We start from the raw sequence: 72089 nt of genomic DNA on the forward strand, positions 1-72089 counted from the left end.
CTATATCCATTCACACATTTAGAGTGCCAGTCCGTATTTCCAATATATTATAGAAAGAACTCTATTGGGAGTGCATAGACATGCTCTATTGTGGCTACGGGAAGCCCCGCTCTCTCTCTGCCCTAAGATGTGCATCCTAACTAAAAGTATGCTCAATAACTATCACAACTCCCCAGCCTCTCCTCAAAAGGGAAGTAAAGTGTCAAAAATGGCCCCACTTAGTGTGCTGCCTTACCTCTTTAATAAGATGGGAGGGGGAGATAAAAGTTGGTGGCACTCTTTGGGAGGAACAAAGATAGGCGAGATGACAGAAACCAATCACATACAACCCTTGGAAAACATTTACAATAAACTGGGAAAAGATCCACCTACCCCTATACAAGTGTGGGATTTTAATAACATATGTAAGAAATACGAAAAAAGCTTCTGACTCTACATTCCTAGATCCCACATGGTTGGAAAACCTCACAATCCTTCCTTCGCCACAGAAAAAAATCACTATCAGTTACTTATAACAATTTACTGAATATAACTAGTGTCTCTAAACCATACTATCTATGTCACTGGGAAAGAGAATTAGGGAGATGTTTCTCTGACATTGAATCTTCCTATATTATCTCCCGTGCAAAAGGTTTTTCTACCTGCATTCGATATCAGGAAAACTCCTATTAAATTATTACTAGATGGTACAAGACACCAGTTTACCTAGCTTCTATAGGGGTCTCTCCCACTGATCAATGCTGGAGATGTCATTCAGATGTGGGCTCCATGCTCCACATATGGTGGTCTTGCCCTCTATTAGCACAATATTGGAAAGATGTAGAGGACTCCATCAACTCAATATGCTCCACTTCTATCAAGCTTACTCCCGAGCTGATATTGCTTTGGATCCCAACTCCCAATTTCCAGCCTTCTAAAGAAAGCCTTCCCACACATATGATAGCAACTGCAAAATTACTCATTCCCACTAAGTGGAAAGATACCACTCCTCCAAATATAAAAATGTGGTTCAATAAAATGCATCAGTTTCATAGAATGGAGCAATTGGTGGGTTGGATCCATGGCAATAGACCAAAATATCTTGAGGTGTGGCAACCCTGGAAAGGGGCCCAAGCAGTCAGATGTTCTGGATCAGGTTGTAGTATAAGACCTTTAAAAGTGCATGAGTTCACAACAAGAAACAGAACCCACTTCTCATCCTCGGAATATTGAGGTTGACCCTGTTCATTACCAACGTTTATGGGAAAGACATACTCATATTTATACTTGCATAATAACATATGCCTTCTAATCTTATATTTAGCAAATCACCCCATATGGGGTATATGATTCTCCTGCCGCTCATGAGCCTAGTTTTTTTTTCTTTCTTTACACCCTTGTTGTTTATTTGGTAGTTTTTTGTACTCATTGTGCATTCTAATTGCAATGTGCTTATGTACATATACAGCTTTGTCTTATGTCATGCAATGATGTTCTATAATTTCACATACTGTATATCTCAATTGTCATAAGCCATTGTTTTATTTCTATCTAAAACAATTTAAACAATAAAAAGAGATTATACAAAAAAATATATATAAAAAATGTAGAAGAAAACTTTCCCATTTCTCATATGTAGTATTTATATAAAAATAATAAAACTGCTAAAAATTATCATGTGATTTATCTTGTGTGGTGACAATGTAGAGTCTCCATGCCAAAAATGTAATTTGTCACCTCTCCAAAAAATTGAATAAAAAAGAAATGAGCCATCAGACAACTCAGTTGGGAAAATAAATAAAAAGTTATGGTTATCAGAATACGGGGACACAAAGTTTTCTTTTGTTTTAGAAAATTACCTTTTTTAATTAAAAATTTTTAAAACTGTCCCGACCGACAAAATAAAGTTAAGATGTTACCGTGAAAACGAAACCCTAAAGACAAGGTTGCACCAAAAATGTTTGTCAAAGTTATACATTAGACATACCTCTACTGGTGGCATTAAAAATAAAACTTATACTGCAGGGGGACTCCTATGGTAATGCAAATGGAAAAGTAAAAAGTTTAGACTAACTAAAAACTAAACCCAAAAAATTTGTTGTGCCATAAAGTCTAAAATACGCAGCATCTTTAAGAGGTTCACAAATCCTTCAATTCTCCTTGTATGTTTTTATGATCTGAAATATTGTCACACAAGGCGGAGATCAGCAGGAGGTGATGAAATATCAGGAGGTGACTCACGTCTCCTGGAGGAACAATAACAGCATTATATACGTCAGGAGACGAACTGACAGGGATCTGGTCCAGAGGCATGGAAAAAGACTTCCTCATCGTGATCAAATGAGGAGTCCTGCAGCTTTATAATATGGGAAGAAAAGGGAAAAAAAAGGAAGTTTATTCAACCACTCAAGGATCTGGAAAAAATACCCAGAGTGTCTGAAAGTAGGCGCCGACGGTGGTGGTAAAGTGAGTCTGAGTAACGCAAGGGAGGCAGCCCAAGAAGTGTCCAATGAAGGCACTCAATGTAGAATTGAAATACACAAGGGGGGGTGGGGAAACGTACAAAGGGCGCCAAACCGAGCTAAAAGTGGGTCAAGAATGTGGTATCCTGGTGGTATAGTACCAGCATATTATACAGACAAATAAAATACAAGTACAGGGTATATTAAAAAGGAATATTAAAAAGGTACAAAGGCAATTTTGAGACCGATAGGCAGGTAAAGTCCAATTCCTGCTAGCGGTATCCGCAGAAGATTAAAAACAAAAGGTAAAAACAAGGAATAAAATGGATGAGAAACATCCAGTGAGGCACTTACTTCACTGGGGGGTCGTCAGCAGGATAAGCATAAAACACCTGTGACGGTTCTCCCCTGGCCAGGATCGTGTGTAGAGTCTCAGTGAATGATGGCAGCGAGGCTGTGTGCTTCTGATAAAATCACCTTTATTGCAAGATATGTGGCTTAACGCGTTTTGGGGATCAAGGTTTCCCCTTCATCAGGAGCAAGTATGCCTCGCTGCCATCATTCACTGAGACTCTACACACGATCCTGGCCAGGGGAGAACCGTCACAGGTGTTTTATGCTTATCCTGCTGACGACCCCCCAGTGAAGTAAGTGCCTCACTGGATGTTTCTCATCCATTTTATTCCTTGTTTTTACCCTTTGTTTTTAATCTTGTGCGGATACCGCTAGCAGGAATTGGACTTTACCTGCCTATCGGGCTCAAAATTGCCTTTGTACCTTTTTAATATTCCTTTTTAATATACCCTGTACTTGTATTTTATTTGTCTGTATAATATGCTGGTACTATACCACCAGGATACCACATTCTTGACCCACTTTTAGCTCGGTTTGGCGCCCTTTGTACGTTTCCCCACCCCCCTTGGTCATTTTGGACCCCCCCCTTGTGTATTTCAGCTTTATAATATGCAGTGTGTATCAGCTCCTCGTCTGTGACATTGCATGAGGTGAAGCAACTTTCTAACATACAGTATTTTGTGTTTCAAGCCCTCAAAGATCTCTGCTTGTCTGTAAAATGGACTTATCAGTTAAACTTCAGAAAAGTGAAAACTGGAGCAGACTTGAAGGGAATCTATCAGCAGTTTTGAACATGAAAATCTACTGACAGCGCAGTACTTGACTTATTTTTGGCATTTAAAAAATGCCATGGATTTATGACTTTTAAGTGTTTTTAGCGTGGCATTATTAGTCACAAAAATAATTTTGCTGACTTTATAGAAGAATCTGTCTGAAAAAAAAAGTTGTAGAAATAATCAGTTGGCACTCTGAAAGAAGGTGGTGGTGCTCGTCTCCTGGATTGCAGGCCAATACATCTAAGTGGAAGAAGTGGATCCGCACTCACTTTTTGATGCTTTATTGGCCACAATGTACCATCAATTAAAGGTGCAGTGGTCTCATGACAGCTGTCGTGGCCATTATCTCATCAGAGTATCCAACTCTGCTGGATTTTTTGCAATTCAGGGATCTCAGTCATGGCACACATGCTACTTCTGCTGTGGTCCCATTCATTTCTATGAGATCACCGCTATACTGCAATGCCCCTACGATCCTTACCCAGTATGCCCAGCATCATCTTTCCACCCAGTATCACCACCCCTAGTATCATCTCCTCCCCTCAGTATAACCCTCATTATCAACTCCCCAGCTCCACTCAAAGGGGTTTTCCACATGTCAGTATTGATGGGCTTTCCTTAAGATAGGTCATCATATTCAGATCTGCGGAGGTCTGTAGGGGTTGTGGTTCTTGGTCCAAGCCATATTGCCTCTTCATTTATTGTATCTTCCACACCCAGAACTGTTGTACTCTTAGTAGCTGCCATTCAGGTGATTGCATCTTTTCCTTATTAAGTAAATGAGGTAAAGCTACATTACCCAGAACTGCCACGACTAAGGCTATTTTCACATCTGCGGCAGCAATTCCGGCAGAGAACAACCTGTTGGAATTCTTTGGATCTGGCACTGCCGGATGCAAATGGAATGCTCGCTGACCCCGTTATGTATAATGGGGTCCGGTGGAGATCAAGCCACCTGATCCGGCAAAAATGCTGAGAATTGGCCGGACACAAACCACTACATGCATGAGGTGGCCGGAACTCCGTGCCACAGAAGTGAAAGTGTGCCAATGTTGTGTAAGAGGACTCTGAACTGCCCGGTCTAGAGAAAAAAAAGAGAAAAGCTAACACAACAGATGGAGTGAGTATAAAGTTATTCAGTAGTGATGGCGAAGTTAGGAAAAATTTGATTCCCTGCTTTGCTGAATTTCACTAAGAAATTAGATTCATGACGAATTACTTCATCGAGAAGCGTATTTCTTTGTATGTAGCGGGTACAATGACGGGGAACGGCAATCACGCTGCCCCCCATCAGATGCCACATTCATTGCTGATTGCGGCATCTGCAGCTACAATTTAGGTCTTTCAACGGTTAATCAGGGTAAAAAAAAACTCATGAGAGATTTTGCGTGGTTTCTGCAATCAAGATGGTTGCAATGGCTCTTCGCGCACAAATGGATGAGGTGAGTATGTTTTTTTTCACTGCCAGTTTAGGAAAAGTCGATTTCAGCTTTAAGGCGAATTACATTTTTCCTGAAATTTGGATCAAAGTCAAAACCAACTGCATGCAGGAACATGACCGTGTGGCCATACCCTAAGTGTGTACCATTCCTGTGTACAGAGGGGTATCAAATATGAAAAGATCACAGTGCGTGCCTCAAATTATTCAAATGCTGAGAGTCAGACGTTTGAGTGACCTAATAGCCAGAGAACAGGTATTATAAAATTGATCAGGTTCATGACGCATGAACTTCTAATGAAATTCTACATTATATCTAAACTCATTCTGCAAGGTTCCTCCCTTCCTTCTTCCTTGAGTGAACAGTATAAATAGACAACATCTTATAAACATCTCAGCAAGGTCTCCAGCAGTCAGACATGTCTCCAGTGACCAGCCTCGTCCTACTGTTTGCCTTCAGCTATGTGAGCACCTCGGCATTACCCAATACAGAAAAGATTATACCTGGTGAGTAACCAAAATATAGAGCCTCTAGGCTACCTATTGAAAGGTTGATAAATAATCTATAGACATATGAATTACCTATTGAGATAACTTCTGACACTGTTGGTCTGCTTGTCTTGATGTACTACTTTGACTTTAAAAGGGTTCTCCTTCTTGGATAATCCATTCATGTTAGAAGGATCCTGGGACATTGAGAAGCTTACAAAATGTACCCCTGCTGGAAATAGAATTGATCATATATAATTTATGGTGAAACCTGCAGTACATGTTCAATACAGCACCTCCACAGGTGAAGAAAGCATTATACACAATGGTGGATAAATGTGAATTGCCTGGGTAATCCAGGACAAGTCCCCCAGAAACAGAGAGGGACACTTTGCAACCCACTTTGGAGAGAAGATGAGAATCCTAAACAGGATAAAATCGATTACTAATGCACAGTATACGGCAATGGGTTTTCTATATCGAACAACCCCTTTAACTCGACAGATAACAACTGAGGTTTTATCCCATGACAATGAACATGAACACAACTAATGTACAGATTTGAAGGTTGTGCATCAATCTTGTTATAATAGATTATGTTGAAGAATGTGGCACTCATAAGATAACCAATAGTTACGAATTTAAGGACTATGCGGGTCATTTATTAAGACCGGCGCTTTAGACGCAAGTCTTAATAGGCCGCATAACTTCGGCATATCCACTGCCGGTCTAAATGCAGTGTACTATTGTGTCACAGCAGCAAGGTGGTTAACATGAAGCCACATCATAGTACTGTCATCACTGTATTATATGGGCAACAGCTGCTCAAACAGCCAGGATGGAATTCTGATAACTCCAACCAATGGTACGGCATCAAAGTGCCTGGACTCCCTCTGTCAACCCATCAGCACCCTTGCTACATGACGGCACAGTGCCTAAGGGTTGGTATGACAGTTGGAGCCTAACAAAGACATTCAGGTATGCCATGGACACAAGTGTATTAGGCAGGGCCTAAGTGAATGCAGTGAAGCAGAGAAAACAATGGCAAGTTAAGTCTCATCCTCAAGGAGTTAATAACCTTTTTGTTTCTAATTATTATAATTACAGTAAAACCACTATACCTATAACAGCCCTGGTTAACCTGTGGCCTCCATTGTGTCCTGTGTCTTCACCTTGTTGTTATTATTTTTTTTTCTTAACCATCCGTTTTTGATTTTCAGTGAAGTCTGGGACTTGTCCGGCAGATGTGGACAACCCGATGTGTGACAATCCTGAGATTGACTACTCACCACGATGTCAGACAGACCAAGACTGTGAGGGGGATAAAAAATGCTGCTTCTCAGAATGTACAAAGCGCTGCCTGCTCCCTCTACAAGGTAAATGGGGTGAGGTGGAAATCATAAGAGAAATGTCTTCAGGGAATCTTCTCATCTGGATTACCAGGACTAATCAGGACCACTATCTAAAGGGGGTAACTGTAAGTAGTAGCGGCCACTGGGGCAGTAATGGATCACATTGCAGTTCCTAGTGATGAATTTATCAGAGGTTATTACTAGAGTTGAGCGAACACCTGGATGTTCGGGTTCGAGAAGTTCGGCCGAACTTCCCGTAAATGTTCGGGTTCGGGATCCGAACCCGAACCGAACTTCGTCCCGAAAACGAACCCCATTGAAGTAAATGGGGACTCGAACTTTTGGGCACTAAAAAGGCTGTAAAACAGCCCAGGAAAGAGCTAGAGTGCTGCAAAAGGCAGCAACATGTAGGTAAATCCCCTGCAAACAAATGTGGATAGGGAAATGAATTAAAATTAAAAAAATAATAATGAACCAATATCAATTGGACAGAGGTCCCATAGCAGAGAATCTGGCTTCACGTCAGCAGAGAATCAGTCTCTTCATGCCATAGCAAAGAATCTGGCTTCATGTCAGCAGAGAATCAGTCTCTTCATGCCATAGCAGAGAATCTGGCTTCATGTCAGCGCAGAATCAGTCTTCATGTCATAGCAGAGAATCAGGCTTCACGTCACCCACCACTGGAACAGGCCACTGTCACACATTTAAGCCCCTGCACCCAGACAGAGGAGAGCGGTCCCGTAACAGAGAATCTGGCCTTATGTCAGCGCAGAATCTGTCTTCATGTCATAGCAGAGAATCAGGCTTCACGTCACCCACCACTGGAACAGGCCACTGTCACACATTTAGGCCCAGGCACCCAGGCAGAGGAGAGAGGTCCCGTAACAGAGAATCTGGCCTTATGTCAGCGCAGAATCTGTCTTCATGTCATAGCAGAGACTCAGGCTTCACGTCACCCACCACTGGAACAGGCCACTGTCACACATTTAGGCCCCGGCACCCAGACAGAGGAGAGCGGTCCAGTAACAGAGAATCTGGCCTTATGTCAGCGCAGAATCTGTATTCATGTCATAGCAGAGAATCAGGCTTCACGTCACCCACCACTGGAACAGGCCACTGTCACACATTTAGGCCCCGACACCCAGGCAGAGGAGAGAGGTCCCGTAACAGAGAATCTGGCCTTATGTCAGCGCAGAATCTGTATTCATGTCATAGCAGAGAATCAGGCTTCACGTCACCCACCACTGGAACAGGCCACTGTCACACATTTAGGCCCCGGCACCCAGACAGCGGAGAGCGGTCCCGTAACAGAGAATCTGGCCTTATGTCAGCACAGAATCTGTATTCATGTCATAGCAGAGAATCAGGCTTCACGTCACCCACCACTGGAACAGGCCACTGTCACACATTTAGGCCCAGGCACCCAGGCAGAGGAGAGAGGTCCCGTAACAGAGAATCTGGCCTTATGTCAGCGCAGAATCTGTATTCATGTCATAGCAGAGAATCAGGCTTCACGTCACCCACCACTGGAACAGGCCACTGTCACACATTTAGGCCCAGGCACCCAGACAGAGGAGAGAGGTCCCGTAACAGAGAATCTGGCCTTATGTCAGCGCAGAATCTGTATTCATGTCATAGCAGAGAATCAGGCTTCACGTCAGCCACCACTGGAACAGGCCACTGTCACACATTTAGGCCCAGGCACCCAGGCAGAGGAAAGAGGTCCCGTAACAGAGAATCTGGCCTTATGTCAGCGCAGAATCTGTATTCATGTCATAGCAGAGAATCAGGCTTCACGTCACCCACCACTGGAACAGGCCACTGTCACACATTTAGGCCCAGACACCCAGGCAGAGGAGAGAGGTCCCGTAACAGAGAATCTGGCCTTATGTCAGCGCAGAATCTGTATTCATGTCATAGCAGAGAATCAGGCTTCACGTCACCCACCACTGGAACAGGCCACTGTCACACATTTAGGCCCAGGCACCCAGGCAGAGGAGAGAGGTCCCGTAACAGAGAATCTGGCCTTATGTCAGCGCAGAATCTGTATTCATATCATAGCAGAGAATCAGGCTTCACGTCAGCCACCACTGGAACAGGCCACTGTCACACATTTAGGCCCAGGCACCCAGGCAGAGGAGAGAGGTCCCGTAACAGAGAATCTGGCCTTATGTCAGCGCAGAATCTGTATTCATGTCATAGCAGAGAATCAGGCTTCACGTCAAACACCACTGGAACAGGCCACTGTCACACATTTAGGCCCCGGCACCCAGACAGAGGAGAGCGGTCCCGTAACAGAGAATCTGGCCTTATGTCAGCGCAGAATCTGTATTCATGTCATAGCAGAGAATCAGGCTTCACGTCACCCACCACTGGAACAGGCCACTGTCACACATTTAGGCCCAGGCACCCAGGCAGAGGAGAGAGGTCCCGTAACAGAGAATCTGGCCTTATGTCAGCGCAGAATCTGTATTCATGTCATAGCAGAGAATCAGGCTTCACGTCACCCACCACTGGAACAGGCCACTGTCACACATTTAGGCCCAGGCACCCAGGCAGAGGAGAGAGGTCCCGTAACAGAGAATCTGGCCTTATGTCAGCGCAGAATCTGTATTCATATCATAGCAGAGAATCAGGCTTCACGTCACCCACCACTGGAACAGGCCACTGTCACACATTTAGGCCCAGGCACCCAGGCAGAGGAGAGAGGTCCCGTAACAGAGAATCTGGCCTTATGTCAGCGCAGAATCTGTATTCATGTCATAGCAGAGAATCAGGCTTCACGTCAAACACCACTGGAACAGGCCACTGTCACACATTTAGGCCCCGGCACCCAGACAGAGGAGAGCGGTCCCGTAACAGAGAATCTGGCCTTATGTCAGCGCAGAATCTGTATTCATGTCATAGCAGAGAATCAGGCTTCACGTCACCCACCACTGGAACAGGCCACTGTCACACATTTAGGCCCAGGCACCCAGGCAGAGGAGAGAGGTCCCGTAACAGAGAATCTGGCCTTATGTCAGCGCAGAATCTGTATTCATGTCATAGCAGAGAATCAGGCTTCACGTCACCCACCACTGGAACAGGCCACTGTCACACATTTAGGCCCCGGCACCCAGACAGCGGAGAGCGGTCCCGTAACAGAGAATCTGGCCTTATGTCAGCGCACAATCTGTATTCATGTCATAGCAGAGAATCAGGCTTCACGTCACCCACCACTGGAACAGGCCACTGTCACACATTTAGGCCCAGGCACCCAGGCAGAGGAGAGAGGTCCCGTAACAGAGAATCTGGCCTTATGTCAGCGCAGAATCTGTATTCATGTCATAGCAGAGAATCAGGCTTCACGTCACCCACCACTGGAACAGGCCACTGTCACACATTTAGGCCCAGGCACCCAGGCAGAGGAGAGAGGTCCCGTAACAGAGAATCTGGCCTTATGTCAGCGCAGAATCTGTATTCATGTCATAGCAGAGAATCAGGCTTCACGTCACCCACCACTGGAACAGGCCACTGTCACACATTTAGGCCCAGGCACCCAGACAGAGGAGAGCGGTCCCGTAACAGAGAATCTGGCCTTATGTCAGCGCAGAATCTGTATTCATGTCATAGCAGAGAATCAGGCTTCACGTCAAACACCACTGGAACAGGCCACTGTCACACATTTAGGCCCCGGCACCCAGACAGAGGAGAGCGGTCCCGTAACAGAGAATCTGGCCTTATGTCAGCGCAGAATCTGTATTCATGTCATAGCAGAGAATCAGGCTTCACGTCACCCACCACTGGAACAGGCCACTGTCACACATTTAGGCCCCGGCACCCAGACAGAGGAGAGGTTCATTCAACTTTGGGTTGCCCCGCAATATAATGGTAAAATGAAATTAAAAATAGTATTGAATGAGGAAGTGCCCTGGAGTAGAATAATATATTGTTAAGGGGAGGTAGTTAATATCTAATCTGCACAAGGTATGGACAGGTCCTGTGGGATCCATGCCTGGTTCATTTTTATGAACGTCAGCTTGTCCACATTGGCTGTAGACAGGCGGCTGCGTTTGTCTGTAATGACGCCCCCTGCCGCGCTGAATACACGTTCAGACAAAACGCTGGCCGCCGGGCAGGCCAACACCTCCAAGGCATAAAAGGCTAGCTCTGGCCACGTGGACAATTTGGAGACCCAGAAGTTGAATGGGGCCGAACCATCAGTCAGTACGTGGAGGGGTGTGCACAGGTACTGTTCCACCATGTTAGTGAAATGTTGCCTCCTGCTAACACGTTCCGTATCAGGTGGTGGTGCACTTAACTGTGGCGTGTTGACAAAACTTTTCCACATCTCTGCCATGCTAACCCTGCCCTCAGAGGAGCTGGGCGTGACACAGCTGCGTTGGCGACGTCTTGCTCCTCCTCTGCCTTCGCCTTGGGCTTCCACTGGTTCCCCTGTGACATTTACCAACGTGCGCTTATACTCGCGCATCTTCCTATCACGCTCCAGTGTAGGAAGTAAGGTGGGCACATTGTCTTTGTACCGGGGATCCAGCAGGGTGGCAACCCAGTAGTCCGCACACGTTAAAATGTGGGCAACTCTGCTGTCGTTGCACAGGCACTGCAGCATGTAGTCGCTCATGTGTGCCAGGCTGCCCAGAGGTAAGAACAAGCTGTCCTCTGTGGGAGGCGTATCGTCATCGTCCTGTGTTTCCCCCCAGCCACGCACCAGTGATGGGCCCGAGCTGCTTTGGGTGCCACCCCGCTGTGAACATGCTTCATCCTCATCCTCCTCCACCTCCTCCTCATCCTTGTCCTCCTCGTCCTCCAGTAGTGGGCCCTGTCTGGCCACATTTGTACCTGGCCTCTGGTGTTGCAAAAAAACTCCCTCTGAGTCACTTCGAAGAGACTGGCCTGAAAGTGCTAAAAATGACTCCTCTTCCTCCTGGGCCACCTCCTCTTCCATCATCGCCCTAAGTGTTTTCTCAAGGAGACATAGAAGTGGTATTGTAACGCTGATAACGGCGTCATCGCCACTGGCCATGTTGGTGGAGTACTCGAAACAGCGCAACAGGGCACACAGGTCTCGCATGGAGGCCCAGTCATTGGTGGTGAAGTGGGTCTGATCCGCAGTGCGACTGACCCGTGCGTGCTGCAGCTGAAACTCCACTATGGCCTGCTGCTGCTCGCACAGTCTGTCCAGCATATGCAAGGTGGAGTTCCACCTGGTGGTCACGTCGCATATGAGGCGGTGAGCGGGAAGGCCGAAGTTACGCTGTAGCGCAGACAGGCGAGCAGCGGCAGGGTGTGAACGCCGGAAGCGCGAACAGACGGCCCGCACTTTATGCAGCAGCTCTGACATGTCGGGGTAGTTGCGAATGAACTTCTGCACCACCAAATTCAGCACATGCGCCAGGCAAGGGATGTGCGTCAAACCGGCTAGTCCCAGAGCTGCAACGAGATTTCGCCCATTATCGCACACCACCAGGCCGGGCTTGAGGCTCACCGGCAGCAACCACTCGTCGGTCTGTTGTTCTATACCCCACCACAACTCCTGTGCGGTGTGGGGCCTGTCCCCCAAACATATGAGTTTCAGAATGGCCTGCTGACGTTTACCCCGTGCTGTGCTGAAGTTGGTGGTGAAGGTGTGTGGCTGACTGGATGAGCAGGTGGAAGAAGAGGAGGAGGAAGCTGAGTAGGAGGAGGAGGAGACAGGAGGCAAAGAATGTTGCCCTGCGATCCTTGGCGGCGGAAGGACGTGCGCCAAACAGCTCTCCGCCTGGGGCCCAGCCGCCACTACATTTACCCAGTGTGCAGTTAGGGAGATATAGTGTCCCTGGCCGTGCTTACTGGTCCACGTATCTGTGGTTAGGTGGACCTTGCCACAGATGGCGTTGCGCAGTGCACACTTGATTTTATCGGACACTTGTTTGTGCAGGGAAGGCACGGCTCTCTTGGAGAAGTAGTGGCGGCTGGGAACAACATACTGTGGGACAGCAAGTGACATGAGCTGTTTGAAGCTGTGTGTGTCCACCAGCCTAAATGACAGCATTTCATAGGCCAGTAGTTTAGAAATGCTGGCATTCAGGGCCAGGGATCGAGGGTGGCTAGATGAGAATTTACGCTTTCTCTCAAATGTTTGTGAGATGGAGAGCTGAACGCTGCCGTGTGACATGGTTGAGATGCTTGGTGACGCAGGTGGTGGTGTTGGTGGTACATCCCATGTTTGCTGGGCGGCAGGTGCCAACGTTCCTCCAGAGGCGGAGGAAGAGGCCGAGGCGGCGGCAGCAGCAGCAGAAGAGGCCGAGGCGGCAGCAGCAGAAGAGGTAGCAGGGGGAGCCTGAGTGACTTCCTTGTTTTTAAGGTGTTTACTCCACTGCAGTTCATGCTTTGCATGCAGGTGCCTGGTCATGCAGGTTGTGCTAAGGTTCAGAACGTTAATGCCTCGTTTCAGGGTCTGATGGCACAGCGTGCAAACCACTCGGGTCTTGTCGTCAGCACATTGTTTGAAGAAGTGCCATGCCAGGGAACTCCTTGAAGCTGCCTTTGGGGTGCTCGGTCCCAGATGGCGGCGGTCAGTAGCAGGCGGAGTCTCTTGGCGGCGGGTGTTCTGATTTTGCCCATTGCTCCCTCTTTTGCTACGCTGTTGGCTCGGTCTCACCACTGCCTCTTCCTCCGAACTGTGAAAGTCAGTGGCACGACCTTCATTCCATGTGGGGTCTAGGACCTCATCGTCCCCTGCATCGTCTTCCACCCAGTCTTGATCCCTGACCTCCTGTTCAGTCTGCACACTGCAGAAAGACGCAGCAGTTGGCACCTGTGTTTCGTCATCATCAGAGACGTGCTGAGGTAGTATTCCCATGTCCTCATCATCAGGAAAAATAAGTGGTTGTGCGTTAGTGCATTCTATCTCTTCCACCCCTGGGGAAGGGCTAGGTGGATGCCCTTGGGAAACCCTGGCAGCAGAGTCTTCAAACAGCATAAGAGACTGCTGCATAACTTGAGGCTCAGACAGTTTCCCTGATATGCATGGGGGTGATGTGACAGACCGATGGGCTTGGTTTTCATGCGCCATCTGTGCGCTTTCTGCAGAAGACTGGGTGGGAGATAATGTGAACGTGCTGGATCCACTGTCGGCCACCCAATTGACTAATGCCTGTACCTGCTCAGGCCTTACCATCCTTAGAACGGCATTGGGCCCCACCAAATATCGCTGTAAATTCTGCTGGCTACTGGGACCTGAGGTAGTTGGTTCACTAGGACGTGTGGCTGTGGCAGAACGGCCACGTCCTCTCCCAGCACCAGAGAGTCCACTAACACCACCACGACCATGTCCACGTCTGCGTCCCTTATTAGATGTTTTCCTCATTGTTCCCGTTCACCACAATTTTGAGAATGGCAAATTTGGGAATGCTTTTTTAACCCAGAACAAAAAGTCTGCTTTTACGGTCACTACAAATAACTTGACCATCTAAAACTGTGCAGATTTGGTTGAATAGAGATGTGAGACCTGTTTTTTTTTTGCGCTGTGTGACAGGTATAGGTTTAATCACAGAATGACACTTCTATCAGCACGCTAGCGTGTGTCTTAGGTTTTTCTGAATGACACTATCAATACCTTCAATGTAAGATTTTCTTTTTGGGATAGATTTCAAGTAGGCCTCAAATACCACAAACTAGTTATTTTGAGAATGGCAAATTTGGGAATGCTTTTTCAACCCAGAACAAAAAGTCTGCTTTTACGGTCACTACAAATAACTTGACCAGCTAAAACTGTGCAGATTTGGTTGAATAGAAATGTCAGGTCTATTTTTTAGGCGCTGGGTGACAGGCTCAACTTGCCCCTGATGTAATATATGGCCAAAAAATAACCACACTGTTGATGGTTAAATGCACTTGGGTGACACAGGCTCAGCCTGCAGCTGATGTAGTATATGGCCAAAAAATAACCAGACTGTTGATGGTTAAATGCACTTCGGTGAAACAGGCTCAGCCTGCAGCTGATGTAGGATATAGCACAAAATAACCACACTATCGATGGTTAAATACACTTGGTGATAGCTCGTGCTGGCGCACCACAAGTCACAAAATGGCCGCCGATCACCCCAGAAAAAAAGTGATCTAAAAACGCTCTGTGCAGCCTCAAAAAAGTGAGCAAGTCAATAATAGCACTTCAATGATCCACAGCTGCAGATCGATCACAGAATGAAGTCTTTTGGAGGAGTTAATCTGCCTAATCTCGCCCTAACGTCGCAGCTGCAACCTCTCCCTATACTGATCATAGCAGAGTGACATGCGGCGCTACGTGACTCCAGCTTAAATAGAGGCTGGGTCACATGGTGCACTGGCCAATCACAGCCATGCCAATAGTAGGCATGGCTGTGATGGCCTCTTGGGCCAAGTAGTATGACGCTTGTTGATTGGCTGCTTTGCAGCCTTTCAAAAAGCGCCAAGAAAGCGCCGAACACCGAACCCGAACCCGGACTTTTACGAAAATGTTCGGGTTCAGGTCCGTGTCACGGACACCCCAAAATTCGGTACGAACCCGAACTATACAGTTCGGGTTCGCTCATCCCTAGTTATTACCATTAGCATGGGGTACAAAACTACCCCATATAATGTGTGCCAGTTTAAAAATACCCCCTTACCTTTCAGATTAGATCCTCAGATCAGACCCCAAAATCAGACCTTAATGCAGACACCCATATCAAGCCTCATTGCAGACACCCATATGAGTAGAGATGAGCGAATCATAGCTGACAAAGTGAAATTTGTTTAGAATTTCAGGAAAAATTTGATTTGCAACGAATGTGAACTTCCTCACGCTTCGTGGTAACGAATTTAAATGGCGGCTACACGTTTGAGGACTAAGGACATGGGGCAAGGAACTCTGGGAAGGCTGGATCACGCAGATTGACATGCATGCATGCAGCCAATCAGCAGCCAGCCAACACTGTGATGTCACAGCCCTATAATTACGGCAGCCATTTTAGATTCTGCCCTTTTCCAGCGTTATGAGTGCAGGGACAGACATGAGAAGGCGCTAGGGACAGCGATTGGACAAACCTAATTGTGAAAAAATAAACTGAAAAGATGATTCATAAGTGCAGGGAAAGGATAGGGAGAAATCATTTCATAGCATTTTAGTGCAGGGAAAGACGTCAGAAGACGCTAGGGACAGTGATAGGAAAGTGATTTACACAGTTCACTCTTTTTTTTCTGGTGAAAGCGTATAGAGGCGTATTTCAGTAAAAGAAGAAAAATCTATACTCACTACACTGCTTAATTTTTTCCTGGTGAAAGTATTTGGTGGCCTTATTTCAGTAACCAAATGAAAAATCTATACGCATTTCACTTCATAATTTTTTCCTGGTGAAAGCGTATAGGGGCAGATTTCGATAAAATATATATATATATATATATATATATATATAGGCACAGCACTGTTGCAGTTCTTTCTGGTTAAAGCATATAGGGGCGTTTTTCTGTACTACAAGAAAAATATATACGCAATTCAATGATTACGTTTTTCTGGTGAAAGCGTATAGAGGCGTATTTTAAGAAAAAAAGAAAAATCTATACGCACTTGACTGCTTAATTTTTTCCTAGTGAAAGCGTTTAGTGACTTATTCCATTCACGTGTCATCTCTGTTTTGGATCCATTCCTGTTTTTTTGGGCATTAGCAATACTGATGGATTACTGACCAAATGCTGACCGAGTGAAGGCTGATGCTCCACAGATAGGATCTGTTTTTTGTGGTTTATTGTTCTGATGGATCAGAGGAAGGGCTAAATGCAACACGCCAGACCTGCAGGGTATAGCGACAGTGAGGTCACGGTATGGGCAATCGAGGGTTACATACTTTTCTGAGGAGAACCCTGGGCAGGCATGCGGCAGTGAAGGAGAGGCAGACACTAGTTCCTCTGGGACACACTCTGTAGTTAGGGACTAGGCCTGATGTTGGGTGAGGTGCCCTGGGTGTTGTAGGTGTTTTGAGTGCCCTAGGCAAGGTCCCTTTAAGGTTCGTGACGCCAGTGCCTGTAACGGTGGCACACCGATTTGTAGGAGGATTAAATGAGTACACAGTTGGTGAATCAAACGTTGCTTTACTTTGGAAAAACAGTCCAACTTTGTACAGACAGTTACAGTTGATAAAGATGATGCAGTCCCTTGAACAATACTCCACAAGCAGGCTTTCTTTCAATAATGGCAGGTATTAACAATGCAAGATACTTGGAGGGTATACAGTTAATGCTTTGCAGTACAATGCTGCTCTATCCCCACAGCTATTCTAGCTGGCTGGATCCCAAGGCCCGGATGCCTAATTGCTGGCTTAAATCCTTGGTATATAAATCCTTCCTCCAGTATTGACCCTTGCTCTTTACTTTATAGTACTTCTGCCCATCAGGTTACATATCTGAACTTGCTGTATTGTCCTTACTGTGAGGGATGCTGCAGGTTGCTCCCAGGAGGTACATCTCTTCTACTGAGGTAATCTTCTGAGCTAACTGAGGCTCACTTTATCTACAGGCAGGCTAGAGTTCTTCACTAGCCTCCTGGTTGTAGCTAGCAGCCTGGACTATCCAGCTGCATGTCAGGAGGAGGCCCTCAGCATATCTCTGGCTGGTGCCTTCTCACTTCTGTCTCCACAGACTCCTGACCATGATCTACCTCCTCCCTGTCTGGGCCTGAACATTTATACTAGGGGCTCCCTATCTCCCTCTAGTGTCTAAGATGCCTAACTACACCCTAATAGGCCTGCAATGCATAACACAGGGGAAATATTGCATATAAAAACACATAAAAAATACATTAAATGCATAGACAAATATAATATTACTGTCCCTTGTGAGTAGAAGTAACACGTAAACCAATTGAACCTTGTGTAGTGCCCACGCCTACCTAGTGAGACACTACAAAAATAATCAGTGATGTCAACACAAACTTACTGCTGACCCCCTCTCCACTCTGTCGGGGGGCTCTACTTGTATAAGCGTTTAATAGAACAGGTTCTGTAGACATCTATGTGGAATCAGCTGACGACGGTGTAAAAGGAGTGCGCTTCTTCTTGGCGCTAACATCGACCTGTAAGGCTGAGTTCATACTTGAGTTATTTGGTCAGTTTTATCCCCGTGACTGCCCAAATAAGTGAAGTGTGCAGTGATTCTAAGAGCGACGCCTGTCATCTGCATGTCATACGGACTCACAGTATTATTTCACTACCACAGCAGACTCCCTATGCGTGTTACTGCAAGGCACAGTGTTCTACACCCCTATAAAGGCTCTCTGAAGCCAGGGAATATCTGTTTTTTAAAGTAATTTGCCACCAATTTATTCAGATCAAACTGAATTATTCCCCAAAAAATTGGCGAACCGGCGAATCGAATTAAAAAAAAATTTGCTCATCTTTACATATGAGACATCAAATGAGACCCCCCCCATATCAGAAATCAAATGAGACCTCAATATCAGATTTTAATATCAGATCAGACCCCCCCATTTTAGACTGCAGATGAGACCCCCATATTAAACCTCAAATCAGACCCCCACCAGACTTCGGATCAGACCCCCATCAAATGAAAGATCAGACCCAAAATAAATAAATTACCTCTCATGCCCCATTGTCACTTTGCAGGTTTAGCAGTCTCCCTGCAGTCATGCTCCCCGGTTTTCTCCTAGTTAGCCATGTGACCGAATTGCGTACAACGTCAGGTCATAGTGCTTGCACTACATCTTGACGCTGCACGCAGTCAGGACAGTGCAGCACGGGTCCGAAGAAGACCAGGTAGGAGTGGTGAGTACAGAACTTCACTCACCATTCCCTGAGCCTCCTGCATACTAGTATTCGCTTTCTAAGTTGCACTGACATTTTTTACCCACTTCTAAAGGGAAAAAGTGCGTCTTATAAAAAAAAAAAATAGGGTAATTGGCGGTGCCTGTGGGTCTCCCAGTCTTAAAGGTATGGTCACAATTGGAGGCTGTCATAGTTACTAATTGTGACCACAGGGGGCTCTATTGGAGGCAGTCATAGTTACTAGTGGTGACAATAGGAGGCAGTATCTGAAGAGGTCATAGTTACTAGTGGTCACCACAGGGGGCAGTATTGGAGACGGTCATACTTACTAGTGGTCACCACAGGGGGTAGAGGTTTCTAGTGAAGATCGGTGGCCATCTACAGCTAATAACTACTACTATAGTAATTTTTATCTACTATGTTATCTCTTTTCAGATAAGACAGGTTCCTGTCCATATTTTAAAAATTCTCTCTGTGCAAATATCCGGACGATACCTCAGTGCCACTCAGATGATCAGTGCCAAGGAACGGAGCGTTGCTGCTTCTTCAACTGCAGACAACAGTGCACTTCAACAGTGACACGTGAGTGACGTGGCTACTGGGATGTAATTTCAGTCGCTGAATTGTTTGGATTAAGCTAAATGGTCAGGCCACGTTCCGGTGTGATACTGCCATGCTCGGAGTATCGGTGATGGCTGGATAGAGCGGGGTAGGAGTCTATGGAACCTGAGTTTCTCATATTGGGCTGTTAATCTCATCTAACTCAATGATTTCATACAGCGGTTCCTGCTCCAAAGCTCTAGCCCTTGCTTAGGTCATTTTCTGTCAAAGAGGCGGAGGAGGAAGCCAACACTGTTTCGTTTAGTTTTTTTTCTATGTGTCCGTCATACGGTGTGACAGTTTGGTGCTTGTATGTCCTGGGTAAAAAATGTAGTCTCAGTTATAGATCTCACACGTCCCCTATCTGGGGATTATATATTTTAAGAATCCTTCTCCTACTACAGTAGGACGAATGCCAAAGGGGTGTTCTAAACTTCTAAATATTGCCAGAGTGTCACAGACACACTCCACAGAGGAGTTTCCTCTCCTACATCAGTTAGACAGATGAGGGGGTGTTTCTAATGTTTTTTTTTTTAAATCGTGACTTTCACAGACACACTCCACAGAGGAATTTCCTCTCCCACAATAGTTAGACGGATGTAGGGGGGTGTTCCTTATATTTTTTTTTATTCATGACTTTCACAGACTCACACCACAGAAGAATCTCCTCTCCCACATTAGTTGGATGGATGTAAAATAGGTTGTCTTATTACAATTCTTACCTTTTTTTGGGAGGGGGGTTTACTAACTGTCAACCCCCAAACATTAGGAGATGGCAAAGAGAACACACAAAGTGCATTGCAGTATAACAATGTCTGGGTGCGGCCGGTATACTTCTCTACTCTGCCAATATAAGACAAAATAATCTTGAGCTTGGAGGCGGAGGTCCCAGTGGAGGAGGAGGTGGACGTGGCGGTGCAGGTGGAAGAAGTGGAGAAGGACACCAACCCTTTCTTTTTGTTTTTTATTTCGTTTTATTTGCCTTTATTTATTTTTGTTTTGTTTTTTGTTTGTGAAGTCCCAAAAACATAAGGAAATGGGAAAGAGAACTCACAAACTGCGCTGGAGAATAACAATGGCTGGGTGCGGCCGGTATACTCCTCTACTCTGGCCAAGGGACAGACAAGTCCTCCTCATTTTAATGAACGTGAGCTTGTCCACGTTGGCTATGGACAGGCGGATGCACCTGTCCGTTATCACCCTACCGCCGTGCTAAACACACGTTCAGACAATACACTGGCTGCAGGGCAGGCCAGCACCTCCAAGGGGTAAAGGGCAAGCTCAGGCCATGTGCCCAATTTGGAGACCCAGAAGTTAAATGGGGCAGATGCAATTAACCAACTGATTAACTATTATATTTCCCTGTCACTGGTGCAAAGGAGTCGGATTGCACCAATAAAAATGCCAACACGTCACCCTCAGTCTGGTATTTCTGTCTCACTGCTGCACAAGAGCTGTATTGCACCCCTCAATAATGCCTACAGGTCACCAGCACACCTTTTAAAACTAATAAATGCCTAACCCTCTCCCTGTCTGCAGCAGCGTCCTGCCCATACACTAGTCAGAGCAGAATGGCGGCGTGATCCGGCATTTATGCATGCATATGGTCACATGGTGGATCGGCCAATCACAGCTATGCCAATACTAGGCCTGACTGTGATGGCTTCCAAGTGCTCACAGCCTAATCGCTTGTTGATTGACTGCACTGCAGCCTTTCAACAAGCTTTAAATAACAAACTTTAAAGTTTAAATAAACTACCAACCCGGACACAGACTTTGGCACCAAAATCCGTGTTTGGGTTCAGTACACGGACACCCAAATGTCCGGTACGGTCCCGAACGTGGTGGTCTGGGTTCGCTCATCACTAATCATGATCTCTTCTGCTTGGCTCCAGAACAGATGTGTGTGCTTCTTTTCTTGTTCAGCTGCATAGTATTAAATGCACACAGATTGGGTTGGAAACCAAGTATGTAGAAGAGCTTGCGGCCTGTGTGATGGCAGCATTAGTGGAGCGAAGGATCAGTTATAGTGATGATCGAGCACCATAGACCTCGGGTGCTCGGGCCGAACACATCAGGATGTTCAGGTGCTAAACCGAGCACCCGAGTATAATGGAAGTCAATGGGAGAACCCAAGCATTAAACCAGGCACCCCCTGCTCTGAAGAGGGGAGGTTGCCTGGTTCATAGGAAAAGGTCAGAAATGGATGGAAACACCACCGAAATGGTTCGGAAGCAGCATGGGGAGGATGTCTGGATGCATCTTGGACTCCCAGGTCGCTGCTGGGAACGATGTTTCCCGAGTTGTACGCCACTTTTACAGACTGACCATAAAACTCACAAAACCGAAGATAAATTGATTTTAGAAGAAAAATTGTTAGGAAACATTGTTTCCTGTACATTTACTTGTATATAAAGTGCAAGTGCTGCCAAAAATTACAAGGAAGAGGCACTCCGATACAACCTGTGCATCACATAATGGAGGACCTCATCCACATTGTGGTACAATTGTTCAGGTAGTGGGACTCCTACACTCATTAAGCCCATGCACTAAGTGAAAGGGCTGCCAAATATTACAAGGAACTTTAATACACCCTTTGTTACACATAAAGGAGGGCATCATACACAGCCTTGAAAAAGTATGATTTATGGCCTGCTAGTGACCCTCAAAAACATTTGGAGCAAGGGCCTGCTGATCTGACCATCTAAAACATTATGGGTGAGGGCCTGCTGCCGCTTTGGTGACTCTAGATAACCTGGGCCCGATCACAAGTCCCCATGACAGCGACCATCCATTCGGATGTCTGCCCTATCAACTTTCGATGTTATTTTCAGCGCGAACCACAGTATCCATGGGTAACGGGGAATCAGGATTTAATTCAGGAGAGGGAGCATGAGAAACAGCTACGGCTACCACTTCCAAGCAAGGCAGCATGCAGCGCAAATTATCTATTAGGTAAAATTAGGTGAGGGCCCGCAGGTGAGATGACCCTGTAATAGATTGTGGGTGAGGGCCTGCTGGTGAGCTGACCCTCTAAAACATTATATGCGTGGGCCTGCAGATGAGCACACCCTGTAAAAGGTTTTAGGTGTGGGCCTGCTGGTGAGCTGACCCTGTAAAAGATTTTAGGTGCGGACCTGCTGGTGAGCTGACCCTCTAAAAGATTGTAGGTGAGAGCCTACAGGTGAGCTGACCCCGTAAAAGATTGTAAGTGAGGGCCTGCCGGTGAGCTGACCCTGTAAAACATAATATGCGAGGGCCTGCAGGTGAGCTGACTCTGTAAAAGATTTTAGGTGCGGGCCTGCTGGTGAGCTGACCCTGTAAAACATTATATGCAGTGGCGTAACTACCAGGGAAGCAGGGGAAGCAGCTGCTTCGGGGCCCGGCGGCGTGTGTTTATTTTCAAGATCGTTAAATATCGATGTCTTACTGTTCAGGGCCCTTCACAGCAGCTGACCAGGCCCCCTCGCTAATGTGATCTAATCTTACTTTCTCCTAAAGTCTTCTGATGTGTCTGGGATTCAAACCCACAACCTCCAAAGTATCAGTGGCAAAGCATTTACCCTCACAACCATAAAGGCTACAGTACAACTGATTGAAAAAAATTGAGACTTCTACTGTTAGAGCTGGCTAAGTGTACATCTATACACATGACAGCTGTCCCAGCACACTCAGCTCTGCTATATCTCTATATATGAGCAGCTGTCATGTGTATAGATGTACTCTTAGCCAGCTATAACAGTAGAAGTGTCAGATTTTTTCAGTCAGCAGCAAGGTATCTCTTATGGTCTAGAGGTTAGGTGCTTTGCCTCTGATACAGAAGGTTGTGGGTTCGAATCCCAGCAGAAACCTTTTCTGAAATACAAGCACTGACTCCATATATGGACATACAGGGCGGGAAACAGGAAGAGGCTGCATCGCATCGCTGACATGGAGGTAAGTAGAAGTGTTTATTTTATTTTTTTTAATACCCGACTGTTACTGCCATGGGAGGAGCAGGAGGCACTTGATACTGGCACATGGGGGGAGGCACCTGATACTGGAACATGGGGGGGTGGAAGAGAGGCACCTGATACTGGCACATGGGGGGGAGAGGGGTTGGCACCTGATATTGGCACCTGGGGGGGAGGGGGGTTGGCACCTGATACTGGCACATGGGGGGGGAGAGGCACCTGATACTGGCACATGGGGGGAGGCACCTGATACTGGCACATGGGGGGGGAGAGGGGTTTGGCACCTGATACTGGCACCTGGGGGGGGAGGGGGGGTTGGCACCTGATACTGGCACATGGGGGGGAGAGAGGCACCTGATACTGACACATGGGGGGGGGAGAGGGGTTGGCACCTGATACTGGCACCTGGGGGGGAGGGGGGGTTGGCACCTGATACTGGCATATGGGGGGGAGAGAGGCACCTGATACTGGCACCTGGGGGGGAGAGGGATTGGCACCTGATACTGGCACCTGGGGGGGGGTTGGCACCTGATACTGGCACATGGGGGGGGGAGAGAGGCACCTGATACTGGCACATGGGGGGAGGCACCTGATACTGGCACCTGGGGGGGGGGGAAGAGAGAGGCACCTGATACTGGCACATGGGGGGGAGAGGGGTTGGCACCTGATACTGGCACCTGGGGGGGTTGGCACCTGATACTGGCACATGGGGGGGAGAGGCACCTGATACTGGCACATGGGGGGAGGCACCTGATACTAGCACCTGGGGGGGAGGGGGGGTTGGCACCTGATACTGGCACATGGGGGGGGGGAGAGGGGTTGGCACCTGATACTGGCACCTGGGGGGGAGGGGGGGTTGGCACCTGATACTGGCACATGGGGGGGGAGAGAAAGGCACTTGATACTGGGCCTTTTTTGTGGGGGGGGGAGATGGCACTATGATACTGGCGCATGTTGGGGGATGGGGGAGGCACTTGATACTGGCACATGATGGGGGGGACATTATGGGGGACACTAGGCCGGCAGCCTATCAGAGGCCGGACACTGAGGGGAATCTACTGGGGCACTTTATACTGGTACATTATGGGGGGCACTAGCAGGAAGGGGGGAGAGGAGCACTATGGGGGAATTTACTGGGGGCACTATATAGGGGTATTTTATACTGGGACATTATGGGGGCACTATGGGGACATTAGCTCAACTGGGGGCATTACAAGGGGGTATTTTTGCAATGTCACATTATAAGGAGAATTATTACTACTGGGGGGGCATTATGGTGGGCTTTATTACTCCCCCATGGTATGAGCCCCCTAGTAGCAGCACCAGCCTCTCCCTGCTCTGCTATCCCTCTGCCCCTTCTCCAAATCCTTATTATGAAATCTTTCTCATTAGGATAAAGCACAACATCAGCTCCGCCGAGCCCCCGGCCAAGTGTTGAAGTGGTTTCTGAGATCCCCAAGGGTAAAGTAACTGTAAGTTTTCATGTGAAATATGTAAATATGCAAGTTTTCATGTGAAATATGTAAATATGCAAATATTTGCTGTGGGGCCTAGTCACTTCTAGTTACGCCCCTGATTATATGCGTGGGCCTGCAGGAGAGCTGACCCTGTAAAAGATTTTAGGTGCGGGCCTGCTGGTGAGCTGACCCTGTAAAACATTATATGCAAGGGCCTGCTGGTGAGCTGACCTTCTAAAAATTATGTGCGAGGGCCTGCTGGTGAGCTGACCCTGTATTATATGCAAAGGGCTTATATGCGAGGGCATTATATGCGACAAATAAGCATGTTGATATGATGGAAGAGGAGGAGGAGGATGAGAAAAGGTAGATTCAACCACATACCATTGTTTGTGGTGGAAGGGGTGCATGGGAATACAGTGTATTCAATACACCATAAAAGCCACATTTAATATTCCTATATGTTCAGCCTCTTTCCTCTGGTGGAGTAGAGAAGTCATGGTCAATCCAGGCCTTGTTGATTTTTATAAGAGTCAACCTGTCAGCATTTTCAGTTGGCAGGCGGATACGCTTATAATGCCACCAGCAGCACTAAATACCCGCTCAGACAAAACGCTGGCAGCAGGGCTGGCCAGCACCTCCAAGGTGTAGAGCTCCAGTTCGTACCACGTGTCGCCATCGTTGTCAGATGGAAATTTTTGGAGCAATTTTTCAACAAGGATCTTCTGGTATTGCACCATTTTGCTCGTCCTCTCCACCAGAGGAATGAGATATGAGAAGTTCTCTTTGTAGCGGGGGACGATAAGGGTGAACAACTAGTAATCCATGTTGTCTAAAATGCGTATAACGTGCAGGTCGCTGGAAAGGCAGCCTAACATGAAGTCAGCCATGTGTGCCAGAGTACCAACAGGCAAGACTTCGCTGTCGTCATCAGGAGGATGACTCTCAATCTCCTCATACTCTTTCTCCTCTTCTGCCCACTCACGCTGAACAGATGGAATTAAACTTCCATGGGTACTACCCTCTGTAGCAGAGGCAACCGTCTCCTGCTCCTCCTCCTCCTCCTCTTCATCGTCCAATTCGCGCTGAGAAGACGAACTGAGGGTGGTCTGGCTATCACCCTGTGTAATGTCTTCTCCATTTCCACCTCTTTCACATGCAAAGCGTCGTCCCTAAATGTGAGCAGCGAGCGTTTGAGTAGACACAGAAGTGGGATGGTTACGCTGATAATAGCGTTATCGCCGCTCACCATCTTTGTTGATTCCTCAAAGTTTCTTAAAACCTCACAGAGGTCAGACATCCATGCCCACATCCTTCTGACTTGTTGACCTAACCACAACCTCAGTGATTGACAATTGTGTCTCATCCTCTTCCTCAACCTCTTGAGACAGTAATTGCTGTTGAGTTATTGGTAACTGTGTCTCATCATCATCCACCTCATTAAACAGTAATTGCTGTTCCCCACCGTCATCTTCTTGTGACTGTGGATGCTCAAGAGTTTGGGAATCAGGGCACAAGATCTGTCCCTCTTTAAACATGCTTGGCGAGAGGGCCAAATCAAGGAATGGCGAGGAAAAGAGGTCCTTGGAATATCCGAGTGGGGGATCACTTGTTTGCCCAGACTCTCCATGATGGGAGAAAGTAGTATCAAGACTAGACTTGGTGGAAGACAGGGTGGTGCTCAACTGACTTGAAGCATTATCTGCTGCAATCCAACCGACCACCTGGTCGCACTGGTCTGACTTCAAGAGTGGTGTCCTGCACTGCCTTGCAAACTGGAACATGAAGCTAGGTATCATGGATTTTCTTGTGCTCTGGCAGCAGGCACAGTTTCAACGCGCCCAGGGCCATGGCCTCTGCATGCACCATCAGCATCACGGCCACTTCCCCATCCCTTATTGCTCGCCTTCTTCATTTAATGTGATATAGCATAGGATTTAAAAATGTATGCGCAAAAACATTTAAAAAGGTAAAAAGGGATGTGGAAACGTCACACAGGAGATATCCCGCAGATAATGTCAATGCTGTCACCAGCGGCTAATAAAAAACTTGACGGAATGTCACAGGTTTTTGGGATGAGGAAACTTTTTACAGGAGAGGTACCACCAGTAATGTCACTGTCCAAAGAATCTACAGAAAAAGTACACTGGATGTCAATAAAATTTTAGGGATGTGCACACTTTACACAGGAGATGTAGCGCGGATAATTTAACTGTATGCAGCGGACACCATCTACGGAAAAAGTACACTGGATGTCACTGATATTTTAGGGATGCGCACACTTTACACAGGAGATGTAGCGCGGATAATTTAACTGTCCGCAGCGCACACCGTCTACGGAAAAAGTGCACTGGATGTCACTGATATTTTAGGGATGCGCACACTTTACACAGGAGATGTTGCACAGATAATTTAACTGTCTGTAGTGGACACTGTCTATGGAAAACGTACACTGGATGTCACTGATATTTTTGTGATGCGCACACTTTACACAGGAGATGTGGCGCAGCTAATCTCACTGTCCGCAGCGGACACCGTCTATTGAAAAAGTACACTGGATGTCACAGTTATTTTTGGGATGCGCACACTTTACACTGGACATGTGACGCAGCTAATGTCACTGTCCGCAGCGGACACCATCTATTAAAAAAGTACACTGGATGTCACAGATATTTTTTGGATGCACACACTTTAAACTGGAGATGTGGCGCAGCTAATGTCACTGTCCGCAGCGGATAATTTAACTGTCCACAGCGGACACCATCTACAGAAACAGGACGCTGGATGTCACAGATATTTAAGGGATGCGCACACTTTACACAGGAGATGTGGCGGTGATGATTTAACTGTCTGCAGCGGACACCGTCTACGGAAAAAGTACACTGGATGTCACAGATATTTTAGGGATGCGCACAAAAAATAAAAATCTTCCTATTACACTCCCTACACTGTCTTTCCCTTACTATGCTGTATATTATACTATACTATATATACTATATACTATACTATCCCTGACTAAGACTGAGCCGAACACGTGTCATCGGGTGCTTTATAGCACTCGATGACGCGTTCCGGCCAGCCAATCACTGTAATGCTAGTAGCCAACATGGCTATGGCATTACAGTGCATGCCAGTACCTTCCTGCACGTTTATTGGCTGCATAGCAGCCAAGAAATGTGTGGGGAGGAGACTTGAGCATTGCGCTCGAGCACATGAGGTTCTCGGCCGAATACCCCTTTAAGCTTCCCCAGTCAATGCTAACCATAGCACCTCCGAGTAATATAGATAATACGCATTTACAGTCCATGAGCACTGCAGTAAAACAGAATAAAAATTAAATGTATTCTATTCCAACGAACAAATGTAATAAAAGTCAAACTGTATTTTATATGTGATATGATAACTTGGTGCTAATGAAAACTACACACATGCAATGTCGTGGCAAAAACCTTCCCAATAATCAATATCTGAAATGAGTAGATCTTCTAGAGACCATTATCATAGCACAAAAGAGCTACAGGAACCACTGGGGGCCTTACTGGGCATCCATTCTACAGAGAGGCCTTTTTATTAGGTTTGTAGGACTATTGATATCTATAAGTAGAGTTGAGCGGACACCTGAATGTTCGGGTTCGATGGGTTCGGCGAACTTCGGAAAGAAGTTCGAGTTCGCGACCCGAACTTGACCCCGAACCCCATCGAAGTCAATGGGGACCCGAACTTCTGAGCACTAAAATGGCTGTAAAAATGTCATGGAAACGGCTAGAGGACTGCAAATGTCGTCAAAATGTGGTTAAGAGCATGGCAAGTGCTCTGCAAACAAATGTGGATAGGGAAATGACTTTAAATAACATAAAAAACTTAAAATAAATAAATAATATTGATCTAGGAGGACCAGGTCCATATGGAGTAGGAGGTTGAGGAGGCGGTGGATGTGGGGGTGTAGGTGGAAGTGGCGGTGGAGGAGGAGGAGGTAGCCTGCACTGCTTTTTGGTTTAAAATTTATTTTTATTTTTTTAAATTAGGGTACACCCGAAAACATTAGGAAACGTTCAGACAATACACCGGCTGCAGAACAGGCCAGCACCTTCAAGGTGTAAAGGGCAAGCTCAGGCCATGTGCCCAATTTGGAGACCCAGAAGTTGCAGGGGCTGACCCCTGTCAGTTAGTTCATGTAGGCGTGTGCACACTTACTGCCCCACCATGTCTCACGTCTGCTCTATCAACTTTCGATGTTCTTTTATGCACCTACCATGGTGATCACGGGTGGCGGGGAATCAGGGTTCCAGGCCAGAGAGGGAGCGTGAGAAAAAGAGACCAAATTTAACCACCTCAGCCCCCCTAGCGTAAACACCCTTAATGACCAGGCCACTTTTTACACTTCTGCACTACACTACTTTCACCGTTTATTGCTCGGTCATGCAACTTACCACCCAAATGAATTTTACCTCCTTTTCTTCTCACTAATAGAGCTTTCATTTGCTGGTATTTCATTGCTGCTGACATTTTTACTTTTTTGTTATTAATCGAAATTTAACAATTTTTTTGCAAAAAAATTATATTTTTCACTTTCAGTTGTAAAATTTTGCAAAAAAAACGACATCCATATATAAAATGGTTTGGGTAAAAGTTATAGCGTTTACAAACTATGGTACAAAAATGTGAATTTCCGCTTTTTGAAGCAGCTCTGACTTTCTGAGCACCTGTCATGTTTCCTGAGGTTCTACAATGCCCAGACAGAAGAAAAAACCCACAAATTACCCCATTTCGGAAAGTAGACACCCTAAGGTATTCGCTGATGGGCATAGTGAGTTCATAGAACTTTTTATTTTTTGTCACAAGTTAGCGGAATATGATGATTTTTTATTTATTTTTTTCCTTACAAAGTCTCATATTCCACTAACTTGTGACAAAAAATAAAAAATTCTAGGAACTCGCCATGCCCCTCACAGAATACCTTGGGGTGTCTTCTTTCCAAAATGGGGTCACTTGTGGGGTAGTAATACTGCCCTGGCAATTTAGGGGCCCTAATGTGTGGTAAGGAGTTTGAAATCAAAATGTGTAAAAAATGACCAGTGAAATCCTAAAGGTGCTCTTTGGAATGTGGGCCCCTTTGCCCACCTAGGCTGCAAAAAAGTGTCACACATGTGGTATCGCCGTACTCCGGAGAAGTTGGGGAATGTGTTTTGGGGTGTCATTTTACATATACCCATGCTGGGTGGGAGAAATATCTTGGCAAAAGACTATGGGGGGTGATCAATGACAGGGGGGTGATCAGGGAGTCTATATGGGGTGATCACCCCCCTGTCATTGATCACCCCCCTGTAAGGCTCCATTCAGACGTCCGTATGTGTTTTGCAGATCCGATCCATGTATCCGTGGATCCGTAAAAAACATACGGACGTCTGTCAATGACAGGGGGGTGATCAATGACAGGGGGGTGATCAGGGAGTCTATATGGGGTGATCATGGGCTAATAAGGGGTTAATAAGTGACAGGGGGGGTGTAGTGTAGTGGTGCTTGGTGCTACTTATTACTGAGCTGCCTGTGTCCTCTGGTGGTCGATCCAAGCAAAGGGGACCACCAGAGGACCAGGTAGCAGGTTTATTAGACACTGTTATCAAAACAGCGTCTAATATACCTGTTAGGGGTTAAAAAAAATCGCATCTCCAGCCTGCCAGCGAACGATCGTCGCTGGCAGGCTGGAGATCCACTCGCTTACCTTCCGATCCTGTGAACGCGCGCACCTGTGTGCGCGCGTTCACAGGAAATCTCGCGTCTCGCGAGATGACGCATATATGCGTGACTGTGCGCAGAGCTGCCGCCTCCGGAACGCGATCCTGCGTTAGGCGGTCCGGAGGCGGTTAAGGGAGAAAAATTTATTTAAAAAAATTGGGATCGAGCAGAAATGTGGGAAAAGCTATTGAGGCGCAAATGTGGGACAAATTACAGAAGCCCAAATGTGGGCCAAAAGATTCAAGCGGAAATGTGGGAAAAGCTATTGAGGAGCAAATGTTGTCCAAAAGAGTAAAGCGGAAATGTGGGACAAAGTATTGAAGCTTAAATGTGGTACAACTTGTTTAAGTTTCAGCATTGAATCAAAGGAGGTAGCGCGCATCAATTAAAGAAGCATTTCAGAAATTGTATTCCCTGTCACCTATGCAGAGCAGGGGTTTATTCACGTCTAAAATTGTATAATGTCAACCCAAGAATGTAACAGAAAAATTTCAGAAATGTATTAACCTGTCTACTTGGCAGTTCAGGGGTCTATGACAGAAAACAATTGTTTATTGTCACCCGAAAATGTAAAATAAAAATGATTGTATTAAGCTGTCAACTAGGTAGAGGAAAAAATTGCTGAATTTTACCAGAAAACTTACAATTTTTTTTTTTTGTTAACCGGCCTACTAGGTATAGCAGTAATACTATACACCCAAAAATTGGTTAGTTTCACCCGAAAATGTAACTGACATTTTTTATTTTTTTAAACCGCCTACTAGGTATAGCAGTGGTACATCACACCCAAAAATTTGTGAATTTTACCATAAAATGTAACAGACAAATTGTTTTATTGTTTAACCTGTCTACTAGGTAGAGAAGTGGTAGTTCACACCCAAAAATTGTTGAATTTCAACTGAAAATGTAACTGACAAATGTATTTTTTCTTGTTAACCGGCCTACTAGGTATAGCAGTGGTACTATACACCCAAAAATTGGTGAATTGCACCCGAAAATGTTAATGACAATTTTTTTTTTTTTTTTAAAAGGCCTACTAGGTATAGCAGTAATACTATACACCCAAAAATTGGTTAGTTTCACCCGAAAATGTAACTGACATTTTTTATTTTTTTAAACCGCCTACTAGGTATAGCAGTGGTACATCACACCCAAAAATTTGTGAATTTTACCATAAAATGTAACAGACAAATTGTTTTATTGTTTAACCTGTCTACTAGGTAGAGAAGTGGTAGTTCACACCCAAAAATTGTTGAATTTCAACTGAAAATGTAACTGACAAATGTATTTTTTCTTGTTAACCGGCCTACTAGGTATAGCAGTGGTACTATACACCCAAAAATTGGTGAATTGCACCCGAAAATGTTAATGACAATTTTTTTTTTTTTTTAAAAGGCCTACTAGGTAAAGCAGTGTTACTATACACCCAAAAATTGGTGAATTTCACTAGAAAATATTAATTACATTATTTTATTTTTTTAACCGGCATACTAGGTATAGCACTGGTACTATACACCCAAAAATTGGTGAATTTCACCTGAAAATGTTAATGAAAATTTTTTATTAGTTTTTTTAACCGGCCTACTAGGTATAGCAGTGATACTATACAGCAAAAATTGTTTAATTTCACCTGAAAATGTAACTGACAATTTTTATTTTTTTAAACCGCCTACTAGGTATAGCAGTGGTACATCACACCCAAAAATTGGTGAATTTCACCATAAAATGTAGCAGACAAATTGTTTTATTGTTTAACCTGTCTACTAGGTATAGCAGTGGTACTTTACACCAAAAAATTGTTGAATTTCAACTGAAAATGTAACTGACAATTGTATTTTTTTTGTTAACCGGCCTACTAGTTATAGCAGTGGTACTATACACCCAAAAATGTAACTGACAAATTTTTTTTTTTTGTTAACCGGCCTACTAGGTATAGCAGTGGTACTATACACCCAAAAATTGGTTAATTTCACCAGAAAATGTAACTGACAATTTATTTATTTTTTGTAAACCGGCCTACTAGGTATAGTAGTGGTACTATACTCCCAAAAATTGTTTAATTTCACCTAAAAATGTAACTGACAAATTGTTTTATTGTTTAACCTGTCTACTAGGTATAGCAGTGGTACTATACACCCAAAAATTGGTTAATTTCACCAGAAAATGTTAATGACAATTTTTTATTTGAAACATAGAAACATAGAATGTGTCGGCAGATAAGAACCATTTGGCCCATCCAGTCTGCCCAATATAACCAATTTTTGTTTTTTTTAACCGGCATACTAGGTATAGCAGTGGTACTATACACCCAAAAATTGGTGAATTTCACCCGAAAATGTTAATGACAATTTTTTATTTGTTTTTTTAAACTGGCCTACTAGGTATAGCAGTGGTACTATATGCCCAAAAATTGGTTATTTCACCAGAAAATGTTAATGACATTTTATTTATTTTTTTAAACCGGCATATTAGGTATAGCAGTTGTACTATACACCCAAAAATTGGTGAATTTCACCTGAAAATGTTAATGACAATTTTGTATTTTATTTATTTATTTTTAAATTTTAATCATTTTATTATGTTTTGTATGGAATTATGTGATGTTATGTTGACAACTGAATGATAGTGGTATAATTTGATGTAATATTGGGGACAATATACTGTTGGTGTCCTTTTTGTTTGGTTCCTAGTGGACCATTCCCATACAAATTTAATTTATTTTTACCATTAAAATATTAATTGTCCTCACATAGCTCTTGGGTGAAGCTTCATATAACAAAGCACCTTAGTTCCAGTTGTTTAATAGGTGAGCCACCATAAATATTATCTTTTTTTTTATTTTTTATAATAATTTTTATTAAGACAATAAAAATTACAGAATATTGTACGGTATAACTGCCAAAAGAGGCCGTACAAAAACAATACAAGTAGTAGATGCTACATCAAATTGACAATAGATAGCCATTTTATAGACAATACAAAATTTAATCAGACATATATACTAATGTTAGCGCATTATAGTTGATGTTAAGACATTACAATTAATGATCAGGCAGTATGGTTGATGTTAGTGCATTCAGGTTGATGTTAAGATATAACAATTAATGAACAGACCTTCGGATTGAAGTAAAAATCATATAGTTGATATAATGCTAATGTTGAGTAGCAATTTTATTTAAAATTCCTATACGATTCCCACTCCTTCCAGACAACTTTGAACTTAGCGTGTGTCCTGTTTTCCCAGGCCGCAATTTTGTCGAATCTGTAAATAGTATCTACCTTACAGATCCATTGATCATCTGAGGGGATATCAGAAGAGAGCCAATATCTCGGTACTTGAAGACGTGCCGCCATTATTAACTTGTTAAATAATGGAGGAAGCGTAAGGGGTGTGTCATATGAATGGGAACCTAGGAGAGCTAATTGAGGAGACAGCGAAATAGCTGAATTACAGATTTTGTTGCTCCTTGAGAATATTTTTTCCCACCAATTGTGGATTTTTTCCCACCATATGTGGTAGAAGGTTACCTTTTTTTCACCGCAGCGCCAACATACATCCGAGCCCCCCTTACCATATCTACAAGTTATATCCGGTGTCTTATACCACCTTGTTAAGACCTTATAACCGTTTTCCTGGATCCTCACACATCGAGAGGAAGTATGAGGTTTCAAGAGTATGCGGGAAAGTTCTTCAGGGGAAAACGTCTGGTTCAGATCTTTCTCCCAATGATTAATGTAAGCCGGTTTGGGCGGCAGAATAGGTGAGCAAATTCTTTTGTAAATTTGCGAAATTGGTTTGCTTTGGGGGGGATTGGTTCTGTATCAAGGATTCAAACCACGTGAGAGGTCTGATTAGAGAACAGTATGGTATGTTTTTGGAGATGTAGTTCCATAAAAAGGAGATGACAAAGGGGTTAGTTGCATGTGCTTGGATAGCTGATAAAAAGGCCTCACCTTCCAACAAAGTCCCAGAGTCATTGAACACTGACCTGATAGGGATTGTTGAGTGGCGGAGTGGGAGAGGTATACATTTTTTCAATTCTTCAGAGGCTAGGTCTAATACGTCCCTAATTTGCACAATAGGAGAGGGGACAGAAATACCATAATTGGAGTCCTGGAACCATTTCCATGTCTCCAAGGTAGCCCTAAACGTTGGACCAGCTTTTAGAACCCTTGAAGGGAAGTTCTGAGTGTCTACCAAAAGACCCCTAAGTGAGTGATTCGAGTGGGAGGTTTCCATCCCCACCCATGATTTGTGGGGTGGTTGTCTAAACCAGTCGAGGGCTCTTGTCAGGAGAATAGCTCTGTTATATAAAAGCGGGTGGGGAAGTCCAATACCACCAAAAGCTCTGGGCCTCTGGAGAACTGCTATGGAAATTCTAGATTTTTTTTTTTTCCAAACAAAGGCTCTAATTAGTTTTGAGAGGGAGTTATAGTATTCTCTTGGGATGGGGATGGGGAGAACCTGCTGCAGGTAATTGAGTCTGGGAAGGACCAGGGACAAAACCATATTTTTTCGGCCAAACCAGGATAGTGTTGGAGAATGTAAATTGTCCAATTGGTCCTGCATTGACTTAAGGAGGGTGATGTAATTGAGTGCAAACAGTTTGTTTATATCCTGAGGTATTTTAACCCCTATATATGTGAGAAAGGGAGCTTCCCAATTAAAAGGGGACGATTTGGCCAGTCTTTGTTTAACAGAAGGTCTATGGCATACTGGGAGGACATTGGATTTATTCAGATTGATTTTGAAGTTAGATAGAGGGCTAAAAACTACTAAAATGTTGTATACAATAGGCAGGGAGGTTTCAGGGTTGGTTGTGATTATCATAAGATCATCTGCAAAAGCAGCAACCTTGTGATCCTGTCCCCCTAGATTAATGCCTTTTATTTAGTTTTCTTGGCGGATAGTTTGAAGTAGAGGTTCCATAATTAATACTAAGATAAGGGGGGATAGGGGGCAACCCTGCCTAGTTCCATTCTTAATAACAAAGGAAGGGGAAAGAGAATTGTTCACAATCACTGATGCTGAGGCATTTAAATACAATGAAAGGATTGCCATAATGTAAGCTGAGGGGAATCCAAATTTTTCTAGTGTGAGGGTCATGAAGTCCTATTTTACCCTATCAAATGCTTTCTCAGCATCGGTGCAAGGGGGAGGGAGTATTTTCTGGCATGGAATAAGGCATTAATTAATCTGGCAGAGTTATCTTTACCCTCTCTTCCAACCGCAAATCCCGTCTGGTCTCTGTGGTTGAGCTTCGGGAGGAGGGGGGAAAGACGGTTAGCCATCATTTTGGCTAAAAGCTTCAAATCTAAGTTCAAAAGTGATATGGGGCGGTAATTCGCACATTGAGTTGGGTCTTTCCCTTCTTTGGGGATGATAGTAATATGTGCCTGAGTCATGTCTGGGGACAGGGGAGTGCCTTGTAGTGATAAGTTGCAAATTTTTAGGAGGTGCGGGATCAGAGATCCACCAATTGTACGGTAGTATAAGGCTGGAAGACCATCCGGGCCAGGAGCTTTGTTTTTACGAAGGTTTTTTATAGCTATGGCTAATTCTTCAGATGTGAATGGGGAACTTAGCGCCTTCTTTTGGGATTCTTCTAGCTGAGGAAAAAGGATGTTTTGGAGGAACTGTTTAATTGGATGACAGGAGGAGGAAGAATCTGCGTCCCTTTATTTCTGGGGAATGTTGTAAAGGGCCTGATAATATTCTTGGAATAGCTTGGCTATTTCTTTTGTTGTTAAAGCAAGGCTCCCGTCTGGCCTGGTTATTTTGTTGATATAGTTATGTGCTCTTCTCTTTTTGATCCTATTCATCATGAATTTGGAGGTCTTGTCCCCATGTGCGAAAAATTTGTATTGTGAATGTAAGAAGAACTTAGCTGATTGTGTGTTCAGGTAATTTTTTAGTTTGGCCCGAAAGACTACAAAGCCGGGATAGTTGGGCATCCTGAAGGGATTTTTTGTGGAGAGTTTCTATTTTTTGGATCTCTGATAGCAACAAGTCTAGGTGTGCTTTCCTTTTCTTTTTAAATATTGAGCCAGCGTTGATAAACTGTCCTCTCATGTAGGCTTTATGGGTATCCCAGACCACATGAGGGGAGGTATCTGGGAGGGCATTAATGGTGAAAAATTCCTCCATGAATTCCTGTAATCTAAGTATCTGCTCCTTTGAGGAAATTAACTGCTCATTAAGTATTCAGCTACTAGATCTGGGGGACATTTGAGGGGTAGCTATGAATGTCATGACTGGGGAGTGGTCAGAAAGGTGGATTGATTCAATCCAGGCTTTGTTGCAAAGGGAGAGATGTTCTTTAGAAATCAAGATATGGTCTAGCCCTTTGGTAGGAGCCATGGACATGTGAGAAGAATGTATAGTCTGGATTTGGGGTTGAGTGTTCTCCAGACATCTATAAGGTGTTGGTTGTGGAGCTGTTTTTTTTTTTAATAGCGTTTAATGCTTTGTGAGATAGGATTGATTTATGTGAAGTCAAATCCATTTGAGGGTCCAATGTCACATTGAAGTCTCCTCCCATAATAACTATGCCCTCTTTAAACGTGTCTATTATTGGGGTGATACTCTCAAACCAGTTTCGTTGGTTGGTATTAGGGACATAAATATTAATGAATGTATAGACCTGGTTGGATATTTGTCCCTTGATTAAAATATAGCGACCATCTGGATCCTGTATATGAGAGCAGTACTGGAAAGGCACATCTCCCCTAAATCCTACACTAACGCCTCTTGAGGCTGCTGAATTTGAGCAACAATGAAACCAGAGTGGATATTTGGAATGGGATAGGTTTGGGTAGTGGTTCAATTTGAAACGTGTTTCCTGTAGTAGCAGGATAAAGCAGTTTTTTTTTTTCAGGAATGAAAAGATTTGGCATCTTTTGGATGGGGCGTTAAAACCCTTGACGTTATATGAGACTATAGTTAAATCTGCCATCATAAATTGATAATAGGGGAGGGGTCAGCCTTCCAGAAGCTGCTCTCATCATCAACATAAGCAATTTTAGTAAGATATGTCCCAGCATTGCTATCGGCAAGACATCTACTTAGTGGTACTATACACCCAAAAATTGGTGAATTTCACCCGAAAATGTTAATGACAATTTATTTAATTTTTTTTAATGGCCTACTAGGTATAGCAGTGGTACTATACACCCAAAAATTGGTTAATTTCACCAGAAAATGTTAATGACAATTTTATTTTATTTTTTAACCGGCATATTAGGTATAGCAGTGGTACTATACACCCAAGAATTGGTGAATTTCACCAGAAAATGTAACTGACAAAGTAGTGAAATTATATAAAATAAAACACGTACAAAAAAAAAAATTGGATTTATGAGGTGTAACGGAGTAGGTGGATGCGGCGGTGGAGGAGGACGAGGTAGCCAACACAGGTTTTTGGTTTTAATTTAATTTTTTTAAATTAAGGTACACTCCAAAAGAGTGTGAAATATCCAAAATACAAACATGAGCAATTGCGCTGCAGTATAACAATGGCTGCTTAGTGCCGGTATACATGTCTATTCTGCACAAGGTACGGACAAGTCCTGAGGGATCCATGCCTGGTTCATTTTAATGAGTGTGAGCTTGTCCACATTGGCTGTGGACAGGCGGCTGCGTTTGTCTGTGATGACGCCCCCTGCCGTGCTAAGCACACGTTCAGATAATACACTGTCTGCAGGGCAGGTCAGCACCTCCAAGGCGTAAAAGGGCAAGCTCAGGTCATGTGCCCAATTTGGAGACCCAGAAGTTGAAGGGGGCAGACCCATTATTCAGTACGTGTAGGCATGTGCACACATACTGCTCCACCATGTTGGTGAAATGCTGCCTCCTGCTAAGACGTTCCATATCAGCTGGTGGTGCTGGTTGTTGTGGCGTGCTGACAAAGCTTTTCCACATTTCGGCCATGCTAACCCTGCCTTCTGAGGTGCTGGCGGTGCCCCAGCTGCATTGGCGACCTCTTCCTCTGCCTTCGCCTTGTGCTTCCACTGTGCCCCCACTGTCAGGTAGGAATGCCACCAGCAGCGCGTCTACCAGGGTGCGCTTGTACTCACGCATCTTATGATCACGCTCCAGTGACGGAATTAAGGACGGTACGTTGTCCTTGTAACGGGGATCCAGCAGCGTAGCCACCTAGTAATCAGCACAAGTTAGAATGTGTGCCAGGCTGCCCAGAGGCAACGAAAAGATGTCCTCTGTGGTAGGTGTATCGTCTGTGTGCTCTGTATCCCCCCATCCATGCACCAGTGATGGTCATGAGCTGGTCTGGGTGCCACCCTGCTGTGAACATAGTTCCTCCTCCTCCATCTCCTCCTCCTCATCCTCCACCTCGCTGTCGTTTACCCCTGGCTGTGCTGAAGTTGGTGTCGTTTACCCCTGGCTGTGCTGAAGTTGGTGGTGAAGGTGTTACTCTGACTGGATGATGAACTGGTAGAGGATGAGAAGGCAGAGTAGAAGGAGGAAGCAACAGGAGGCAAACTGAAGCGCCCTGCAATCCTCGGTGGTGGAAGGACATGCGCCAAACTGCCATCCGCCTCAGGCCCAGCCGCCACTGCATTTACCCAGTGTGCTGTTATGGAGATATAACGGCCCTGACCGTGCTTACTGGTCCACGTATCCGTAGTCAGGTGCACCTTGCCACAGATGGCGTTGCGCAGGTGCGTTTTTTGGATGTCTTTTTTTGGATGTCTTTCTTTGCCCTTCTTATTTCTTCCATCCCAAAAAAGGAGATTCTATTCAGCACGCATATATGGATATGAATATAAATGTAGGATGCAATATAGATTTATGCATTTTATCATCTTATGGATTTAATTATATGTGTTCTTCAACTGAATAATGGGTTCTCTTTAAAAGGCTTGCCACAATCAATGATATATATAACAACATGAGTGGAATATTGAAAGAAAATGAGAAAACGCATTACAAACGCAAAGAAACTACAGAGGTTTTTTGCCTCTTTTTGCTCTTTTTCCCTTTTAAAGAAAGTCTTTATGATTGACATGCATATAATATAAGACGCAAGAGACTTAGGCATCTTGTTGCCTTGTAGAATTAACTACATGGGTCTAGAATCTATATATACCTTTTTTTTTAAAAAAGATTGAAAGCCCTTCTTTATAAGAGCAAAAACTTCACCATAACAGGTGAAAAATAAAATACTGAGATTGGATGAAAATCGCTAAAATCCAGACAATGTCTTAGGTGGGTTTTCAAGGTCATTGACTATATAAGAAGGGGGTAGTTGTATTAGGAACTGAGGCCACTGAGGAAGAGGTTGTCACCTCGAAACGCGTCTGACCGTTTTGGACTTATAACTACCCACCTAAAACCACCTTAAAGAGATTGTATTCCACATCTTTAATTGGAATTTTATTTGGTGCACTAGGCCCTTTAAAGATACCTCACATTCAAACAGAGTGAAAACATTACCTGATCCGGCTGACGTCACATCACGTGATACAACCAAGCTGCGATTCTACGGCAAATACTGCGAACTCTCCCACGTGAGACGCTGAGGTCCTATCACGGTCGGCGTGACTATCACATACGTGCCACAGAGGGAGGGAACAAGGAAGGCCCTGCCCAAGTGAGAGGGAAGGTGGTGACCCCTGACTCACCTAGCGGCTGGCACCTGGCTGCCCTGACGTCCCTAGACGGGTTCCTCACCCGTACGCCGATCACGTGCCTAAAGCCCTGGCTTTCCCTGAGCTGAGCCCTGGATAGTGGACAGGGCGGTGGGAACACTAGTCCGCACCACTAGCTCTAAAGGAAAACACCAAGGGAAGGACAGACAATACAAACTCAACATATAATCCCAGATGGGCGACAACAGGAGACAACAAGAAGCCCAACAGGGATCCGGAGGGTAGCACTCTGGAACAACAACCAGGATTCACAACTCCAGTGGGTCAGTATAGATGTCCAGGCAGGAAGCTCTATAACTGGCAACTAGAGAAGAGTGAGGGGAGAATATAAGGAGGTTGGGAGTGGCAGACAAGAAACAGCTGAGGAGGAGAAGCTACGGATCCCTGATTGAGACAAAAAGGATAGCAAGGCAAACACAGAAAACAATCACTAAGAAACAACGTGATCTTTAGATATAGAGCGCGCAGCCACCCGCTGCGACCTCCTGACCCCGGGTATAACGGAGTCAGACGTGGCTCTTGATACCCTCGTGACAGGTCCGCGCTCCACATAGCTGGAAAGTTCGCACTAAGGTGACAGTAATCGACATACCGAACAACCAGAAGGACCGCAGGACTGCGTGACACTCGTGTGCTACATAGAGCCAAGGAGCACAGCCTGGTAATCAGTGAACGGAGGTAACAGGTAAGAGGCCGTACGAGGGGGACGCCCCAGACGCCTGGCCTCCCAAGAGACCGATTTCATCTGTTTTTATACATTTTTTATATTTTTTGCAAGTAACTTTCTACAGCGTCACATATTAACAGCGACAACCACCCTTGGGAGGATACTTTTTATTCACATTTATATCACAATATATGGTTTTATTATTGTAATACTATTATTGACACACCATGGATTTATATTAGGGTATTAAGAATTGATATATTGTAATAAGTATTTTGCACAAGGTGTCACTTAATCATTTTAGATACATTGTCTAAGCACTAATGCACATTTAGCTCACATGATTGTAACATCTGAAATGGGAGGTTTAGAAATTGGTTTCCAACAATCTCAGCATATTAAGACTGTAAGGGCAACACGTCACTTTTCTCAATTTATTTTAATGAAATGAATTTATTTTTAATACTTGTCAGATGGTGAGTGCCTGTTTTTAAATTTTAAAAAAGCAGAAGAGACTGCTGCATGACTTGGGGCTCAGACTGCTTGGCTGATTTGCAAGGGGGTGAGATGAAAGACTGATGGACATCGGCTGCAGGTGCCAACTGTGGTCTTTCAGCAGGAGACTGGGTGGGAGACAATGTAAAGCAACTGGATCCACTGTCAGCAACCCAATCTACTATTGCATGTACTTGTTCAGGCCTCACCATTCGTAGAGCCGCATACGTCCCTTATTTGACGCTCTCCTCATATTTTTCGAATTTAGGATCTTGCCCTAAATGGGTGTTTAATAGTAGAATTGAACGACAGTATGTAAAGGGTGTATCTCACACGTACTGATCCAGACTAGGCCTCAATTAAATATTTCTTTGCCCAAAATGGCTGTATTTCAAATGGCTGAATCAAACTCCTGTATGTAGAGGTGGTATCTCACACGGCCTGAACCACTGTAGGCCTGAATTCAATATTAGTGCACCAAATGGCGGTATTTCAAATCTCTGAATGTAACTCAAATGTATTAAGGGTGTATCTCACAATGACATCTGCATCAAAGGCTGCCAGCTAAAAAAATTTGTGCCAAAACGAGTGTTTGTTTAACAACTGAATTTGACAGCAGTATATAAGCCTGTAATGTCACACGTGCTGATGCTGCAAGGTCAAAAAATAGTATTTTTTTGTAAAAAAAAAGTGTTTTTCAAACCCCAGAAAATGATGGGTGTATTTCTAGCTTAAATTGCACACTGACTAATCCAGATGTTGTAGTTTGCCCAAAAAAATTGTGATTTGTAATGTCCCAAAAGCTCAGATGCAGTGCTGGTGCACTGAGCTTGCATAAAATGTCCGCCACCGCCGCCCACCTAACAGAATTATAAAAGTTTTTTTTTTTTTGTCAATGAGCTCAGGGCAGGGTAAAACGATAGTGTCCTGCACCCACACAACTGTTTGTCTGTAGATCTCTGAGTTAGATTCTCTCCTATTCTCTCCCTGAAATCACAAATCCAGCAGCATCCTCTCCCTACACTGGTAACAGCAGAGTGACGTGCAGCGCTACGTGACTCAAGCTTATATAGAGCCTGGGTCACATGCTGCTCTGGCCAATCACAGTCATGCCATTAGCAGGCATGGCTGTGATGGCTTCTAAGGTCAGACAGGTAACTGCTTGTTGATTGGCTGCTCTGCAGCCTTTCAAAAAGCGGCAAGAAAGTGCCGAATCCGGACTTTTACGAAAATGTTCAGGTTCGGGTCCGCGGTCCAAAAATCCTAAAGTTCGGTACGAACTCGAACTTTACAGTTCGGGTTCGCTTAACCCTATCTATAAGCACTTTAAGACAACCAAACTGTTATGAGGGTGTCACAACCTATCGCTGACAGCGATGGCTACTCGTTTGGTTTCAATAGATCGCTCCATGACCTAGTGGTAGGAATTGATTCCGTTCCAGGTTTTCCTGCTTAGGTTTGATTCTTTTTGTCCCATTTAGGAATCTGTAGCTTTTCCTTTCAGCTGTTCTCTGTCAGCCACTCCCAGCTACTATATCAGGGGTGGCCAACCCGCGGTTCGCGAGCCGCATGCGGCTCCTTGAGCCTTCATTTGCGGCTCGCAGGGGAGCGGTGCGGCCAGCGATTACTCTCCTCTCTGCAGCGCGTAAGTGAAGCGCTGGAACGAGGTGGAAGAGTGGAGAGGACTCAGAGTGCCGAGAGCGGGCACGTGACTCAGTCACTCACTGCAGCTCCGCCCCCTCCTCCGGCAGAGAAGGCGAAGCTGCAGTGCTTAACCCCGCCACCAGCCGCCGATGTGCCCGCCCACGGCCCCACACCCCCTTCTGTGAGTGTGTTTGTGTCCTAATGCCTGCCCCCGCCCCCCAGTCTTCTCAGTGCCAGCCCAGCAGCCAGATTCATCAGACCGCGGGCTGGGGCTATGGGGGCGGCAAGAAGTGGCGCAGCAAGCAAGGAGGACCTGCTTCCAGCTCCATAGTAAATTTTAATGAATGTTAATGGTGGACAGCAGGTCAGTGGGCACTCAGAGCAGCAGTGGCAGAGAGACTCACTGAGGCCAGCAGCAGCCATTTTAGTCCGATTACAGCCACTCTGCAGCTTTGGCTCTAATCTGACTTAAATGGCTGCTGCTGGCCTCAGTCTCTCTGCCACTGCTGCTCTGCCTTTTTTTTCACAGGTGCCACTGCCCAGCACACCAAGTGTGTTTGAGCATATGGGTGGTAGTCTAAGCATGGGCGGTCATCTGAGCATGGGGGGGTCATCTGAGCATGGGGCGGTCATCTGAGCATGGGGCGGTCACCTGAGCATAGAGCGGTCACCTGAGCATAGAGCGGTCACCTGAGCATAGAGCGGTCATCTGAGCATGGGGCGGTCATCTGAGCATGGGGCGGTCATCTGAGCATGGGGCGGTCATCTGAGCATGGGGCGGTCATCTGAGCATAGAGCGGTCATCTGAGCATAGATCGGTCATCTGAGCATGGGGTGGTCATCTGAGCATAGAGCGGTCATCTGAGCATAGAGCGGTCACCTGAGCATAGAGCGGTCATCTGAGCATGGGGCGGTCATCTGAGCATGGGGCGGTCATCTGAGCATGGGGCGGTCATCTGAGCATAAGGCGGTCATCTGAGCATAGAGCGGTCATCTGAGCATAGAGCGGTCATCTGAGCATGGGGCGGTCATCTGAGCATGGGGCGGTCATCTGAGCATAAGGCGGTCATCTGAGCAAGGGGCGGTCATCTGAGCATAGAGTTGTCATCTGAGCATAGAGCGGTCATCTGAGCATAGGGCGGTCATCTGAGCATGGGGCGGTCATCTGAGCATGGGGCGGTCATCTGAGCATAGAGCCGTCATCTGAGCATGGGGCGGTCATCTGAGCATGGGGCGGTCATCTGAGCATGGGGCGGTCATCTGAGCATGGGGCGGTCATCTGAGCATGGGGCGGTCATCTGAGCTTAAGGCGGTCACCTGAGCATAGAGCGGTCATCTGAGCATAGAGCGGTCATCTGAGCATGGGGCGGTCATCTGAGCATGGGGCGGTCATCTGAGCATGGGGCGATCATCTGAGCATGGGGCGATCATCTGAGCATGGGGCGATCATCTGAGCATAGAGCGGTCATCTGAGCATGGGGCGGTAATCTGAGCATGGGGCGGTCATCTGAGCATGGGGCGATCATCTGAGCATAGAGCGGTCATCTGAGCATAGAGCGGTCATCTGAGCATGGGGCGGTCATCTGAGCATGGGGCGGTCATCTGAGCATGGGGCGATCATCTGAGCATGGGGCGATCATCTGAGCATGGGGCGATCATCTGAGCATAGATCGATCATCTGAGCATGGGGCGGTCATCTGAGCATGGGGCGGTCATCTGAGCATGGGGCAGTCATCTGAGCATGGGGTATCACATGAGAAATCTTGAAACACATTGTGAAAAACAAAGATTGCCAGAAGTCTCACTAAAGCTGTCTACATTACAGGTAGGAAAGGTGGTTTAAATGCACTTTTAAATGTTTGATAACTCAATTGCAGTAATACTGTCGTGTGCACGCATATTTGTGTAAATGGAAAGCTTGTGGCTCCTGGCAGTCATACGATTTTTTTTTCTGGGTCTTTGTGCCTGTAAGGTTGGCCACCCCTGTACTATATATTCTCCCTTGCTGCGTCTCTTGTTGCCAGATATAAACCTTCTTTCCAGATCTTCTATTCTGACCTCAGGTGGACAACTGTTGCTGTGGAGCCGTTGGAACTGGAGCTTTTGGATCTCCGGTTCACTCCTGTTTGTTGTCTTCTGTTTGTTGTCTCCCTTCGGGAATTGTTGTTTGTCCTTTCCCTGCTCCCACCGCCCTATTCACTTCCTAGGGCTTATTTTAGGGTAAGCCAGGGACGAGGCACGTGATTGGGGTACGGGTTAGCAGCTAGGGACATCAGGGCAGCCAGGTGCCAGTGCCAGATGAGCTAGGAGTCACCACTCCTTCCTCTCCCTAGTGGAAGGGTACTCTCCTTCCCTCCCCTCTGCGCAGCACGTCTGTTACCTGCCATATCAGACGTGATACAAACAAGGAGATAACTGACCTAAAGATGGGAAAAAGGAGTTCAGCACCAAACTCTTCAGTCCTGCATTGGAAGGTATAGTGGCTGGCCCATCCCAATGCCAAGAGGGGGCAAAACAACTCATAGCTTTAGATGGTGTCCCAGCTTCTGCTGGAGAGCAGCTCAGGCTCACTGGTATATACTGCTGTTACATTAGTATTAGACTGTTGAATAATACTGCCATTGTTTTGCATTGTTAAAATACATATCATCAACTGCAGAAAAGCCTGGATCCTGCCCTAGTCCGAGCAAACTGTGCAAGCGTCCTATTCTCCCACCGCTATGCTTCTCTGATCAAGACTGTCCTGGAGAAAAGAAGTGCTGTACTCCAGAATGTCAAGACATGTGCCAGGACCCCTCCGTAGTGATGTAGAAGTAAGTTATTATACATGTGCAGGGGAAAATGTCTGGAGAAGGAGAACAAATCTGTAAAAGTTCTCTTTTCTACCTGTTGTCTAATATGAGACATTTTCTGGTTGTCTATGTATCTACGGGGTAACCTGAAGCTCCTGCTCCCATCACATTTATAATACTGTGGTCTTCTATTGTTGCAGAAAGATCTTTGTTCCCTTAGGTTACTTTCACACTTGTGCTGTTAGTATTGAGACCCGGCAGAGGATCGCAATACCGGAATTAAACAGATTCATTTTGATTTTGCACATCAGGATGCATCTATTCCGTTAGAATGCGTTTGTGTGAAATCAAAGCGGCAAATAACAGTCACTAAATACATTGAAAGTCAATGGGTGATGGATCAGTTTTTTTGGCTCCATAAAAAAATTGATCTGTCACCATAGACTTGCATAGTTTTCTGTGCCGGATCTGTTTTTTTATTTTTTCTTCTGTTTTCATGACCAGACACAGCGTTTGTGTCCGGTCACAATATGGAATTCTGCAGGAACGGAATACATCCTGAATGGATCTCTTTCCATATAGAATGCACTAGGACTAAACGGAAACGTTTCCTCTGCCGGATCTCAATACCAGAAAACAACAATGCAAGTGTGAAAGTAGCCTTAGTCACCAAGGTTTGGGTGTGACTGTTTCTTCTGAACCCCTATAGTTAACCCCTTGCACAAGTTAACCCCCTATAGTTACCCCCCACCCTATGTACCCTGGACATCTTGAAATGAAGTCTCCTCATTCTTTACATAGATGTCAAGTCTTCTGAAATTTGAAAAAAATGTTCTCCTTCTCCTTAATTGCAGTCAAACCCTAAGCCTGTGGACTCCCAACCAGAAGAGCTGTGACGTTGGCTGCAAAATTGGTTGTGAGGAGGTGTGAAGTCTTCATTCCATGCAGAAGTGGATTATGGAAATAGATGCCATGTAAGGGATCTCTCCAGAAGAATAGAATGATGGTCCCTGCAATTCCACATGACATGCAATAAATCTGAATGATATCAACCTTTGTGCTTCTTGTCCTAAGTTACCCTGAGAAGAACATGGAGGGGAAGGTAAACCTACATGGGGTTATCATGTAACATCAAAGATTAGCAGAGCAGAAAAATATAAGTGAATGCAGAACTATTCACACCCTTCACGATGACCCCTGTATCCTGACTGTTAGGCCTCTTTCACACGGGCGAGATTTCCACGCGGGTGCAATGCGTGAGGTGAACGCATTGCACCCGCACTGAATCCGGACCCATTCATTTCTATGGGGCTGTGCACATGAGCGGTGATTTTCACGCATCACTTGTGCGTTGCGTGAAAATCGCAGCATGCTCTATATTCTGCGTTTTTCACGCAACGCAGGCCCCATAGAAGTGAATGGGGCTGCGTGAAAATCGCAAGCATCCGCAAGCAAGTGCGGATGCAGTGCGATTTTCACACACGGTTGCTAGGAGACGATCGGGATGGAGACCCGATCATTATTATTTTCCCTTATAACATGGTTATAAGGGAAAATAATAGCATCCTGAATACAGATTGCATAGTACAATAGGGCTGGAGGGGTTAAACAAAAATATAATAATAATTTAACTCCCCACATCCACTTGTTCACGCAGCTTGGCTTCTCTTCTGTATTCCTCTTTGCTGTGCAGGAGGAAAAGGACCTGTGGTGACGTCACTGCGCTCGTCACATGATCCATCACCATGGTGATGGATCATGTGACGAGCGCAGTGACGTCACCACTGGTCATTTTCCTCAAAGAAGACAGAAGAGAAGCCGGGCTGCGCAAACAAGTGGATTAAGGTGAGTTAAAAAAATATTATTTTTTTTAACCCCTCCAGCCCTATTGTACTATGCATTCTGTATTCAGAATGCTATTTTCCCTTATAACCATGTTATAAGGGAAAATAATAAAATCTACACAACACCTTACCCAAACCCGAACTTCTGTAAAGAAGTTCTGGTTTGGGTACCAAACATGCTGATTTTTCTCACGCGCGTGCAAAACGCATTAAAATGTTTTGCACTCGCGCAGAAAAATTGCGCATTTTCCCGCGACGCACGCGCATCTTATCCGGCCCAAATCCATGACGCCCGTGTGAAAGAGGCCTTAGAGGTGATGGATTTCACTAGTGCAGTAAGTACAGTATATACTCAGGGTCAGACTGACTCCTCAGACTACCATAGGATCCTCCGGTGGGCCTAATATGGACTCTATATGGACACAATATGGACTCTATACTGTAGATCCAGGATGAAAAAAAAACATGTGCTGCCTTTGAAACTAATAACCTGGCACCAGGGTCTATTGTTTTATAAATAAAAACATTAAACATTATTAAAGATATAAGGAGTTGGGCCTCGAGAATAATTTCCTCTGGTGGCCCCAAGGAACTTCAGTTGACACTATATATAGTATTGCATCTGTATCTTGAAGCTCCTTCTTTTGGTTCCTTCAAAGCAAACACCATAGACCAGTGACATAACTAGAAATGACTGGGCCCTACAGCAAATTGTTGAGTGGGCCCCACCCTAGCAACTTCTTTGCAACCCCCTCCTCATGTGCAACCCCCACTCCTGTGGCTAGTCAAGATCACTCTCTCAGACTAGGCCAGGCATCCGCTCCATCAGTTTCCTACAATGTCTCTGTGTATAATGTCATTTTATAATACAGTTGAGGGGGACCTGACAATAAAAATTTTTAGTCCTCCTCCTGGATGGGCCCCTTCTGAGTTCGGGCCTCAGAGCAGCTGCTTCCCCTATAGCTACGTCACTGATAGACAAATGAGCTCCTCCTAATCTTTGACCAGATTATTGAAAAGTCGAAGTGCCGATATTCACGATAAAAATTTGCGATTAGAATATTCACGATCAACACTACTCATTGATGCACATTGTGAGCAAATGTAGTGCCCCAGAGTGGGCAGTACCATTCCTACACCCTGCTACTGTCTCTAATGGCTAACAATAAGGTCATCTGTGTATTTATTCCAGGTCCTCCTACACTGTGCATTCGTATTATTGCTATGTAACTGGCACTATATGCACTGTCCAAAAAACTAAGTGGATCCAGCAAATAAAAACAAGAAAGTCTTTATTTATTCTGTTTAAAATATATCAAGAAAAGATATCCCTCCTTTAAAATCGGACGCGTTTCAACCTATGCAGGTCTTAATCATAGATCAAGTAGTATTAATGCAACTATGGTCAGTATTTAAATGAACTTTTTGGGATTTTAAGCTACAGGGTATAACAGGTCAAGACATCTACATTTGGAAAACCTGTTTCAGGCAATACTTTACTACATGTAAAAACATATCATCCAAAGCATAGACTAAAAGCAATTCCCATAGGAGAGTTAATTAGAGCAAAACGCAACTGCAGAACAGAGTCTTCCTTCCAATAGGAGGCAAAAAATATGCCATGCAGGTTGTTAGCTAGGAGATATCCACATTGGATGTACAGACAATAGGGATGAGTGAACCCGTGGAAGTTCGGGTTCGGACAAACTTCAGGTCAAAATTCGGGTTCGTGACCCGAACTTGACCCCAAACCCGGACCCCCTTAACCACCTCAGCCCCCAGGGCTTAAACACCCTTAAAGACCAGGCCACTTTTTACACTTCTGACCTACACTACTTTCACCGTTTATTGCTCGGTCATGCAACTTACCACCCAAATGAATTTTACCTCCTTTTCTTCTCACTAATAGAGATTTCATTTGGTGGTATTTCATTGCTGCTGACATTTTTACTTTTTTTGTTATTAATCGAAATTTAAAGATTTTTTTGCAAAAAAATGACATTTTTCACTTTCAGGTGTAAAATTTTGCAAAAAAAACGACATCCATATATAAATTGTTCTCTAAATTTATTGTTCTACATGTCTTTGATAAAAAAAAAATGTTTGGGTAAAAAAAAAATGGTTTGGGTAAAAGTTATAGCGTTTACAAACTATGGTACAAAAATGTGAATTTCCGCTTTTTGAAGCAGCTCTGACTTTCTGAGCACCTGTCATGTTTCCTGAGGTTCTACAATGCCCAGACAGTACAAACACCCCACAAACGACCGCATTTCGGAAAGTAGACACCCTAAGGTATTCACTGATGGGCATAGTGAGTTCATAGAACTTTTTATTTTTTGTCACAAGTTAGTGGAAAATGATGATTTTTTTTTTTTCTTACAAAGTCTCATATTCCACTAACTTGTGACAAAAAATAAAAACTTCCATGAACTCACTATGCCCATAAGCGAATACCTTGGGGTCTCTTCTTTCCAAAATAGGGTCACTTGTGGGGTAGTTATACTGCCCTGGCATTCTAGGGGCCCAAATGTGTGGTAAGTTGTTTGAAATCAAAATCTGTAAAAATTGGCAGGTGAAATCCAAAAGGTGCTCTTTGGAATGTGGGCCCCTTTGCCCACCTAGGCTGCAAAAAAGTGTCACACATCTGGTATCTCCGTACTCAGGAGAAGTTGGGGAATGTGTTTTGGGGTGTCATTTTACATATACCAATGCTGAGTGAGAGAAATATCTTGTCAAAAGACAACTTTTCACCTTTTTTTTATACAAAGTTGGCATTTGACCAAGATATTTATCTCACCCAGCATGGGTATATGTAAAATGACACCCCAAAACACATTCCCCAACTTCTCCTGAGTACGGAGATACCACATGTGTGACACTTTTTTGCAGCCTAGGTGGGCAAAGGGGCCCACATTACAAAGAGCACCTTTCGGATTTCACCTGCCAATTTTTACAGAATTTGATTTCAAACTCCTTACCACACATTTGGGCCCCTAGAATGTCAGGGCAGTATAACTACCCCACAAGTGACCCCATTTTAGAAAGAAGACACCCCAAGGTATTCGCTGATGGGCATAGTGAGTTCATGGAAGTTTTTATTTTTTGTCACAAGTTAGTGGAATATGAGACTTTGTAAGAAAAAAAATAAAATAAAAATCATCATTTTCCGCTAACTTGTGACAAAAAATAAAAAATTCTAGGAACTCGCCATACCCCTCACGGAATACGTTGGGGTGTCTTCTTTCCAAAATGGGGTCACTTGTGGGGTAGTTATACTGCCCTGGCATTTTCCAGGGGCCCTAATGTGTTTAAGTAGGTAAATGACCTGTGAAATCCTAAAGGTGCTCTTTGGAATGTGGGCCCCTTTGCCCACCTAGGCTGCAAAAAAGTGTCACACATGTGGTATCTCCATATTCAGGAGAAGTTGGGCAATGTGTTTTGGGGTGTCTTTTTACATATACTCATGCTGGGTGAGAGAAATATCTCGGCAAAAGACAACTTTTCCCATTTTTTATACAAAGTTGGCATTTGACCAAGCTATTTATCTCACCCAGCATGGGTATATGTAATATGACACCCCAAAACACATTGCCCAACTTCTCCTGAATACGGTGATACCACATGTGTGACACTTTTTTGCAGCCTAGATGCGCAAAGGGGCCCACATTCATTTTATGAGGGCATTTTTAGACATTTGGATCCCAGACTTCTTCTCACGCTTTAGGGCCCCTAGAATGCCAGGGCAGTATAAATACCCCACACGTGACCCCATTTTGTAAAGAAGACACCCCAAGATATTCAATGAGGGGCATGGCGAGTTCATAGAAAAAAAAAAATTTTGGCACAAGTTAGCGGAAATAGATTTATTTATTTTTTTTCTCACAAAGTCTCCCTTTCCGCTAACTTGGGACAAAAATTTCAATCTTTCGTGGACTCAATATGCCCCTCACGGAATACCTTGGGGTGTCTTCTTTCCGAAATGTCACATGTGGGGTATTTATACTGCCCTGGCATTCTAGGGGCCCTAAAGCGTGAGAAGAAGTCTGGAATATAAATGTCTAAAAATTTTTACGCATTTGGATTCCGTGAGGGGTATGGTGAGTTCATGTGAGATTTTGTAAGAAAAAAATAATAATTTCCGCTAACTTGGGCCAAAAAAATGTCTGAATGGAGCCTTACAGGGGGGTGATCAATGACAGGGGGGTGATCAATGACATGGGGGTGATCAGGGAGTCTATATGGGGTGATCACCCCCCTGTCATTGATCACCCCCCTATAAGGCTCCATCCAGATGTCCGTATGTGTTTTGCGGATCCGATCCATGTATCAGTGGATCCGTAAAAATCATACGGACATCTGAATGCAGCCTTACAGGGGGGTGATCAATGACAGGGGGGTGATCAATGACAGGGGGGTGATCAGGGAGTCTGTATGGGGTGATCACCCCCCTGTAATTGATCACCCCCCTATAAGGCTCCATTCAGATGTCCGTATGTGTTTTGCGGATCCGATCCATGTATCAGTGGATCCGTAAAAATCATACGGACATCTGAATGCAGCCTTACAGGGGGGTGATCAATGACAGGGGGGTGATCAATGACAGGGGGGTGATCAGGGAGTCTATATGGGGTGATCACTCCCCTGTAAGCCTCCATTCAGATGTCCGTATGTGTTTTGCGGATCCGATCCATGTATCAGTGGATCCGTAAAAATCATACGGACATCTGAATGGAGCCTTACAGGGGGGTGATCAATGACAGGGGGGTGATCAATGACAGGGGGGTGATCAGGGAGTCTATATGGGGTGATCACCTCCGTCATTGATCACTCACCTGTAAGGCTCCATTCAGACGTCCGTATGATTTTTACGGATCCGATCCATCTATCAGTGGATCCGTAAAATTCATACGGACCTCTGAATGGAGCCTTACAGGGGGGTGATCAATGACAGGGGGCTGATCAGGGAGTCTATATGGGGTGATCACCTCCGTCATTGATCACTCCCCTGTAAGGCTCCATTCAGACGTCCGTATGATTTTTACGGATCCGATCCATCTATCAGTGGATCCGTAAAATTCATACGGACCTCTGATTGGAGTCTTACAGGGGGGTGATCAATGACAGGGGGGTAATCAATGACAAGGGGGTGATCAGGGAGTCTATATGGGGTGATCACCTCCGTCATTGATCACTCCCCTGTAAGGCTCCATTCAGACGTCCATATGCGTTTTGCGGATCCGATCCATCTATCAGTGGATCCGTAAAAATCATGCGGACGTCTGAATGGAGCTTTACAGGGGGGTGATCATTGACAGGGGGGTAATCAATGACAGGGGGGTGATCAGGGAGTCTATATGGGGTGATCACCACAGTCATTGATCACGCCCCTGTAAGGCTCCATTCAGACGTCCGTATGCGTTTTGCGGATCCGATCCATCTATCAGTGGATCCGTAAAAATCATACGGACATCTGAATGGAGCTTTACAGGGGGGTGATCAATGACAGGGGGGTGATCAGGGAGTCTATATGGGGTGATCACCTCCGTCATTGATCACTCCCCTGTAAGGCTCCATTCAGACGTCAGTATGATTTTTACGGATCCGATCCATCTATCAGTGGATCCGTAAAATTCATGCGGACGTCTGAATGGAGCCTTACAGGGGGGTGATCAATGACAGGGGGGTAATCAATGACAGGGGGGTGATAAGGGAGTCTATATAGGGTGATCAGGGGTGATCAAGGGTGATCAAGGGTGAATAAGGGGTTAATAAGTGACAGGGGGGGTGTAGTGTAGTGGTGCTTGGTGCAACATATTACTGAGCTACCTGTGTCCTCTGGTGGTCGATCCAAACAAAGGGGACCACCAGAGGACCAGGTAGCAGGTATATTAGACGCTGTTATCAAAACAGCGTCTAATATACCTGTTAGGGGTTAAAAAAATCGCATCTCCAGCCTGCCAGCGAACGATCGCCGCTGGCAGGCTGGAGATCCACTCGCTTACCTTCCGTTCCTGTGAGCGCGCGCGCGTTCACAGGAATTCTCGGCCATCGCGAGAGGACGCGTATATGCGTCCACCCAGAAGAGCAGGGCCGCCGCCAGGACGCAATCCTGCGTACGGCGGTCCTGAGGAGGTTAAAGTTAATGGAGACCCGAACTTCACTTTATTATTTTCCATTATAACGATAAATAATAGCATTCCTAAGATAGAATGCTAAATAAAATGGGCATTGAGGGGTTAATAAATAATAAAAAAAACTCACCTCATCCACTTGATCGCGCAGCCGGTAATTCTCTTCTTTCTTCAGGACCTGCAAAAGGACCTGCGATGTCATCGCAGGTCCTTTTGCAGATCCTGAAGAAAGAAGTGTTTACCGGCTGCGCGATCAAGTGGATGAGGTGAGTTTTTTTTAGTTTTTTTTAACTCCTCAATGGCCATTTTATTTAGCATTTTGTCTTAAGAATGCTATTATTTTCCGTTATAACCATGTTATAATTTAAAGTAATAAAATCACCTGAACACCGAACCCTAAATTCAGTGAAAAAGTCATGGTTCGGGTCCGGGTACCCAAACTCGCAAAGTTCGGTACAAACCCGAACTTTGCAGTTTGGGTTCGCTCAACCCTAATAAACAAGCATTGACATACACTCACCTAAAGAATTATTAGGAACACCATACTAATACGGTGTTGGACCCCCTCTTGCCTTCAGAACTGCCTTAATTCTACCTGGCATTGATTCAACAAGGTGCTGATAGCATTCTTTAGAGATGTTGGCTTATATTGATAGGATAGCATCTTGCAGTTGATGGAGATTTGAGGGATGCACATCCAGGGCACGAAGCTCCCGTTCCACCACATCCCAAAGATGCTCTATTGGGTTGAGATCTGGTGACTGTGGGGGCCATTTTAGTACAGTGAACTCATTGTCATGTTCAAGAAACCAATTTGAAATGATTGGACCTTTGTGACATGGTGCATTATCCTGCTGGAAGTAGCCATCAGAGGATGGATACATGTTCTCATTCTGTTTACGCCAAATTCGGACTCTACCATTTGAATATCTCAACAGAAATCGAGACTCATCAGACCAGGCAACATTTTTCCAGTCTTCGACAGTCCAATTTTGGTGAGCTCGTGCAAATTGTAGCCTCTTTTTCCTATTTGTAGTGGAGATGAGTGGTACCCGGTGGGGTCTTCTGCTGTTGTAGCCCATCCGCCTCAAGGTTGTGCGTGTTGTGGCTTCACAAATGCTTTGCTGCAGACCTCGGTTGTAACGAGTGGTTATTTCAGTCATAGTTGCTCTTCTATCAGCTTGAATCAGTCGGCCCATTCTCCTCTGACCTCTAGCATCCATCCACAAGGCATTTTTGCCCACAGGACTGCCGCATACTGGATGTTTTTCCCTTTTCACACCATTCTTTGTAAACCCTAGAAATGGTTGTGCGTGAAAATCCCAGTAACTGAGCAGATTGTGAAATACTCAGACCGGCCCGTCTGGCACCAACAACCATGCCACGCTCAAAATTGCTTAAATCACCTTTCTTTCCCATTCTGACATTCAGTTTGGAGTTCAGGAGATTGTCTTGACCAGGAGCACCCCCCTAAATGCATTGAAGCAACTGCCATGTGATTGGTTGACTAGATAATTGCATTAATGAGAAATAGAACAGGTGTTCCTAATAATTCTTTAGGTGAGTGTATGTAAATTAGTGTTGAGTGCGAATATTCGAAAAGCAAATTTTCATTGCAAATATCGGCACTTTGCGAATTCGCAAATATTTAGACTATTCGCAAATGCCGAATATTCGTTGTTTTTTTTTTGTGTTTTTTTTTAACACAGTACACATCAGGTGATCATCCCTCCCTTCTTCTAGCTTGTGGGCCAATGAGAAGGCTTTGTCACAGCTTAGCAACATCCCTAGCAACCAATAGAAAAGTTGCCTACCCCTTAGTATATAAGAACCTCCCAGCAGCAATTTTCTACAGTTTATTGCAGTTATGAAAGAGACAGCAGTGACATTGCTGCGCTCTGTGCTTTGTCTTATTACATTAGACAGTTAAGGGCACTTTCACACTTGCGTTGTTTGATTCCGGCAGGCAGTTCCGTTGCCTGAACTGTATGCAAACGCAGGTCATTTTTTCTGACTGATCAGGCATTTTTCAGCCTTATCAGGATCCTGACCAGTCTGAAAAATGCCTGATCAGTCAGAAAAATGCATTGCAATACCGGATCCGTTTTTCTGGTGTCATCTGTATTTATTTATTTTTAAATTTTTAAAGGTTTGCGCACCATAGTCTTCACTAGCCAATGGCTAGCAATCTTTGGGTACTTGAGGCAACTTCCCCTGCAGGAAGGTGCTTGAGCAATAGGCTTCTAGCTTGCTTGTCCTGTTAAGGTTTGCTGTATCCATTTGTCTGACCATTTACTGACATTTCCCAGATATTAACCCTGCACCTCCTGACCTGTTACTGATCTTCGTATTGTACTTTTGCTGCCTGCCCTGATCGCTGACTGTTTACTACATTTTTATGTTCTCTGCCTGTCCTGATCTGGGCCTGTCCTTAGCTATGGTTCTGCCTGACCCCTCTATGCCCTGCAGTGTCTCTGCTAGTCAAACTGAATCTTCTCCTGGAGGTAGCAGTCTGGAGGTTTTCCTACAGTGAAGTCCAGATCCCTGTACAGGAGTTAGACGGTACATACCAGGGGAATGCCAGGATAACTCCCTTAGGATTAGCCCAAAGACAAACCTGCTGGTTGACACAGTGGTTACACACCCACCTCTAAAACAGGAACAAAGTGAAATAACTTTGTGCTCGTATCTGAGTGCGCTGGTGCCTAGTCCTCAGGAGGCTTTGGTGTACCAAATTATTTGTGTCCACATATTAAAGAAACTCAAGATTGACATATGTTCAAGACCATGATCAGACATTAAAGATCCATGGAGAGTAAATAGGAATTCATGCTGCAGTCTGTCAAAAATCACAAGACGCACGCAAGCAGCACCCAGCAGGCCACAAAGGAGAACTCACTACCCCGTGACCCTGAATGTGACTGTAAATGGGAGCTCCGCTTCTACACTCGCCTATGTCTAACAAGGAATTACGTGATCCCCAAACAAATTCACACATAACACTGCCAACATTCATCAGTTGAATGGCAGATGGAACTCCAAGGTTGCAGGTGCACAAGCACACATTTAACTGTAACACAGCAAAGCGGTTCTTAGCGGGAGTGGGCACAATCATAGCAACAAGCAAAAAGTTATTACATTTCAAGATTTAATATAAGAAAGGCACAGTACTACAAGTTACAAAAATATGACAAAAGGACAAAGATATAAGAAAAACAGTGCGGAAAACAAAAGGTATTAAATAAAAGATAATGAATAATTAGGAGCAGAGCTGAAATCAGATCAGTCCTACATTAGATGTATCTCCAAGTCTCTGACCATGTGTGGTTACCAGTATGTTGTCTTTCAAGGGTCTTGGTCTGCAGCATCATGAATTCCATCGGAATCTCTACATCACTTGGTGAAATGCAGTCATTTAGCCCCTCTGTGACAGCCGGCCGGCGGACAGATTACAATTGACAATTCAAGCAGCGTTTTGTCACAGTTGACTTCCTGAACTAATTTAATTAAATTCCTGGAAGTGTAATCAGCTTCCACCTGTCTTGGACTACACAATGGTGGTTTGGATTTATACAGAGGAAATGTTACTCATACAGGATACAATATGATTTATAACATGTGCAGTGGACCTCTGAGGAGCAGTGCAGAAGATAGGAAAGGTAGTGGTCCTGATGAGGTGTTGGTGGGGTTTGGTGCGGTGGTGTGAAAGGATCGGGCAGACGTAGAAGAATAGCTAACATTTTTCTTTACTGAATGCAGAGGATGAATGACAGTAAATCCAGCTGTTGTCTGTACAAGGGTGCAATGTCTGTATCCTCAGATGACCAGGTACATTGGCAGACAAGATGGCAGACAACAGTACTGTAGAGTAAACCTTCTCTCTCTCTTCTGAGTCCCATTCTCTAACAGCAATAAGCTGGCACTTGTGCCTTGAAATTACCACTTGTGAAATGCAGGCTTTTGAATGTTCCTGTCCTGAACTGTGGTGGAGGGTGTCTTAACTTGTTATCCCCTTATCTGCAGAGGAGCCTACATAGATGTAGCGCTGATCACTCTGCTGACTCTAAAACACTGTATCTTGAAGATCTTCTGGTAGCTTTGGAGCCTGCAGTCTCCCCGGAGTAGTGGTACTCACAGAAGAGCTTTATCTTCAGTCCCCAACAGCCCATGTAGCCAGAGATGTGTTTAATGAATCTGTAGAATAAATTGACTTTACTTTTTAAATAGAATTACTGAAATAAATGATCTTTTTGGTGATATTCTAATTTATTGAGATTCACCTATAATGAACCACTATAAATCATTCTCTTTGAGTTACATATTATCTGTAAAAATTAACTGAAAAACCCCAGAAAGGGTATCTGCAATTGTTTATTATATTTTTTATAAATAATATCTATTTGCCATATGCTTCAGCAATGGTAAGGTATGGTTGGTAGGGTTGAGCGAAGCGAGCTTTGGATTTGGTAACTCGGTACTAGTGATGATCGAGCACCAAAGTGCTTGGGTGCTCTGGCTGAACACATCGGGATGATCGGGGGCTCTACCGAGCACCCGAGTATAATGGAAGTCAATGGGAGAACCCGAGCATTAAACCAGGCACCCCCTGCTCTGAAGAAGGGAGGGTGCCTGGTTCATAGGAAAATGTCAAAAATTGATGGAAACACCACCAAAATGGTTCGGGAACAGCATGTGGAGGATGTCTGGGTGCATCTTGGACTCCCAGGTCGCTGCTGGGAACCATGTTGTCCAAGTAGTATGCCACTTTTACAGACTGACAATAATACACACAAAACCGGAAGAAAAAAAATTGAGAAAAATTGTTAAGAAACATTATTTCCTGTATATTTACTTGTATATCAAGTGCAAGTGCTGCCAAAAATTACAAGGAAAAGGTACTCTGATATAACCTGTATATCATATAATAGAGGGCCTCATTCACATTGTGGTACAATAGTTCAGGTAGTGGGACTCCTACACTCATAAAGTCTATGCACTAAGTGAAAGGGCTGCCAAAAATTACAAGGAACCGGCACTCCAATACACCCTTTGTTACACATAAAGGAGGGCATCATACACACCCTTTAAAAATTATGATTGATGGCCTGCTGGTGACCCTCAAAAACAAGTGGAGCAAGGGCCTGCTGATCTGACTATCTAAAACCTTAGGGGCGAGGGCCTGCTGCCGCATTGGTGACTCTAGATAACCTCTGGGCGATTGCACGTCCCTGTGACGGCGACGATCCATTTGGATGTCTGCCCTATCAACTTTCTATGTTCTTTTCTGCACCTACCATGGTGATCATGGGTAACGGGGAATCAGGGTTTGATGCCGGAGAGGGAGCCTGAGAAAGGGCTATCACATCCAAGGGAGAGCAATGGCTGAAATCTGATTGGGTGGGACAAGTTATTAAAGCACAAGCATCCAAGGAAGGCAGCAGTCGCGTGACAAATACCCACTCCCAACTCAGGGAGGTAGTGACGATAAATAACAGCACTCTTCAGAGGCCCTGTTATTGGAATGAGTACACTTTCCGTTAATGAAGATCTATTGGAGGGCAAGTCTGGTGCCAGCAGCCAACTTGATCGCGGCCTCCACTACGTTCACCCAGTTTGCCATCATGTTGAGGATTATGTTCACCAGACTCTTGGCTACTGAGACTTGACTTCTAGGTGAGGGCCTGCTGACGCTTTGTTGACTCTAGATAACTTCTAGGCGATCGCACGTCCCCGTGACGGCGACGATCCATTTGGATGTCTGTCCTATCAACTTTGGAGCAATTTTTCAACAAGGAACTTCTGGTATAGCACCGTTTTGCTTGTCCTCTCCACCAGAAGAATGAGAGATGAGAAGTTCTCTTTGTAGCGGGGGTCGAAAAGGGTAAACAACCAGTAATCTGTATTGTCTAGAATGCGTATAACATGTGGGTCGTGGGAAAGGCAGCCTAACATGAAGTCAGCCATATGTGCCAGAGTATCAACAGGCAAGAAGGTGAGATGACCCTGTAAAATATTTTAGGTGAGGGCCTACAGGTGAGCCGACTCTGTAAAATATTATATGCGAGGGCCTGCAGTTGACCTGACCCTGTAAAACATTATATGCGAGGGCCTGCAGTTGAGCTGACCCTGTAAAACATTATGGGCCAGATTTATCATTACTCTGACAGCTCACTCCACTTTCACATATGGCAAAAGTCAGTTATAGCCAAGTCAGATTTATGATCGGCCATTTAAGACTGTAATAAATGTGGTTTGACGGTAGCAGTTTATTTGTCAGTAAGCAGCTTTACAAAAGTCGCACGTCTTTACGAAAAAGTTGCATGTTCTATTAAAAAGTCTCATAAGATAAGCATGGTCCTCACTGGAGTGAAATTGCGCATTTTTTTTAAACTTTTTTGTGACTTTTTAAATAGTCGCAATAGTAAATCTGTCTAGAGATTCATTTGCATAAGAAAACACGCCCACTTTTAGAAAACTGGCGAGCATAGTGCAGAGCAGAAAAAAGTTGCTAATTTTTGCGCAGTTTTAGCGATTGCGGAAAAAGTTTCGACTTTTTTTACTACATTATTCTGACTTGAGCTAATGATAAATCTGGCCCTATATGTGAGGGCCTGCAGGTGAGTTGACCCTGTAAAGTATTATATGCGATGGCCTGCAGTTGAGCTGACCCTGTAAAACATTATATGCGAGGGCCTGCAGTTGAGCTGACCCTGTAAAACATTATATGCGAGGGCCTGCAGTCGAACTGACCATGTAAATCATTATATGCAAGGCCCTGTAGGTGAGCTGACCCTGTATAACATTATATGTGAGGGCTGGCAGGTGAGCTGACTCTGTAAAAAATGATATGTGAGGGCATATATGCGAGGGCATTATATGCGACGAATAAGCATGTTAATATGATGGAAGAGGAGTAGGAGGATGAGAAAAGGAAGATTTAACCATATATTAGTGATGAGCGAGCATGCTTAGCCGCAAACCTGTTCGGCTCGAGCATCGCTATGCTCGGCACATGGCGGTACTCTGCATTTTCGCTGCTGCTAAGTAGCCAACAAACGTGCAGGTAAGTACTGCCATCGCTGTAATGCCAGTAGCCATGTTGGCTACTGGCATTACAGTGATTTGCTGGCCGGAACGCGTCATCGGGTGTTATATAGCACCCGATGACGCGGGTTCGGGTCATTGCGAGTCAGGGAGAGCTGCGCTTAGGAAGGGACAGATAGTGTAGGGAAATTGTGATCGCAATTTATTTAATTTTAAAACGTTTCAAAGACCCAAAAGTCCTTTTAAGGACTATTGTGTATGGTGGCAGCAATTTAATCTTGCAAAGTAGTCTTCGATTTTATTTTCCATACTATGCGATTATTTTTCTATAGAGGGTGTCTGCAGTGACTTGTGACATCTGTTCAGCAATACCTTCTGTTTGACAGGGGCAGTTATAGGAAGAATATTATTGAAAACAATTATAATTTATCCACATTTTTCCTATAAACGGTCCCTGCAGTGAATTGTCTCATCTGTGCTGCAATAGTGTGTGTGTGTCAGGCCCAGATATTGGGAAAAATATTAGCGAAAATAATTATATTTTTTCCATAATTTATCCACACTTTGCCTATAAATGGTGTCTGCAGTGAATTGTCACATCTGCGCTGCAATAGTGTGTGTGTGTCAGGACAAGACATAGTAAAAATATAAGTGAAATCTATTTTCCTTTTTCCATACTTTTACGTAATTTTTCCATATACTGTGCTTGCTGTGAACTGTGACATCTGTGCCACATCTTGTGTGTCAAGCTTGCATATAACATTTAATATGAAGAAGGTGAGCATTAAGGGACGGGAAAGCGGCCTTGATGCTGATGGTGTACACAGAGGCCGTGGCCCTGGGCGCGTTGAAACTGCTCCTGCTGCCAGAGCACAAGAAAAACAATCATCCACGACACCTAGCTTCATGTCCCAGTTTGAAGGGCGGCGCAGGACACCACTTTTGAAGTCAGCCCAGTGCGAGCAGGTGGTCGGTTGGATTGCAGCAGATAGTGCTTCCAGTAGGTTAAGCACCACCCTGTTTTCCACCAAGTCCAGTCTCAGTAGCCAGGAGTCTGATCTACACAATCACCCTGATCCTCCTTCTGCCCACCATTTAAAGTCTGGCCAAACAAGTGATCCCAAGAACATGACGCTGAGGAACGGCATTTAGTGTTTAATGAGGTGGATGATGATGAGACACAGTTGCCAATGACTCAACCGCAATTACTGTCTAAAGAGGAAGAGGATGACACACAGTTGTCAATCACTAAGGTTATGGTTAGGTCAACAAATCAGGAGGATGATCAGAGAGAGGAAGTGGAAGAGGAGGTGGTGGACAACAAGGTCACTGACCCAACCTGGGAAGGTGGCAACAAGCCGAGCGAGGAGAGCAGTACAGAGGGGGAGGGATCTGCAGCACTGCAACAGGTTGGAAGAGGCAGTGAGGTGGCAAAAGGTAGAAGGCGGGCACCACCAAACAGACCCGCACCCCCTTGCTTAAATCTCACTTTCCAAGGGGTAGGTGTTCGGCAGTATGGCGCTTTTTTGAGGAAAGTACGGACGACAAAAGAATAGTAGTTTGCAACCTGTGCCACACCAAAATGAGCCGGGGCATTAACACTAGCAATCTCGCCACCACCAAAATGATCCGCCACATGGCAACAAAGCACCCTAATAGGTGGGCCAAACGCCTGGGTCCACAATCTGTGTCTGCGGGTCACGCCACTGCCTCCTCTTCCCTTTTGTTACATGCTGGCCAATCCCGTGTCCAAGACACAGGCACAGGTGCCTCCCACACTGCACCTGGACCTTCGCAAGTGACTACATCCACTTCCCTGTCCCAGCACAGCGTCTAAATGTCATTACCCCAGGCATTTGAACGCAAGCGCAAATACCCAGCCACCCACCCACAGGCCATAGCACTAAATGTGCTGCTTTCCAAATTACTGGCCCTGGAAATGTTGCCATTTAGGCTTGTGGACACTGAGGCCTTCCGCAGCCTGATGTCGGTGGCCGTCCCTCGTTACGCAGTCCCCAGCCACCACTATTTTTCAAGGTGTGCCGTGCCAGTCTTACACCAACACGTGTCCCTTAACATCACACGTGCCCTGACCAACGCAGTTAGTGGGAAGGTCGACTTAACCACGGACACATGGACAAGTGCTTTCAGCCAGGGATGCTACATTTCCCTGATGGCACACTGGGTGAATGTTGTGGAGACTGGGAGCGACTCCTACCCTGGGATGGCACAGGTGCTACCGATGCCAAGGATTGCGGGCCCCAATTCCATCAGGGTTTCCTCCACCACCTAAGTTAGTGGCTCCAACCTGCACTTCTCCTCCTCCGCCTCCTCCTCCACTTCCACCTCCGAATTATCTGTGTGCAGCACCAGTCAGTCATCAGTCAGTAGCTGGAAGCAGTGTAGCACTGCAGTGGGGAAGCGGCAACAGGCCGGGCTGAAGCTGATCTGCCCAGGTGACAAACAGCACACCGCCGCAGAGCGGCGGTGTGAACCAGGCATGGTTGTGTCTGATAATGGCCGTAACTTGGTGGCGGCTTTGGAGCTGGGCAACCTTAGACACATTCCATGCCTTGCCCACTTATTCAACCTTGTGGTGCAACAGTTTCTAAAAAACATACCCCAATTTGCCTGAACTACTGATGAAAGTGCGCCGCGTGTGTGCACTTTTTTGCAAGTCACCGACAGCTTCAGCTGGTCTGTCAACGCTGCAGCAGCGCTTGAAATTGCCAGCTCACCGGCTGTTGTGCGACGTGAGCACGCGCTGGAACTCCACTTTGCACATGTTGGCCAGGCTTTGTGTGCAGCAGAGGACTTTAGTGGAATCAGTATTTTGTGGAAACAGGTATATAGCACCCCTCAATCAGTATTTGGCGGAAACAGGTATATGGCACCCCTCACCCAGTATTTTGTGGAAGCAGGTGTATCACAGTCCTCAATCAGTATTTGGTGGAAGAAGGTATATGGCACCGCTCAATCAGTATTCAGTGGAAAAAGGTATATGGCACCCCTCAATCAGTATTTTGTGGAAGCAGGTGTATCGCAGCCCTCAATCAGTATTTAATGGAAGAAGGTATATAGCAATAGCACCCCTCAATCAGTATTTTGTGGAAGAAGGTATATGGCACCCCTCAATCCGTATTTGGTGGAAACAGGTATATAGCACATCTCAATCAGTATTTGGCGGAAACAGGTATATGGCACCCCTCAATCAGTATTTTGTAAGCAGTGTAAGAAGGAACAAGGGGCCGTCATTGATGGAAGATACGTATCACCGAGGTTCCTGGCTTCGGTAAGAGCCGGGTTTTTCCTGAAGTGTCAGTTTTGCAGTTGCAGTCTGACACTTCAGCTGTTAGTATGGCTGTAAAGCCGATCTGGGCCGATTCTTTTTGGGAGCAGCCAAAGAGCAGGGTGGGTGGCTGTTCCCCACAGTTCCAGGCCGGGTTTTGGCTGGGATATAAAAACCCAGCCAGCACGTTCAGTTGGTGTGGATTATCCTCTATGGCTGAGAAGCTGTGGAGTCTGTGTCTTGAGACACTGAGGCCATCTATTTGTGAGAGCCGCACGCTGGGGAAACAGGCCTCTAAAGCCTGCTGTAGACTGCGGGTGGAAATGTGCTGACCAGGTGAAGGCTTTTTGCACTGTGGACTTTGTGTGGTGTGAACAGGAACCAAATCTGAATACCATTACTTTTGGCTTGTTTTTTCCTATGTGTGAATAAACACTGAACTTTTCTTTACAACCTTGTTTTTGCCTCTGTACTGCATCCACTTACCCTGCCTTCCAGAGTGAATCCCCACAGCAGGTATATCACCGCCCTCAATTAGTATTTTGTGGAAGAAGGTATATGGCACCCCTCAGTCAGTATCTGGCGGAAACAGGTATATGGCACCACTCAATCAGTATTTGGCGGAAACTGGTATATAGCACCCCTCAATCAGTATTTTGTGGAAGCAGGTGTATCGCAGCCCTCAATCAGAATTTGGTGGAAGAAGGTATATAGCAATAACACCCCTCAATCAGTATTTTGTGGAGGAAGGTATATAGCACCCCTCAATCAGTATTTGGCAGAAACTGGTATATAGCACCCCTCAATCAGTATTTGGTGGAAGAAGGTATATAGCAATAGAACCCCTCAATCATTATTTTGTTGAAGAAGGTATATGGCACCCCTCAATCAGTATTTGGCATAAACAGGTATATGGCACCCCTCAGTCAGTATTTGGCGGAAACAGGTATATGGCACCCCTCAATCAGTATTTGGCAGAAACTGATATATAGCACCTCTCAATCAGTATTTGGTGGAAGAAGGTATATACCAATTTTTGCAGATGACACTAAACTGTGTAAAGTAATTGACACTGAAGAGGACAGTATACTACTACAGAGGACAGTATACTGTATATATACTACAGAGGACAGTATACTACTACAGAGGACAGTATACTGTATATATACTACAGAGGACACTATACTGTATATATATACTACAGAGGACAGTATACTGTATATACACTACGGAGGACAGTATACTGTGTATATACTACAGAGGACAGTATACTGTATATATACTACAGAGGACAGTATACTGTATATATACTACAGAGGACAGTATACTACTACAGAGGGATCTGGATAGATTGGATGCTTGGGCAGAGAAGTGGCAGATGAGGTTTAACACTGACAAATGTAAGGTTATGCACATGGGAAGGAATAATGCAAGTCACCCGTACATACTAAATGGTAAAACACTCGGTAACACTGACATGGAAAAGGATCTAGGAATTTTAATAAATAGCAAACTAAGCAGTAAAAACCAGTGTCAGGCAGCTGCTGCCAAGGCCAATAAGATAATGGGTTGCATCAAAAAGGGCATAGATTCCCATGATGAGAACATAGTCCTACCACTTTACAAATCACTAGTCAGACCACACATGGAGTACTGTGTACAGTTCTGGGCTCCTGTAAACAAGGCAGACATAGCAGAGCTGGAGAGGGTTCAGAGGAGGGCAACTAAAGTAATAACTGGAATGGGGGGACTACAGTACCCTGAAATATTATCAAAATTAGGGTTATTCACATTAGAAAAAAGACGACTGAGGGGATATCTAATTACTATGTATAAATATATCAGGGGTCAGTACAGAGATCTCTCCCATCATCTATTTATCCCCAGGACTGTGACTGTGACGAGGGGACATCCTCTGCGTCTGGAGGAAAGAAGGTTTGTACACAAACATAGAAGAGGGTTCTTTACGGTAAGAGCAGTGAGACTATGGAGCTCTCTGCCTGAGGAGGTGGTGATGGTGAGTACAATAAAGGAATTCAAGAGGGGCCTGGATGTATTTCTGGAGTGTAATAATATTACAGGCTATAGCTACTAGAGAGGGGTCGTTGGTCCAGGGAGTTATTCTGATTGCCTTATTGGAGTCAGGAAGGAATCCCCCCCCCCCCTTAAATAGAGAAAATTGGCTTCTACCTCACATTTTTTATTTTTTTTGCCTTCTTCTGGATCAACTTGCAGGATAACAGCCTGAACTGGATGAACAGATGTCTTTTTTAGGCCTTATATACTATGTTACTATGTTACCAATAGCACCCCTCAATCAGTATTTGGTGGAAACAGGTATATGGCACCCCTCAATCAGTATTTTGTGGAAGCAGGTGTATCACAGCCTTCAATCAGTATTTGGTGGAAGAAGGTATATAGCAATAGCACTCCTCAATCAGTATTCTGTGGAAGAAGGTATATGGCACCCCCCAATCAGTATTTGGTGGAAAAAGGTGTAAAGCACCCCTCAATCAGTATTTGGTGGAAACAGGTATATGGCACCCCTCAATCAGTATTTTGTGGAAGTAGGTGTATCACAGCCCTCGATCAGTATTTGGTGGATGAAGGTATATAGCAATAGCACCCCTCAATCAGTATTTTGTGGAAGGTATATGGCACCGCTTAATCAGTATTTGGCGGAAACAGGTATATAGCACCCCTCAATAAGTATTTGGCGGAAACAGATATATAGCACCCCTCAATCAGTATTTGGCGGAAACAGGTATATGGCACCCCTAAATCAGTATTTTGTGGAAGCAGGTGTATTGCAGCCCTCAATCTGTATTTTGTGGAAGAAGGTATACTGCTTACTATGCTCTACCATTAAAATCTTTCAGAAACCCGTCCCAAACCTCCAAATCTTTTTTCAATTTCCGACCCAACCTGATAAAGTGATGTGGCACAACAACCCCAGCAGTAGCCGCCGCCAACCGCATACAAAATATCCGACCCATCGGCATAATTCTGCAAGCAAAGTTTAACTTCTCTTAAAGAGACTGTAGGTCCCGCATAAGAATTTTTGACGACCTCCTCACCCCATCAACCACCTCCCGCAAATCACAAACCTTGTCCTCAGGAAGCCGACACTCCATTTTCTCCGTATCTATCACTATTGCCAAAAAACTCAATTCAGTTGCCGGAGCCACCGTCTTATCTGCAGCTAACGACACCCCAAAGTATGCAATAATCGACTGTAACGTAGACAACAAGAGAGAACAAACCCTTGAACCCGCCGGACCTAAACAAAGAAAATCATCCAAGTAATAGATAATGGATAAACATCCCTCCACGTCGGCCACTACCCATTTCAAGAAAGAACTATACGTTACAAAATAAGCGCACGGCACGGAGCAACCTATCGGTAAACGCCTATCCACAAAATACCCCCATCCCAAAAACAACTCAACAGGTGCAAACTATCAGGGTTAACTGGGAGTAATTGAAAAGCTGCCTCAATGTCCGTCTTAGCCAATAGGGTCCCAGGGCCCAATTTTTTCACCCATGCCACAGTCACATGAAATGACGTATAGACCACCAAATAAAGTTCAAGATCAATCCCATTATTGACCGGTGCCCCCTTTGGAAAAGACAGATGATGTATCAGCAGAAACTGGCTTTTTTTTGGGCACTAGCCCCATTGGCGACACCCTCAAGTTGACCAACGGTGGTTCCTCAAAAGGCCCATCCATCCTGCCCGAAAAAACCTCTTTAGCCAAGTTTTCCGACACTTCGGATACTCTAACGCAGAGCGCAAATTTTTCGCGATAAAACACCTGCAAGGGGTTCGACGGAATACTAAACCATTCCAAAAAAACCTTCCTTAACAATTTTGCCACCACCTGATTGAGATACCTATTTAATAGTGATGAGCGGGAGGTGCCATATTCGATTTCGCGATATTTCGCGAATATTCGCATGAATATTCGTGTTATATTCGTCGAAATCGAATATTCGCAATTATTCCAATTATCGCGAAATTATTTTTTCGCATATTGCGAAAATTTATCTTGATAGTATAAGGCAACGTTCCTATGCTTAATGACTATGGCTAGGCTAATATGTGTATTTTACGAAATTTCGTAATATTGCTCTAACTTCGTCTCTTAGAATATTACGAATATTCTAAAAGACGAAGTTAGAGCAATATTAAGAACATTTGCAAAAGTCGAAATTGCGATGCGAGTAATATAACACGAAATAGTCGCATGGAGATTTAAACTTAGAACTGCTATATTCCATATTCTAGCCTAATATGGAATATAGCTGTGCTAAGTTAGCACTGCTATATTCCATATTAGGCTAGAATATGGAATATAGCTGTGCTAAGTTTAAATCTTCATGCGACTATTTCGTGTTATATTACTCGCATCGCAATTTCGACTTTTGCAAATGTTCTTAATATTGCTCTAACTTCGTCTTTTAGAATATTCGGAATATTCTAAAAGACGAAGTTAGAGCAATATTACGAAATTTCGTAAAATACACATAGATTGTATTTAAGCTAATATACTGCTATAGTAATAATTTTTAATAGTGTACATATTTTACAAAACTTAAGTTCAGAAGAGGCAAAAAAAAATTACAGGAAAAAAAAGGGATTATAGCACTATATTAGCTAAATTACAATCTATATGTGTATTTTACGAAATTTCGTAATATTGCTCTAACTTCGTCTTTTAGAATATTCGTAATATTCTAAGAGACGAAGTTAGAGCAATATTACGAAATTTCTAAAAGACGAAAGTAGAGCAATATTAAGAACATTTGAAAAAGTCAAAATTGCGATGCGACTAATATAACACAAAATATTCGCATGAAGATTTCAACTTAGCACTGCTATACTCCATATTCTAGCCTAATATGGAATATAGCAGTGCTAACTTAGCACAGCTATATTCCATATTAGGCTAGAATATGGAGTATAGCAGTGCTAAGTTGAAATCTTCATGCGAATATTTCGTGTTATATTACTCGCATCGCAATTGCGACTATTGCGAAATTTCGTAAAATACACATATAGATTAGATTGTAATTTAGCTAATATGGAATATAGCAGTAAGTTGAAAACGCCACTGACTGGAGCAGCCAGGAAGCCAGGAATCCAAAGGACAGGTAAGAACAACTTTAGGGAAGTGGGAAAGAAAAAAATATAATAAGAAAAAAAACGAATATTCGATTTCGCGAATATATAGAACGATATTCTAAATATTCGCGAAATCTCGAAATTGCGATATTCGAGAAAAAAATTTGCAATTCGAATATTCGCGCTCAACACTACTATTTAAATACTGTTCCATCCTTTCCACTTGTACTGGAGTCAGACTCTTTTGCAGCGGCCTCAGAGACCCTCTCTGTCTGTTACCTTTGAAGCATCTATTGGCTCCATGATTTCCCATGCAAGACGAGCACTCATGCTTAAACTTGCATTTCCCCCCCGAACCTGCAGCTTCCTTCATTAAAGAGGAAGCACAAACCTCTGGCGGATGCCGCTGCAAGAGTGGACTGACTTGACCCCTCTAAATCCACCCAAAAGGACTTTGCCTGCCGCCCCGGAGCCATCACCCTTAACCATAAACTAATATCTTTATGGTCCCACCTAATGTTAGGGCGAACCGCCTTTCTCTGCTGAAATTGCTCATCATACCTGAGCCAACCTGAACCCCCGTGAACCCTGTACACTTCCCCAATCACGTCTAGGTAACATAAAAGAGTCGAGCAACACTCGGGTGTATTTTCCCCAATGACACTCGCCAATATAGCAAACGCCTGCAACCATGCAACCAGTTGGCGAAAAGTGCGCGGGATGAGTCTATACCGGCGCTTCTCATCTTCTTCCTTTTTTCCCTCAACTATCCTTGACCTAAGTTAAAATGCTCCAGGGGGAGAAGTGAAAAAATATCAACATACTCCCCCTTCCATATGCGCTCCGTACTTTCTGCTTTAAATGCGCCCTTAACGGCATCTTCGTCTTCGCCATTCAGCTCCTCATGCTCCCCCTGCCCCTCATGCATCTCTCTCTAGTCACTTGGGCAGATAAACCACCTAGTTGTCAATAAAATTCATGGGCATTCATGTGCTCCTCCTCTGCCTTTTCATCCTCCTCAGCGCTCAGGTGGCCGTGAGATCTTGCCGTCTTCTGTCCCCTCACCAACCAGATTTCTCAGCATCCCCTCCAGGATGTGAAGGAGTGGAATGACATCATTCACCCCGTAGTTCTGCCAACTGACTAATAAAGTGGCCTCCTCAAACGGTCTTAGCAATCGGCACGTGTCACGCATGAGCTGAGAATAAAGAAGCAGAAGAGGACATTGACACAAAAATCCCAGCATTACAAGGCAGAAGCGACATTGCCATCACCTGGTTGAGTTGCTGGTGTGCCCGGACCGGAAGGACATTTACCCATTGGGCTGTGAACATATATTGTCTTTGACCATATATTGTCCTTGGCATGAACTCTACCAGACACTGAGTGGCCCAAAGACTGTCCATCCTGCTGTCTCACGGGCACACTGCCACCCTGTTGTCCCACAGGCACACTGCCACCCTGTTGTCTCATGGGCACGTTGCTGCCACTTTTGCCCTCTGATTAGGGAGATTACCCCTCTTCACTTGGCTCCCTCCCATGTGTGATCGGCTACATCATCATCTGATAGAGAACTTAGATTGTGAGCCCCATTAGGGACAGCTTGATGCTGATGTCTGTAAAGCGCTGCAGAATGTAGTGGCACTATATAACTGCGTAAAATAAAATAAATAAAAATCTACAGATGTTTGATCGTCACTTGTGTCAACCTCACCTGCCTCTTGTGCATGCCCCTGATCCCTTGCAACATGTGCTCCCAGCTGACTGTCATTATCAGTAGTTGCACGCCTAAAGGAATCAACAAAGGACTTCTCCAAATCTGGGCCTATAACTGCTCACTGTCCTCACAAAGCTCATTATTGCTGAAGAGCAGTCAGCAGATATCATTACTTGGCTAGCAGAAGGAGCAGCAAAAGCAAGAGGCATGTTCAGGACAGGTAAGGGCACATAGTTATTAGTGATGAGCGGCAGGGGTCATATTCGAATTCACAATATTTTGCGAATATTTTGTAGAATATTTGTCGAAAATTCGCAAATTCGAAAATTCGCGATTCTTTTTTTACTCCAAAAATCAGAAAGGTAATGATTGTGTTATATGCGAATTTTCGGAATTCGAATTTTTGGATTCAAATTCTTTATTGCGAATTTTTCAACTTACAACTATTAGACAAAAAAGATTATAGCACTATATTAGCTAAATTGCTCTATTCGATTTTTTTTTTATATTCTCTGTATTGCCATAACTTAGTTTTTTCGAATATTTGTAATATTCTAAAACAAGAATATATAGCAATATAGCGAATATTCAAAAAAAACTAATATAGAGCAAAATTCGCAAACACTACTACTCCTAAAGGCAAGTATATTGCAGCCTTCTTATTGGCCCACAAGCTAGAAGCAGTGAGGGATCATGTGTACTGATTAAAAAAATAAATAAAAAAATATTTGAATATTCGAAATTACGAATATATATAACTATATTCAAAATATTCGAGAATTTTCGAAGTACCTATATTCGCGGTAAAAATTCGAAATTCGAATATTCGTGATCAACACTAATAGTTATTTCATGAGCCATGAAATTTAAGCATGGTGCCAGAGGAGCGCATTGATTCCTGGCTGTGTGTATCTGTTGTAACTTGAGAAAATGTTGAAGAGCGAGTCAACCATTCTAGTACAGCTGAATTGTTGGTCAAATCACAACCACTGGATGACAATGGCAGCTCTGATGTGTTGCTGCGGCTGCTACCCCCTCCCCTTCTTCTGCTGCTACTTGTGCTGGCTACAGCAGCATTTTTGCCACTGTCCGTTTCTTTGTAGGGCCACAGCAACTGTCTGTTGTCCATAGTATATAACAACGTATTGCTATAGCTAACAGAGCGGATTGGCTAAGAAAAATTTCACTCCACTGCACACTTATGTACAGGGCAATAAATTAGACCTGCCTGAAACACGGACATAACGTAATGCTACAGCTAGCAGAAGGGATTAACTATGATAAATGTTGCTCCACTGCACA

General features: G+C 44.7%; 1 protein-coding gene across 1 annotated transcript; it reads left to right on the forward strand.

Moving 5' to 3' along the window:
- Positions 1-5394: 5394 nt before the first annotated feature.
- On the forward strand, positions 5395-46689 carry LOC120997050 (WAP four-disulfide core domain protein 5-like). Its single transcript, XM_040426953.1, has 5 exons — positions 5395-5516; positions 6719-6874; positions 19060-19206; positions 45505-45658; positions 46492-46689. Exons 1-4 carry the CDS (start codon positions 5429-5431, stop codon positions 45654-45656), a joined length of 543 nt encoding a protein of 180 aa, XP_040282887.1. The 5' UTR covers positions 5395-5428; the 3' UTR covers positions 45657-45658; positions 46492-46689.
- Positions 46690-72089: the final 25400 nt, after the last annotated feature.

Source organism: Bufo bufo, chromosome 4 (genome assembly GCF_905171765.1).
Source record: "Bufo bufo chromosome 4, aBufBuf1.1, whole genome shotgun sequence".
Lineage (NCBI taxonomy): Eukaryota > Metazoa > Chordata > Amphibia > Anura > Bufonidae > Bufo > Bufo bufo.

Coding starts and splice junctions, on each gene's coding strand:
- LOC120997050 (XM_040426953.1), top strand. CDS start 5,429: ATGTCTCCAGTGACCAGCCTCGTCCTACTGTTTGCCTTCAGCTATGTG. Junction 5,517..6,718: donor TACAGAAAAGATTATACCTG/GTGAGTAACCAA, acceptor TTTGATTTTCAG/TGAAGTCTGGGACTTGTCCG. Junction 6,875..19,059: donor CTGCCTGCTCCCTCTACAAG/GTAAATGGGGTG, acceptor ATCTCTTTTCAG/ATAAGACAGGTTCCTGTCCA.